Genomic DNA, 72,089 nt, shown 5'->3' with positions numbered 1-72,089 from the left:
TGATTGATTAATATAGGATTACAGAATCTTAATCTTGAATATAGAAATACAGAATCTTAACCATTCCAGTAGAAATAAAAACATTTGGGACGCACAAAGTAGATAATATCATACCAGATTTGACGATATATCTATTCCAGTAAGAGTACCGCAGTTATTCATATTCGAAATCTATCAGCCAACATTTCACAACTTCAGTTCGTATAGGCAATCTATTTATTACACCTGTTGTAGGATAAACGCCTTTTTCTGAACTTGGCTAGCTGTCGGCAAGGATATACACTTTTCACGATAAACAATTTTCCGAACTTCTTGTTCTCTTTCATGAAAAATTCTCATTTTCCCTTTTTCTATAGTTCTACAATGAGTCGATCAATGTCAGTTCTTGAAAAAATGTTTATACAACTGCAATAGTAAAAAAACTCTTTATTACTCGTTAGCTCCGTAATTTCGACACCGGTAACATACATGATAGCTGGGAGTTATATAAGTATTCTACGCACAAATAATTCTTCTTCTCTTCCATAGTTCTTTTCGGCTTTACAACTCCACTTCTCTACTATGATTATCTAAATGTTATCCTCAATTGTAACTATCTTCCTTATATTAGATCCATCCTAATAATTTCAGCAACAGCATATGCCACGCCACTCCTCGATCAACAACAGTGACAAAAAGTTAATTAAACGTGATTTTAAGTAAAACAGAATGGTAGTAAATGGAAATTGTGCAGATGCAATCATCAAATATTTGATTAAACATAAAGTCAATGTACAATTAGAAATAAATCTACCACTTTAATCTAAGTAAAACTAATATAAAGAAGAAATAAGTGCATTAATTTAGAGGAAGAAAATCAACACAAAATTTATCCCGTTTAAACTGCATAAAAATTCATCGTTGAAACATAATTTAAGTAATTTTGTTGCATTTTTAATCGTCATTACATGACAAAATAAGTAGAGAACACAAAAGCAATTAAGTTTTATGAAATTACGGGAAATCATTAACCTAAGATACGAAGGCACCTCTAGTATTTATTAAAACAAAATTTTGCCAAAATCCGTTTAAATGTGCTTCATTTAGGAGCCCACAATAGCAATTCAATGTTCCAAAATCTAGTGAAATCGATTCATGGCCTTTAAACGGAGATCGATATAAAGGATTTTCCAATAAGAGCAGTTATTTTGGTGTTCAAAGAAAAATGCCATAATTGAAGATAAATGTTCGGTTGTTTATTTCAAAACAAAGAGGAAGGTATGCCGTTAATATTGAACAAGTAAAAAAGCGTTAAGTTCCGGGCCGGGCCGAACTTTAAAAACCCACCACATCGGGTATATATGTAAACCACCTTTTGTCAAAATTCGGTGAAAAATGCATACCTTACGCCCCATAGCAGCTATATCGAATTATGTTCCGATTTGGACCAAATACTTATAAGTACAAGTCATTGTTCTATTGTGTATTACAAAATATTGGTCTTTTAAGTAGCTATATCTAAAAATAAACCGATCTGACCATATACGACACGGAGGTCGAAAACATAAGTTTTTGGGCTCATAAAAGCCGCATTTATTGTCCTATTTCGCCGAAATTTCGGACAATGAGTTGTGTTAAGCCCTTCGACATTCTTCTTCAGATTTAAATCGGATTATAAATGCACCTTTTATAGGGCCAAGACATTAAATCGAAATATCGGTCTATATTGCCATATTGACGGCGAAATAGGACAATAAATGCGGTTTTTATGGGCCCAAAACCTTAAATTGAGAGATCGGTCTATATGGCAGCTATATCCAAATCTGGACTTATCGGGGCCAAATTAAAGAAGGATGTCGAACGGTCCCAAAATTCAGCAAAATCGGATAATTAAGGCCAAATTGCAAAAGAATGTTTAAGGGCCAAACACAACTCACTGTCCCAAATTTTGGCGAATTTGGGCGATAATGCGCCTTTTATAGGTCCAAAACCTTAAATCGAGAGATCGGTCTATATCGATCTGAGCCAGATTGAAGAAGTTGTCGACTGGCCTAAAACAACTCACTGTCACAAATTTCGGCGACATCGGACAACAAATGCGCCTTTTAAGGGCCCAAAGCCGTACATCGAGAGATCGGTCTATATGACAGCTATATCCAAATCTTCACCGATCTGAGCCAAATTGAAGAAGTTGTCGACTGGCCTAACACAACTCACTGTTCCAAATTTTGGCAAAATTGGACAATAAATGCGCCTTTTAAGGGCCCAAAGCCTTACATCGAGAGATCGGTCTATATGACAGCTATATCCAAATCTTCACCGATTTGGATATAGCTGTTGTCGACTGGCCTAACACAATTCACTGTTCCTAATTTTGGCAAAATTGGACAATAAATGCGCCTTTTATTGGCCCAAAGCCTAAAATCGAGATATAGGTCTATATGACAGCTATATCCAAATCTCCACAGATCTGAGCCAAATTGAAGAAGAATGTCGACTGGCCTAACACAACTCACTGCCCCAAATTTCAGCAAAATTGAATAATAAATGTGGCTTTTGTGGGCCTTAGACCCTAAATCAGCGGATCGGTCTATGGGGGCTATATCAAGATATAGTCCGATATAGCAAATGGAAAAAAAAGAATCTGCGCAAAATTTCAGCAGAACATATCTATTTTTAAAGAATGTGGCGTGATTTCAACAGGCAGACGGACGGACATGGCTAGATCGTCTTAGATTTTTACCCTGATCAAGAATATATATACTTTATACGGTCGGAAATGGATATTTCGATGTGTTGCAAACGGAATGACAAAATAAATATACCCCCTTCCTTCGGTGGTGGGTATAAAAAGAAAATCAGCCAAATGGTCATCACGACCACGCTTACAGGAAGGACGACATCCTTTTCATGAAATTAACCATAACCAAATCGCAAAGTGGCTTCCCTATGTCCTTGAAAGCCACATCAATTCTTTCTTTGAGGTCTTGAATCGACAGTGGGCTGTTGGCCTATACGTCATCTTTCACTGGCCCAAAGAAAGAAATCGCAAGGTTTTAAATTACAAAATCTCGATGGACAATTATGATCACCTCTTCCAAAAATAACACGGCCCGGAAACTTTTCCTGTAAAAGAGCAATGGTTTTGTTGCTTGTGTGGCACGTAGCTGTTCACCGGAACTGTTGATCCAACCTCATTTTGGAAAAAATAAGATTCAATGACCCCGCCACATCATAAACCGCACCAAACAGTCAACGTAACTTTTGGGTTTTTCGAGCCCCAGATGCGATAATTTTGCTGTATTGCCGTCCGAAAAGGTGTTTCACGACGACCAAAAAATGCGAACAGTGACTGCAAGTTTTTCACTATTTTTGTAGTAAATTTTAACAATTTCAAAATATTGCTGGAGCATGTACCGTTTTATTTTTAATAATGGCGTAGTTTCGATCTAAACCATATTCACCACGGAGGACAAAAAGCAAAACTCAGCTCACCGTGTTAAATTTCAGCGAACTTAAATTTTTATGGCCCTAAAGGCTTAAAACTGAGGGTCGGTCTGAACCGATTACCTTAAAATTTTCATAGATTGTGTAGGTTGGTATGGAAGAAAGCATAGGCAAAATATTTTTTTGATATCGGGTGGGGGGCGGACCCTCCCCTTACCCCAAAAGTACTGCCCAAAAATAAAAGTGGACCGATCGGGAAAATATAGGATTTAAATGAGAGGTATTCAAGAGTAGAGTACGAATCTCATAATAAAAGTTGGATCCAAGTACCTAGGGGGCCGCCCCAGCCCCAAAAGCCCATAAAATGGGATTATTTGACGATCATGACAATATGGGACTCAAATTGAAGGTATTCGGGAGTAGATTACGAATATGGCCAGGAAGTAGGAATAGGCTTTATAATTTGGTGATATCGGAATGGGGCGTACCCTAAAGTGGACCGATAAGGACAAAATGGGTATCAAATGAAAATTATGCGGGAGTAGATAACGAATCTGGTATACAAATGCATGTCGAAGTACAGAAGAACATCCCACCCCCACTAAATCCCCCAAAATGGGCACATTAGCCAATCACAGATATGTGGAACTCGCTTTGTTTGTTCCGTTTAGACTGAAAAACGGCAGAACCCATGTTCACGAAATTTTCACTTATTGCGTAGGTTGGTCTGAAAGGAAACATAGGCTATATAATTTTTCGGTATCGGAAGGGATATAAAAAACACAACCTCAAATTCAAAAGTGGACCGATCGGGACAATAATGGTATCAAATGATAGGTATTGGAGTGTAGAATACGAGTATGGTATTAAAATTTGAGTCAAGTACCCATCGGGCCGTCCCAACCCCAAAACTCCCCCAAACAGACATATTGGACGTTCATTTCAATATGGGGCTCAAATGAAAGGTATTCGGGAGTAGATTTCGAATCTGGCATACAAAATCAGATCAAAGTATAGGGAGTCACGCCAACCCTCAAATTCGCCGTTAGACCCATTATGACTATTTAATACTTGGCTGAACCGAGTTTCTTAAAATTTCATTGATTATGTACGTTTGTCTGGAGGGAAATGAAGGCTATGTAATTTTTAGATATCGGGTGGAGGCGGACTCTCCCCCAAACTCCAGAAACGCCACCCGTATCCGAAATTGGTCCGATGGGCACAATAAGGGTATGAAATGAAAGGTATTGCAGACCAGAAAACGAATATGGTATTAAAATTTGGGTCCAAGTACCCCAAAACTTCTCTAAACAGGTATATTCGAAGTTTATATCAATATGAGACTCAAATAAAAAGTATAAGGCAGTAGATTAAAAATATGGCATAAAACATTAGATCCAAGTAATGGGAGGTCGCCCACCTCCAAATACCCTCAAATGGGCATATTAGCCAACCATGGCTATATAGGACTCAAATGAAAGGTATTAGGGAGTAGATTACGAATACGACATTAAAATTTGCGGTCAATTGTAGGTGGCGGTTTTCCTCCTTAAGATACGAAATTAAAGGTATTTGAGAGTAGAAAACGAGTTTGAAAAAAATATCTAATTTAGGAGCCAAGTGTTTTGGGGTACGCCCTAATGCTAAGGGACCTTTTTTATAGCCGAGTCCGAACAGCGTCCCGCAATGCGACACCTCTTTTGGAAAATTTTTTAAATGACCATGCATCGCATTGTACCTCGCAAATGTCGTCAACATTAAGAGGGGATAAACACCGCTTTGTCCGATGTTCTCGACATGGGTTACAATGGCACGAATTCGATATCCGCTTTCAGGGCGAAGTGTTCCCACCCTAAAAAGATATTAGAGAGTTAAAGAAGGCGCAGCGGAGCGGGACCGGTTCGGCTAGTATTAAAATATAATCCGATCTAAACCGACGCACATATTGGAAATCTTAACGCCATTCACTATGCCAAACTTAAGCGAAGTCGGGTAATAAATGCGGCTATGCCCGCGGGATAGGAATTTATATATGTACCCACGCGTAGTGTAAACAACTTCGTATTGCTTTGTTCGGCTGATTCTATTTCAAAGCTTTTTCATTTAGTTGATGTTTGACAGTTTGGTCTTTTCAAAAGATGTAGTGTGCCCAAAACTGGTGTATATGGAGGCTATATTTAGATATAGATCGATTTGGACCATATTCATCATGTCTTCATCATCTTAACACGAAACACTATGACATTGTTAACAATTGGGGAAATTGGGTAATAAATGTAACTTGTGTGTGCCTAAGGGTGCGAACACAGTGAGCGCCGAGCCGTATTGGCGCTTATTTTCATGCCAGAAAAAAATTTGTCTAAAACACAGTGAATGCGAGAATCAGCACTGAAATACTGTTTATTCCATGTGTTTTGTTTGTATGTCTTTAGACTTGATGTTCAATTGTGTTTATAAAATTGCTGCACACGACAATGGATTCATCTGACGAAGATAATTTTGCTTCTTCTAGTGTGATTTATGCAGTTATTGTTTATATTTTTTTATTTATATAATGCTGTAAAAAATTTGTATTTACTTGTATGTAACCAGCTTTATCACACTGACAATCATTATGGCAAACAAACGCAAAAAACGCATTGGAAGTCTTTTCTCACACTCAATCGGCTTTGCTTTTTTCCTGCTCGGCGTTTGCAACGTTTTACACAAGCTGCTTTGCATTGACTTGTATGTAACCAGTTTTATCGCACTGACAATCTTTATCGCAAACTTAACTTAACTCGTCCATGGTAAAAAAAAGAATCTTTGCAAAGTTTCAGTTCTATACCCATCGCCATAAAATGGGGGTATACCAATCTAGTCATTATGATTGTAAAACCTCGAAATTTTTTCTTGACCCGTCCATCGGTCGGTCGAAATCATTTGCACAGATATTTTATTACAGATGTGGATGATTGGGGATCGCAAAGGGGCCATATTCGTTCAGAAGTGGCTCACATAAAGTGCTCCTTTGTCTTGACTTCTTGAGCCTTCAATGGTGATCCAATTGAGATGAAATGTTCCACTTGCAAGTTATACACTTACTCGTGCAAAGTGTAGTTTAAAACTGGTCTATAGCCTGTCTCATTTTTCTCATTTTTTTGAGCCACTCAGAGCAATAGTTAAGGCAAAAGGTTGTCATATCGAGCAAAAGAGAATGAATTCTGAAATTTTGATTACTTCCACCCATTATTGTCACTTTTATCAATAAAATATGTGTTCACACAAAAAGTGTGTTCATTTGAATGGGTACCACTTCAAATCAGCTACCCTGTATAATTTTATTCAATTTATATTATCACCTTCAAATATAAATTTTATAATTTTTTCTCCATTATTTTTTTTGGAACAGTTCAACCATAAAGCCAGCTGTCATTTTCAATTTTTTCCCTTATGCTTTCCTAGAAAACTTGAAACCAAATACAAAACAAAAAAGCCAAAACAGGCAATATATTCCCACAGAAGAAAAACAAAAGCAAAACCAATATTACCTTAGTATCTCATAGACTTAAAATTAGCATTTCGTTTTCAAGCAGGAGAGGATAAAATCCAGTGATATCCTGCCACAAATAGAAGCTGCATGTATGTACACACAACTCCCATACAAATATCCTGAGAGAGATAAAGATTTGTTGATATTTATAGAGATGGAGATAAATTTACATATGCCAGAGCATATGTGATTTTCATGCTGTGCATGTAGTAGTGTATTGTATTGAATACACAAACACACACACACATACACAAGTTTTCTTCAAAAACAAAAGCATACATTGCAGGCGCATAAGCATACATGCAAACGAATGTGTGAATTTATATGTAAATATATGCGTGTTGAGGTATATTTTAAATATAATTTACCACATCTAGAGAACAGGTGCTTTTAAATCTTGGAAATAACTCGACATGTTTTGTTTATGGTGTTTATTGTTTTAAGGTGAATTAAAAGAAAAAGTATAGTAGGATGGGGCTAGATTTTTTTAAGGGCATAACATGTGAAGTAAAGAATACCTTGCAACAATTATTTCGAGTTGCATGTTAGAGCACTCAACAAGCTCCGATCTATGTCTGTAAGGGCTAGAAATAGATTGTATACTCCTTCTTGATAATAAACTAAATATCTGTTCGGTATAAGACGCCATCACTTTTTGTTTACTCTAAGTTTGTCATCATGGTGCATATTTCGCTTTAGACATATAGATCTCATAGCCCAATTGCTTCATGAAAGCACTCTTTGGCAAACCATTACCCACTCCATGGAATGCGCCGTAACATTCCTACTTGGGTACCAAAAGCTTCACCCAAGAAAACCATGGTACGACCAAGAGTGTCGAAATGTTAGTGAAGCCAAGAATGCGGCACAGAGAGCAACCCCACAGTCAGTAGCCACGCGCCAGGGAAAGGAAAGGTATCGGGAGAAAAGGACATAATTGAAACTTCTATTCTGCAAGACGAAGAAGGAAATGGCAAGACGTGAGGGTGAGCGAATCGAGATGTTCAGGAGCCAGAATGAAGTCCGGAAATTATACAACATCAAACAGGTGTCTTTGGTACAGGTACATAATCCTGCAGAATCAAGAAGAAAATCTTGTATCAGATATTGAAGGGTGCTAAGGATATGGAAAGAAGAGTTGTCCCACCTGCTGGTGTCCGGTAATGGCGGCGTTGAGGACACAATGGAGCTAATCCCAGATGATGGCATAGAATTTAAACTATCTGGTCAGAATGAAGTCCACGCAGCTGTAACCTGGATGAAAACCAACAAGGCAGCAAGAGCTGATGGGTTGCCGACTAAATTATTTAAGATTGAAGGCGGCACTATGAGAAGGATTACACAACAGCTCGTCTGCGCAATCTGAATAGAAGAACGTATACCCGATAATTGAAACCTTACCATATTATGTCCCGTACACAAGAAAGGAGAAAAGAACTCTTTAAAACCTGTTGGTGAAGGTTAATACGAGGTGCATGTGTGAACAAGTTAGGCAAACTACTCACAAGAGAACATATGCTATCGATTATTCTGAAGACAACGATATTATGGGTCAGTCACCGGAAGAAGAAATTGCAGCCTTTGAAAATATCGAAAGAGTATCAGTGAAAATGGGTCTGGCAGTAAATGGAGATAAGATGTGGATGGTATCAACTCCCGCAGAGTCCTGTAAACCTGAGCAGATGAAAAAAAGAGAAAGTTGGGAACTACCACTTTGAAATGGTCAGCACCGCCGTGAACGGAACAAATGACAACAGTTTTGAAATTAAACGAAGGAAGGCCAACTGATATTACTTTGGACTAAGCAAGCAGTTAGAAACTCTCACCCCGACGGACGAAAATTACAATATTCTTCAGCAGTTCCGAGGCGCGGGTACTTGTGAAAGCAGTCTAGGCAGTGCTAGAAGTCATTGAGTTAAAGATTTTTAGTAAAATATATGAACCAGTCTGCGTTTGATGGAGAATATAGAGTGATGTTAGGATGAATGAAAATGTTCTAACAAAGAATCCTTTTAAAGGAGACCATAAAATAATACACAATAGGGGAAGACCAAAACTCCCATGGAAGGACCATGTGATGAAAGACATCTCGAAAGTGGGTGACAGAGATTGGAGATGGAGTGAAAAGATCGAGGCGCTTGGAAATCAATTATTTGTAGGGCTAGTGAAACAAATGTTCCGTAAAGGTTTTCTTGAGTAAAGTAAAGCGATTATCGATATTTAGGACTGCCGCAAGCCCTAGCTATGACCGATCCATTATTTTTTTTATTCTCTACACCACTACTGAGCTACAGGGTATTATAACTTAGTGAATTTTTGTGTAACACCTAGAAAAGAGAGACATAGATTTTGCTATGTCCGTCTGTCTATGTTAATTTGTGTACAAAGTACAAGTCGCCCATAGTGGCATGTGGCGGATTATTAACCGCACCTTCTTTTCAATATAATCTAACCTAGACTAAGAGGTCCCAATTTCCGATCGTCTTCAAATTGTCACGTGTTTGAGACGAAGGCTTTTGAAATTGGAAAAATATTCGATCAGATTTGTATAAAGGTTCGATTAGCTTGAAGAAAGGTTGCGGACATTAATCCGCCCCATGTCACTATAAACATACACCTAAGCCAGCAATCGGCTTGATGTGCGCTATAAATACTCAAGAAGTAACTTTGAAAGAGAAAAACAAAGTTATGAATTCCATGCTATTTACAAGATTCTTAATTGTTTTCCATACCACGATCCTAAGTAATTTCATGTCTGGTATTGTATCTCCACCTAAGTACTGGTGTCTGTAAGCCAAGAAAGCCGGGCAATGACATAGGAAATGCTCCAACATCTCATCGTGTTCAATACATGCCATCATTGGCCGCACCGATTTTACATAAGTGAGCTCCTAGTCCTATGTGTCCCTTTATGAAACCGAAATATATGCTGACCTCCTTCTTTCTCTCAGTAACAGCTCCGTCCTTTCATGATCCGAATGTCCCCCTACGATTTTCGTAGTCCTACCGACCGTTATGCTGTTCCAAAGTGTTAAATGCGGGATCGTCGCCCACGACCTTAACTTACTCCGCTATGACCCGGCATTCAAGCGATGACCTTACCGTCCTTGTTCTCGACGTCTTCACCTCACGAATTCCGCGATCGCCCGGATCTCCGCCTGCCGAACCATATTAAAGTCAGGCAGTAGAAAACAGTTCTCAGTCACTGGATTCTCAATGGCGAACCCCAGGCACACTCTGTCCTCTAGCTTTGATGATCAAAGTCTGTGCCGCTGGCATCAGTGTCCCGTAATCGACCTCAAGTGTAATCTCAGGTATCCAATCGGAAACCTCTTCCATTCCTTTCAGGTTTCCCAACGTCACCTCGAATATACCGCTATGGTATGGCCTACTCCTATCCTCTATCCATTCTCCCATTCCCTTAAGTCTCATAGCCACAGTGGTTGCCTCACACTTAATCTGTTTGTTTACTGGTCGGATATGAAGAATAGTCTCTAGTTCCCTAGTGGGCGGGGCCTTCTTTGTCTGTATGCAAAGACAACATGTTCTCTGTACCTGCTGTAGCATCCTTACATTGAAATTTATCTCCATCGCAGTCCACCAAACTACTGGGGCATATGAAAGTATTTGTCTAATCACGTTCGTTAAGAGAAAGTAAGCTATCCTCGGATTGAGGACCCATTTCGAACGTGCTGCGTCAAATTAGCCCATCTTTGTCTTAATCGTGAACAGGAAGATTTCAGTTATCTCAGACGCATGCCATCTGCAGGATCTTTCGGCCCATTCTTACCCCTTAGACGAGTTCAAATCCCTCTTCAGTCAGAATCCGTAATAGGATATTTATGGTGGTCACCCATAGGAGTAGAGATGAAATTCCCCCTTGTATAGTGCGCTGAGCCACTTTCCCTCTTAAATTTGTGTCAAAGGACTAACAATTTATACACTTGTCCCTTAGCATTTGGTTTATCCAATCTGTAAGGACCTGTGCCACCCGGTACTGGTTTAAGGATTGGATCAGCATATCGGTCCACACATTGGATCAGTGTGTCAGTTCCCTCGATGTATACGCCTTGGAATCGAAGAACACAACCTCGTTCTCAACTGACTATCTCTTGACATAGCCATGCTGTTTATATTTGAGCAGTTCGCTGGATGTCCTACGCTTTATCATGGTACCCACAATACGTTCAATGGTTTTGAGTGGAAAGGATCTAAGGCTTATAGGTCTTAAGACCTTTGGTGTCGCATAACTTGCCTAGCTGGGCTTGGGTATAAATGTCACACTTGCCCTTTGAAGGGCTTTCGGAGTGTATGTAAGTCCTAGGCACGCTGTAAACAAAGAAGTCAGATGGAGCGCCAGATAGACGGTCTCCTTTTGTAGTAACGCCGGAAATATTCCATCAGGTCCGGTCGACTTAAATGGTTTAATGCTTTTCCAGGCTTCCTATACCATAAATTCTGTAATGATCACCCTTCGATCAACTCATCATTGCAAGATTCTGGTGTCTCCTGGAAAATGCGAATTCATCAAAGGCTACAACATGTTCTCCTTTATCTCTGCTCTCACTCCAGTGTCGTCTACTAATGTTTCAGTTTAGACATGGGGTTTTGAGAGAAACCTTTTCATCTCGGCGGCGTCATTAACACTATCGACCTGTTCGTAGCAAAACTTCCAGGAGGCACGTTTTGCCGCTCTGACAATCTGATTGTATTCCTTGAGCCATGTGTAATACACATTCCAATAAACTTCCGCTTTTAAATGACTTGCTTTGTTCTAAAGTCTGCGGACCTCTTTCCCAATATTGCACATCCCCCGGTCAGTCAGGGTTTTTCTTGCATAAATTTCTTTTCTCGAAGAGGAAAACTATCTTCGAAAGACCCCACTATTGCAAATTTCGATATAACTCCCTGATATGTGCATGTTCGTCCGATTCCGACTAATACTGCAACAATATCATCATTTGTGAACCGATTCTCGCCATATTCGGTACGAGGTGGTCTTTTATGAGTTTCGACATAACTGGTGAATTTGATAAAAATCGGTTCAGATTCATTTAAAGCTCTCATATATAAGATACCTATCGACTGACTTTCACTTCTAGAGCCGATATTCACAAAATTTTGCACTACGCTTTCTTCTACGACTAACACAAAATGTGCGGTTTTTGGTCGTAATCGGTTCAGATTTGGATATAGCTTCCATATTTATATTTGTCCGATTTGGACTAACATTCCAAAAATGTGCTAATTTTTTAACCGATTCACATGAGATTTGGCACAAAAGATTTCCTTATGACTCGCGGCATTGCTGTTATTTGAAAGATATCGGTTTATATTCAGATATAACTCCCATATAAATGCATCAACAAATTTTGAGTTTTTGAGTCTGTCAAAGTACTTCTTAACAAACTTTATCTTAAATTTGCATAATGTCTTCTACTATGACTTTTACTATGTGGATTGATTTTAGATAAAATCTGTCAAGATTAAGATACAGCCCCGATATATATTTTCGTCAGATTTTAATTAATACAGCAATGACTTGATCAATTGTTAACCGATCCTCACAACATTTGTCAGGTGTATTTTATGACTCTTCCGATCACTGGTAAATTGTATAGAAATCTGTTCAGATTTAGATTCTTGATTCAATATCCGATATTCCAGGCAATGTGGATTACACCCTACCTGAGCCGCATTTTGATAATATTACTGTACCACTACTCCTGATAGAACCGATTGGAACTACGATATCCCTGGTAACAGAAGTTACATAGACTTCTATACGGATGGTTCCAAAGTAAACGACCAGGTGGGCTTTGGGGTGTACTTTAAAGATATAGTACTGGTCTTATCGAAAAGGTTACCCGACCAATTCAGTGTGTATCAAGCAGAGATCCTTTCAATTAAGGAAGTGGTGGAATGACTAAAATATAATGTCACTACGACGATTGGCATAAATATCTTCTCAGACAGCCAGGCAGCCATTAAATCCCTGAAGAACGCATTTCTGAACACAAAAACCGCCCTCGACTGTCGCAGATATCTCAACGAGATGGCTGAACAGTTCAAAATTCACCTGTTCTGAGTGCCGGGCAACAGAGATATCCCAGGGAATTGTAAAGGGGATGAGCCTGCGAGACACGGAACTACCCTACACATACCAGGGATACTGGAATCTGTGGGTATGCGTCTAGCGACATGTAAGCTAAGTTTTCAGGACCAGGTTCGAAGGGCAACGAATGATAGATGGTCACAAAGAGGGGGCTGTGAGCATACCAATGTGGCCTCATCAAGACTGGAAGAGGTTTACTGCTTTGCTCTCATTGGTTAGAACAGACATCTCCGTCATTGTGTCCGTCATGAAAGGTCACTGTCTAAACAGAAAAACGAAAAACAACTGAAGGTTGCCAGCAACGACTTTTGTAGAAGCTGTAGGGATATCGAAGTAGAAGAGACACCTTCGGTGTTTTTGTCCGGCACTAGCAGTTAGAAAGAGTTCCACTTTAGGTTCCCATTTCTTTGATAACCTGTCTGAACTAGCAGATGTGAACATTCCGCTTTTTAAAGCGATCTGGATGGTTCAACGGTAGGAACTAGAGGCATCTTCCTTCTTCTGTTCCTGTGGTATCACAATGGACGAAAACGTCTAAGTGAGTCTGATGGCAGGTTGCCACTTAAACCTAACCTAACCTAGATACGATATAGCTTCCATTTTTATACCCTCCACCATAGGATGGGGGGTATACTAATTTCGTCATTCTGATTGTAACTACTCGAAATATTCGTCTGAGACCCCATAAAGTATATATATTCTTGATCGTCGTGAAATTTTATGTCGATCTAGCCATGTCCGTCCGTCTGTCTGTCGAAAGCACGCTAACTTCCGAAGGAGTAAAGCGAGCCGCTTGAAATTTTGCACAAATACTTCTTATTAGTGTAGGTCGGTTGGTATTGTAAGTGGGCCATATCGGTCCATGTTTTCATATAGCTGCCATATAAACCGATCTTGGGTCTTGACTTCTTGAGCCTCTAGATTGCGCAATTCTTATCCGATTGGGATGAAATTTTGCACGACGTGGTTTCTTATGATATCCAACAACTGTGCCAAGTATGGTTAATCGGTCCAAAACCTGATATAGCTACCATATAAACAGATCTTGGGTCTTGACTTCATGAGCCTCTAGAGGGCGCAATTTTTATCCAATTTGAATGAATTTTGGCACGTAGTATTTTGTTATGATATCCAACAACTGTGCCAAGTATGGTTCAAATCGGTTCATAACCTGATATAGCTGCCATATAAACCTATCTGGGATCTTGACTTCTTGAGCCTCTAGAGGTCGCAATTATTATCCGATTTGCCTGAAATTTTGTACGACGGATTCTCTCATGACCATCAACATACGTGTTTATTATGGTCTGAATCGGTCTATTGCCCGATACAGCTCCCATATAAATCGATCTCTCTATTTTACTCCTTGAGGCCACAAAGGGCGCAATTCTTATTCGAATTGGCTGACATTTTACACAGGTCTCCAACATATAATTTAATTGTGGTCCAAACCGGACTATATCTTGATATCGCTCTAATGGCAGAGCAAATCTTTTCTCATATCATTTTTTTTTTTTGCCTAAAAAGAGATGCCGGGAAAAGAACTCGACAAATGCGATCCATGGTGGAGGGTATATAAGATTCACTTTTAAGGTATTTACTAAGGTATTTGTCAAGCTACCTTCTCAAAATATTGCAAAAACGTTTTTTCTTTGACCCCCACAATATGCCCGTATTTTGTTCGAAATTCAACATTTCAAATTTAAGCAAATTTGAGTTTCGGCGACTAAGCCTTTCAAAAGGTCGCCCGAGTTTAGCCTTTCCTTAGTTGTTTTTATTTGAAAGAAATTCAATTTCCATTTTACCTTCTCTTCTTTAGAGGACACCCTAATTTTTTTACAGATTCACAATTTTTTCTGATTCATGGCTTATCCTTGCAGCTAGGTAGGTGTCTAGGATATAAAAGTCTATTTGAGTTTTGGGTAAACTTATGAAACATTTTTTTAGCTTTACTTTAATACTTGCATTGCAAAAATGTCCTCATAGTGTAAAAAGAAGAAAGTTTGCTTGCTCAAGTGTTTCATGTTTTTGTTATATGTTTTCAGTTTTTTTTTTCTTCCATTCCTATCTACTTGATGGAGGAAGTTTTCCAAGAGCTTTATACTCAAAATTTTTCGGATAATTGTTTTGACCCAATGTTTAACATATTATTACTCTAACAACAGAAGGAAAAGGGATAACATGATTCGTATGTACATATGTAGAGTTGAGAGCAAGTTGTTCGTTATGTAGATGTAAAAGTGTAATTTTTCTACAATCTGCTCAAAATAATTGCATACATGTTTTATCTCCTTTGAAGTTATTTCCATGCTGCTACTGCTTGTTGTCCTCTCCGCTAGTCGTCTGGCATTGTCGTTTGGCTCAACCAAAATAGAAAGCTGCAGATCCTTGAAGTTAGTCATAAATTGTCTGTTGTTGCCGTTGTTGCTAATTTACTTTTACATGTGTTAAGTGGAGCATGTAATGGTCATAAATTTCATTTTTTGGAAAACACAAAAGAACAACAATAAAATATCTTTGGATGTATGTATGTATGTTTAGTCAACAACTAAATGTCGAAAAGGCAAATGTAAAATAAAATTAATAGACGCCTAGCGAGAGGGCATAAAATGAAGAGCACTATTCTATTTGCCTAGCTTGACTTGGCGGAAGGATATCAAATTACACTGCCGTAAAGCATAGCAATTAAATTTCAAAAGAAATTAATCAAAAAACAAGGCAGGGCTCAGAAAAAAAAACAAAAAAAAACATCAAACATTGAAAGAGAAAATAGAGATTTACGACTGGCTACTAAAGGCAGAAACGGAAACGATAAATAGGAGATTTAATGAGAAAGTAAATTGAGTTTGAAAACTATTATTCTTTATGGCCATGAAGAAAAAAACACAACAACAAACAAATAAAAAGTTAATAAAATATCATTGCTCTGAAAAAATGTTTGTCCTTATTGTAAAGATATAAAACTTAATTTAAAGATAAACAACTTTATAAGGAAACATTACCTTTGGTGAAAGAAATATTCCTCGATATTTAAGGATTTTTATACCCACCATCGTAGGATAGTGGGGTATATTCATTTAGTCATTCCGTTTGCAACACATAGAAATATCAATTTCCGACTCTACAAAATATATAAATTTCGGATCGTCGTAAAATCCTAAGACGATTGAACGATGTCCGTGTGTCTGTCCGTCCCGATGTTGTAATCACTTTAAGCCTTCAAAAATTGAGATTTTGAGTTGAAATTTGGCACAAAAACGTCTTTTTGATGCACGCAGGTTAAGTTTTTGAACGGGCCAAATCGGACCATATTTGGATAAAGCTGCTATATAAACCGATCTGGGGATAAAGGTTCTAATGCCCATATGCTTTATATTTTATCCGATTTTGCTGAAATTTACAATAGTGAGTAGTTTAAGGTTTCCCGACATCTAACCCAAACATGGTTCAGATCGGACTATATTTGGATATAAGTGCCATATAGACCGATGTCCCGATAAAGGGTTTGAAGCAAATAAATGCTTTATTTATTACCCGATTACCGATTTCGCTGAAATTTAAATCAGTGGGTCATTTTAAGCCTCCCGACATCTGACCTATATTTAGATATTGCTGCCATATAGACCGATCTCCCGATAAAGGGTCTAATGCCCATAAATGCTTTATTTTTTATCCCTTAAGTACATTAAGGGTTACCAACATTCGACCCAAATATGGTTCAGATCTGACTATATTAAGATATAGCTCTCATATAGACCGATCTGTCGCTAAAGGTTCTGAAGCCCATAAAAGGTTTATTTTTTATCCGACTTCGCTGAAATTTGAAAAAAGTGAGTTGGTTTAAGCCTTCCGTTATATAGGTGCCATATAGAAAAAACTCTTGAGCGCATTTATTATCAGATTTTGTTGAAATTTGACACAGTGACTTATGTCAGGCCTTTCGACATCCGTGTCTTTTATGGTTCAGATCGGTTTATAATTACATATAGCTGCCAGTGACTTATTGGGTTGCTCAAAAAGTAATTGCGGATTTTTCATATAGTCGGCGTTGACAAATTTTTTCAACGGCTTGTGACTCTGTAATTGCATTCTTTCTTCTGTCAGTTATCAGCTGTTACTTTTAGCTTGCTTTAGAAAAAAGTGCGCGAAATTTTGTTTACATTTGTTTGTTTGGCGTCAATTTTAATATGGAGCCCACAAAGGAGCATTTTCGTCATATTTTACTATATTATTTCCGTAAGAAAAAACGCGGAGCAGGTTGCTAAAAAGTTACGAGATGTGTATGGTGATAAAGCCTTAAAAGGAAGACAGTGTCAAAATTGGTTTCGCAAATTCCGTTCTGGAGATTTTTCACTTAAAGATGAGCCACGTTCAGGTCGGCAAAATGAAGTTGATGATGGCCAAATCAAAGCATTAATCGAATTGGATCGTCATGTAACTGAGCGTGAGATAGGAGAGAAGTTAAATATACCAAAATCAACCGTTCATTATCACATAAAAAGTCTTGAACTGGTGAAAAAAAGCTTGATATTTGGGTACCACATGTATTTAAAGAAATTCATTTAACAAGCCGAATCAACGCATGTGATATGCACCTCAAACGCAATGAATTCGATCCGTTTTTAAAACGAATCATAACTGGAGATGATAAATGGATTGTTTACAACAACGTTAGTCGAAAACGATCATGGTCGAAGCATGGTGAACCAGCTCAAACCACTTCAAAGGCTGATATCCACCAAAAGAAGGTTATGCTGTCTGTTTGGTGGGATTGGAAGGGTGTGGTATATTTTGAGCTGCTTCCAAAGAACCAAACGATTAATTCGGATGTCAACAATTGGACAAATTGAATACAGCCATCAAGGAGAAGCGACCAGAATTGGTCAATCGTAAAGGTGTCATATTCCACCAGGACAACGCTAGACCGCACACATCTTTGGTTACTCGCCAAAAACTGAGTGAGCTTGGCTGGGAACTTTTGATGCATCCACCATATAGCCCTGACCTTGCAACATCAGACTACCATTTATTTCGATCTTTGCAGAACTCCTTAAATGGTAAAACTTTCGGCAATGATGGGGCTATAAAATCGCACTTGGTTCAGTTTTTTTGCAGATAAAGGCCAGAAGTTCTATGAGCGTGGAATACTAAATTTGCCAGGAAGATGGGAAAAGGTTATCGAACAAAATGGCAATTATATATAAGTTCGTTCTAAGTTTTATTAAAAATGCATTTACTTTATTTTAAAAAATCCGCAATTACCTTTTGGGCAACCCATATTATATTTATTAGACCTCTATGTATGGTATGGTAGTCATATACAAACTTCTCTCAAAGTGGGGTCGCACTGCGGCACGCCTTTCGGACTCGAATATAGAAAGGAGGCCCCTTATCTTTGAGCTTAAACTCGAATCGGACAGCACTCATTGATATGTGAAAAGTTTGCCCTTGCTCCTTAATGGAATATTCATGGGCAAATTTGCATTTGCGTCAGTGCAAGAGGTTATTTCCTAGAAATATTTAATGTAATTTTAAAGCTTTGTCACAACCACTGTTAGAAATGAGCTAGAATTCTAATTTCAAAATCGCTTCCTCTTGAAATTCGTTATCAATCTCAGAGCTATGCAACGTATGAAAAGCTTTTACGTGTAGAATATTTCTCCTACATTACTTTCTCTATTATTTTTATAGCGAAATTGTATTTTTTTGCTTTCTACCCACTAACTTCTACTTGAAAATAAAAACTACAATAGTTTTCATATGCTTAATTAAAAAAGTTTTTGTGTTGCATTTAGTTTAAGGGGTTTCCATTGCTGCAGTTTCACAATCTACACTACTGTGAGAACGGTGACGGTATACAGCAAAAAAAAAACAAAGTACAAAAACACTCAAAACTAAATCCAAAGAACTTTTATTTGATGGTGTGTTTCCGGGAAATTCACCCACACACTACCACGGTGATAAAACAACTGTTTATGAGATGAAGAAAAAAACAATAACCAGGAGCCCGAAACCCATATAATGTTAAACAAAAAGCGAAAAAAAAAGTGGCAAATTCTATGAACATTTTTATGTAATCATGGTTACTTCAAAATTTTTTTTCTTCTTGCTCTGAAAATTTTTAAAACCCACAAACAAAAATTGAATAAGTACTGCTGCTGCTTGCTATTTTTTTTTTGTTATAATTGTTTACTTTTGCAAGGTAAATATTTAAAACGTTTCGTGTTTCTTATTTACACAAAAAATAAACTTTCCTTTCAATAATTGTGATTCAATAGCAGAGAGGGGTGCTACTGCAATTTGTTGCTCGATTTGAAGAGAAATGCCTCAGGAGTTTTTGGCATTTCCGAGAAGCAAATAACAATAGGCTGCAAACTTTTCAATGTAAATGTATTTTAGTGTTGTATGTTTGTAGACGAGTTAGCTTTAAATCGCCCAAATGGTGCATAATTTTACTTGAAAAAGACATGGTAAAGTCAGTGAGAACGAATCTTGTAAATCCTCTACATGTATCTTATTTATATATGGACCTTATCTCTGGTTAACTTTTGAATAGCCTTATTTCCAAAATTATTTCGATATTAGTTCACCTATAATTAATGTATGTTTTTCATTTCTATTACAGAAAACCTAGAAATCAGATGTATTGGAAAGCAGTAACAAACAATTTATACTAACACATCTATGAGGTCATCAAGGACAAAACCAGTTCCAAATTTCTCACCTTGCCATCCAAAAGTATAGATGCCCAAGTTATCTGTAAAGAAAAGACAATAAGAAAATAACATTAAAATTTTTGAATTGAAATAAAAGATTTGAAAATTTAACATTTTTTTGTTATGTTTGGAAAAACGCAAAAAAAAAAACAGTAGGGAAAGGCAAAAGTCGGGCGGAGCCGACTATATAATACCATACACCAACCCTACAATTATAAATTTTGGCAATAGATATATGTATATAAGAGCTATATCTAAACCTGAACCGACTTTTGTGCGAACAGATCATTTGAAAATTGTTGTAACTACGGCCACATAAGTGCAAGTGCAGCGATAAATATATACGGGAGCTATATCCAAATCTGGATCGATTTTGATGAAATCTTGCAGATGTGTTAAGAAATCAGCAATAAAACAATCTGTTCCAAATTTTGTGCAGATTTGTAGTTACTACGGCCAAAATTTGTAGTTACTACGGTCATTTTAGTGCAAATGGGGGCTATATCCAAATCTGAACCGATTTTGATGAAATTTTGCAGATCTGTTAAGACCAGTAAGAAAACAATCCGGCCCAAATTTTGTGCAGATCGGTTTAAAATTGTAGTTACTACGCCCATTTAAGTGCAAATCGTGCGATACATATATATGGGAGCTATATCTAAATCCAACCCGATTTTGATGAAATCTTGCAGATAGTTTAAGAACAGCAACGAATCAATCCATGCCAAAATTTGTTCAAATCAGTTGAAAATTGTAGTTACTCCGGCCATTAAAGTGAAAATCGGGCGATACATATATATGGGAGCTATATCTAAATCTGAACCGATTTTGATGAAATCTTGCAAATATGTTGAGATCAGTAACAAAACAAATTATGTCAAATTTTGTGAAGATCGGTTGAAAACTGTAGTTACTACGCCCATTTAAGGGGAAATCGGGCGATACATATATATGGAAGCTATATCTAAATCTGAACCGATTTTGATGAAATCTCACAGATAGGTAAGGATCAGTAACAAAACAATTCGTGTCAAATTTCAAAAGCATCAGTTTAAAGTTGAAGTTACTACGGCCATTAAAGTGCAAATCGGGCGATGCATATAAATGGGAGCAATATATAAATTTGAACCGATTTTTACCGAAATCAATAGCGTTCGTCCTTGCGCAAAAAAACGGCATGTGCAAAGTTTCGTGACGATTGAACAACAAATACGACCTGTACCTTGAATACATAAATACATGGAATCACAGATGGACAGACATGCATGGCTAAATCGAATCAGAAAGTGATTCTGAGTCAATCGGTACACTCATCAAATGAGTCTAGTTCTTCTCCTTCTTAACGTTGCAAACAAATGCACAAACTACACAGTGGTGGTGTAGGGTATAACAAGCAAACAAGGCTGAACTTTAGATACCCGCTACCTGGGATATATATCTTCACCACCTTTCGTCATAATGTGGTGAAACATGCATAATTAATGAACTCATCGCAGCTATATCCGATTTGGACCAAACTCGGCACGGACGTCGAGTGGTCAACTTTTTTAAACAGAATATAGGTCTTTGTGGCAGCTATATCCATAACTAAGCCATATATGGCACGGATGTCGAAAAGTCTATAAAAATAAAAAATGTGCTTTCTATGGGCCCAAGCCCATAGGAGATCGGACCATATGGCAGCTATATAGAACGATCAGGGTAATATAAAAAGTGGATGTCGAAGAGCCTAACACAGCTCACTATGCCGAATTTCAGTGGAATCCTGTAATAATCGCTGTTTTTTATTGGCCTAAGAACCTAAAATCAGCAGGTCGGTATATATGTCAGCTATATCCAAACATAAAACGATCGAAACCATAAAAGAGCATGTTTGTAGGCGAAATCGGATAATAAATGCGTCTTTTATGGGCAAAGGACCATAAATCGGGAGATCGGTTTTTATGGCAGCTACATGCAAGTATAGAACGATTTGGTCCATATACAACATGTTTATCGAAGAGCCTCACACAGCTCACTATGCCAAAGTTTAGTGAAAACGGCTAATAAATGCACCTTTTATGGACCCAAGACCTTAACTTGGAAGATCGGTATATATGGGGGCTGTATGAAGATATAGTCCGATGCTATATCGGACATCTACGAACTTAACCTGCCTATGAAGCTCAAGTATTTAATAGCGTGATTCGGCCGGGCCGAATCTTGGGTACCCACCGCCATGGATTATGCTAAAAATTTATACAAAATAAAGTTAGTTGTAGGGCATAATTTTGTTCTACAAACCAAACTTTTGTGAAACCAGCAAAAATTAAAGCTTCTAGGAACCGAACAAGGAAGATCAAGAGCCCAATTTATATGGGAGCAATATCAGGTTATAGATCAATTTTGGCCGTATTTTGCACAGTAATTGGAAGAACATAATAGAACATCGCATGCAAATTTCAGCCAAATCGGACAAAAATTTCGGCTTGTAAGGACTCAAGAAATCAAATCGGGAGATCGGTTTATATGGGAGCTATATCAGGTTAAAGAGCGAGTTGGGCCGTACTTTGTATAGTTCGAAGTCATAACAGAAAACCATCTGCAAAATTTGAGCCAAATCGGAAAAAAAATTTTGCTTCCCGGGGCTGAAGAAGTCAAATCGGACGATCGCTTTATATGGGAGGTCTATCTAAATCGATATTCAGTATCTGTGCAAAATTTCAAGCGGCTAGCTTTACGCGTTCGACCTCTATCGTAATTTCGACAGACTAACGGACGGACGGACATGGCTTGATCGACTCAAAACGTCGAGTCGATCAAGAATATATATACTTTATGGGACCTAGACGAATATTTCGAGATGTTACAAACGGAATGATCCTATGATGGAGGGTATAAAAAAAGGATAAGTGCAGCTAACTATCTCCATTTTCAGCTAACTATCTACATTTTTAAAGACTTTAGAAGGACCATATACCTTCTAAAATAAAGTTCTAAAAGAACTTATTTGCAATTTCTAAAGTTTGAAAAGGGATTCATTCCTCTACCATCTTTATGTGTGTCTTCTGAAGGACACCATAAAATGAAATCTATTTGGCTATATACATGGCGCTTGAACAGTCAGCGTTAAACTATGATACATGCGATGGGATAAGATCCGGAGCTGATGGTATACTACTCTATTGACTGCGACGCATCCCAACCAAGTTGCAGAGTTCCCATATCGTCCAGCAAATGAAGAATAAAGATACTACAACTGTTAGGATAGATATTGTCGGAAGTGTAAATCAACCTCAATTCCTCGATTTGTGTTCATTTCGATATCACAGTAGTGATAGACCATTCGACATTTGGTAGGAATCGAACCCACGATCCCACACTGGGAATCCGAACTCGCTATCAACTCAACTGCGCAGGGCGCTGGCCATTCTTCTGTTCTGCTGAGGGATTGAGATTAGAAATGGCAAACTATCGATGTTCGCAACATTCGATACTTTCGATATTTTTAATAATAAATATCGATACTATCGTTAATTTCCCATCACCTATATTTAAAACGACAATTAGAAGCTAAAATCAGGAGATTGTTTTATTGAGAAGCAATTTCAACGCATAGACCGATTAAAACAGAGATTAATGAAATCAGTTAGAAATTATTGTTCAAAATTTTAGCCTAATCGGGTGAAAATTGCTGTCTATAGGTTCATTATGTAAAATCGGAAGATTTAATAACGAAGCTTTATCAGGTTATGGCTGATTCGAACGATATTTGAAATACTTGACAAGAAGAATGATTGAAAAATGTATGACTGGTATACATTCATGACCGGATCGATCATTTTTGGTTAATTTTGCAAATAATGGAACTTTGCCGATAGGAAAAATACAAATCAATATTCTGGCAAAAACTAAAATATCGATAGTGTCATCGATATTTTGCCAGCTCTAATTGAAATTTGGCGTGGCTATGAGACTTATGTTGATTGGGTAATGGATTGAGGATGGGAGCATCTCAAACCTGGAAGGAAGGGAAGAGGTTTCCGATCGAATGTCTGCTGCCATCGGCACAGTCTTGGATTGACGGAACCCTAGAATTGCCATCTGGAAGATCGTGTTACACGGATGGATCAAAGCTAGAGGACAGAGTGGGCCTGGGGGTTTACATTGAGAACCCAGGGACTGAGATCTGTTTTAGACTGCCTGACCATAACACGGTCCTTCAGGCGGAGATCCGGGCGATCGCCGAATGCGTGAAGTGGTGTGGTGCTAAAGCGAGGACGTCGATTGTGAACATCTTTACTGACAGTAAAATTGCCATAAGGGCAATAACAACCAGGACGGTAAGTTCCCGAACAGTCTTCCAGTGTAAGAAGAAGATTAACGCCTTCTCTGAGGATGGAAAAATCCGCATCGTTTGGGTGCCGGGCCATAACGGAGTAAGGGGAAATAAAAGGGCAGACGATTTGGCGGTGAAGGCCAGAAGACTGCCGTCAATAAACTTGGTTAACTCGAAGCATTTCGGGTCGGCGCAGTCCGAGTTAAGGAAGTGGGCGACGAATGCACATGCAACATTGTGGAACAGCGGAACGGTCGATAGGGCGGCGAAAATCCTATGGGGGATCCAGATCGTGAGAAGACGAGACTATTACTGAAAGAAAGCAAAAAGGAGGTTAGTATAGCTATTGGTATCATAACGGGACACATACGACTACGAGCTCACTTATGTAAAATCGGTGAGGCAAGTGATAGCATGTGTAGGGCATGCGGGGAAGATGATGAGACGTTGGAGCATTTCCTTTGTCATTGTCCGGCTTTCGCGTACAACAGATACCGGTGATTAGGTGGAGATACAATATCAGGCATGAACCAACTTAGGGGAGTGGTATTGAAAACAATTAAGGATTTTGTAAGTAGCACGGAATTCCTAACAGAAATTTTCTTTTTAGAGGTTACTTTATAGTTTTTAGAGCGCACAACAAGCCGATTACTGGCTTAGGTGTATTTCCATAGTGGTATGGGGCGGATTAATATCTGCGCCCTCTTTTCAACCTAACCTAACCTCTGCGCTACGGTGACTTCCTTCTAGAGCGTCTAGAGGACCCAATTCTTATCCGATTTGGATAAAATTTTGCATGAGGTGTTTTTGTTTTGGCTTCCAAGAATTGTGTCATGTATGGTTCAAATCGATTAATAACCTGACATAGCTACCATATTAACCGATTTTGAGATTTGACTCAGGAGAACATTTTTAATAATCTATTTGGATGGAATTGTACATGTACAACTTTGGTAATGATTTCCATCCTCCAAGCCTAGTGTTGTTCGAACAGTTTTACAGATCCACTTAATGCCATACTTTTAAGCTCTTTGGTCTGTATATTAATCAATTTTATAAAATTTGATTTTCTCCAATAACATCTTTCAATGGTTTTACTGTTAAAACCAACTAAGTATAGTGATTAAATTAAGAGTTTCTCATAAATTTTTATATAATTACATATTATTTATAAAAGTGTGTCTTATAATTAAGTTCATTAAAAAATGTCTGTTTATTATCGGCCTTCAGCTTCTCCTCCCACTCCATGCTTTCAGTTGTGAATAATCGCACAAAAAGCTTCTTTTGAAGCCCATCTGGCTTTTATGCCGCTCGGCTATGTTTTTTCCATGGCAATATTTTTACTTGATTAAAGTTGATTTATATTTCTTATGCAATTTACATTCCAATACACAAGCAACACACACACATGCACTCTCTATATAGACAAAGAGGCTGAGGATTTATATTTATGGCAGTTGTGTATAGTGTAGACTGCATAACTGAGTCCACAGAAATGGCAATGCACTCATATCAGCCACACACACACACACACACACAGAAAATTATATAAATTAAAAAAAAAAAATAAATAAAATGCAACAAAGTATCTTTCACTGACCTTATTCGAGGCACTTAAAAGAGTGCTCATGTGAAAAGGATAAAATAATTTTTTAATGAAAAAATCACCCAATAGTCATAAATAGGGTATTACCAGCCAGATATGGAGAGAGTAACTCAATAAAATCTAGATGTAAATTAAAATTTTGTTTAGTCAAATGAGGGAAGTTGTAATATGAAACAAGTAAATCGTGATAAGTTCGGCCGGGCAGAATCTTATATACCCTCCACCATGGATCGCATTTGTCAAGATCTTTGTCCGGTATCTCTTAATAGGCATATAAAGGATAAAGGATAACCATTGCTATGCATTTCGGGCCGTACTTCGATTTGCTGTTGGAGATCATAGAAGAAGTTTGAGACCATAGATGAAGAATTGGGCCCAAAGAGTGCAAGAAGGAAAATCGGGAGATCGGTTTATATGGGAGCAATGTTAGATTATCCATCGATTCAGACCATAGTAAGTTCGTATGTTGAATGTCATAGCAGAATTCATTGTGCAAAATTTCGGATAAGAACTGGACCCATATAGGCTCGTATGGGACTATATAAGAAGGAAAAGTAATTTTGCACAATAACAGCCAAATCGGATAAAAATTGACCCCTCCAGATGCTCCAGAAATATAACCAGGAAATCGATTTATATGGGAGCTACTAGCTGACCCAGGCCAGCTCCACTGCGCCTTCTTTTACTTTACATGGAACAAAAGTTTCCTTGGAATATTTATTTTCGATAATTAAAGAGCTTGTAGTGAAATACCATGCTACGAAAATAGTATACCGCTTGACTAACAGTTTAACAATATAAGTGCCTTTATCGGAATCCCATATGATCTTTATTGGTCTACGAATTTAAGTTTGGATGTAAGGTGTACTCCATCCTTAAATACTGTATTTCAGCCTGATATTCTCATGATGTCTGATTTAGGGGCGTTTTCGGGGGTGAGGTGGTCCCCCAAACAGTTGGCCCTGAAAAAATATCAGCATCGTGCATCGCCCAGAAAAATGGTCCCGAAAGTGGGTATCAATTCTTCCTCTACCCCCCAATACCTTTCATTTAAGCTCCACATTGACATGATGGGTAAATATGCTCGGTTTAGGGGTGTTTTGGGGATTGGAAAATCCCCAAGCCTGGAAAATATATCAGCTACGTGCCCTATTCTAATATATTGGGTTGCCCAAAAAGTAATTGCGGATTGTTCATATAGTCGGCGTTGACAAATTTTTTCACAGCTTGTGACTCTGTAATTGCACTCTTTCTTCTGTCAGTTATCAGCTGTTACTTTTAGCTTGCTTTAGAAAAAAAGTGTTTAAAAAAGTATATTTGATTAAAGTTCATTCTAAGTTTTATTTAAAATGCATTTACTTTCTTTTAAAAAATCCGCAATTACTTTTTGGGCAACCCAATATCTATATATCATTTATTTGAACCCCATTTTGCCATTGGCCTCAAAATTGCATATCAAATTCGTTTTCTAAACTCATTTAAAATCCTTATTGCACAAGTCAGTAAATATGTCCGGTTTGGGGTATTGGCCCTAAAAACTATAAATATTTAGTTCCACTCTCTTTAAGACCCAAATTGTCTTGGTAAGCAAATACGTCCTATTTGGGGGTTGTTATGGTGGTGGGACGTCCTCTAGACAGTTGGTCCCTAATGTTGATATCAGATACTTGGTCTACTCCCAAAGACATCGGCAAACATGACCGGCTTGGGGGATGGGCGGCCACTCAGTGAGTTGGCCTTGAAAATATATATCGGATTCGTTTTCTACTCTAAAAACCCTCTTATTTGAGCTGCATATTGCAATAGTCAGCAAATACTTCCTTGGGTGGTGTTGTGGGTGTGGTGGCACCATAGACACTTATCTCGAATATTGACATCAGATTCGTGCTTTACTCAAAAAGACCTTTCATTTGAGCCCCATATTGCTATGGTCGTAAATTTGTGGCCTTTGGGGAATGTTTTTGGGGAGAAGCGGCCACCAAACACTTGGTCCCATATTTGGATATCAGATTCGTATTCTACACACAAATACCTTTTATTTAAGCCCCATATTCCCATGGTCAGTAAATAAGTCCTGTGTGGGGGGTGTTTTGGGGAAGGGGTGGACCCCCAGAAACGTAATCTCACATTCATGTATTAGATTCGTTTTCTACTTATAAATACCTTTCATTTGAGTCCCATATTGCCATGGTCGGTAAATATGTCCGATTTATGGGTGTTTTTGGGGTTGGGGCGGTCCCCCTAACACTTGGTCCGATCGTTGAATATCAGATACGTTTCCTTATCCTAAATAACTTTCATTTGAGCCACATATTGTCGTGATTGGTCTAAATATATGTTTTTTAGGTTTTAGGATGGGGCGGCTCCCCTAGGTACCCCATCCGAAATTTGGATGTACACCCCCCCCCCCCCCCCCCCAAAATTTCGCTTAAATCGCACCACCCATCTCCGAGATGTGGCGTTTCTGAAAATTAAGGTAAGGGGGAGGGTCCGCCCTCCCCTCCAGATAAAAAAAAATTTAGTACCCTATTTTCACCACGGGGTCATTGTGCACCATCTGTGAAAATTTCAAGAAAATCGGTATAGCCGTTTCTGAGTCTATAAGGAACACACAAACAAACAAAAATTGATTTCTATATATGAGATAATATATAGGGTTTTAGACCAATTTGAAACATACTTGGTACCTCTGTTGAACGTCATAAAAAAGTAATAGCGCAAAATTAATAAGAGAGATCGGTTTGCAAGGAAGCCATTTACAATCTTCAACCGATATACTTTAAGAAGAAGTATTTGTGAAAAATTTCAAGTGACTAGCTTCACTCCTTCAAAAGTTTGCAATGGACATGGCTGGATCGACTTAAAATTTTATGACGATCAAGAATATATTGGGTTGCCCAAAAAGTAATTGCGGATTTTTTAAAAGAAAGTAAATGCATTTTTAATAAAACTTAGAATGAACTTAAATCAAATATACTTTTTTACACTTTTTTCTAAAGCAAGCTAAAAGTAACAGCTGATAACTGACAGTAACTGAGTCACAAGCTGTAAAAAAATTTGTCAACGCCGACTATATGAAAAATCCGCAATTACTTTTTGGGCAACCCAATATATACTCTATGGGGCCTAAGAAGAACATGTCGAGGTGTTACAAAATAAATAAAAAAATAGTATACCCCCTCTCATGGTGGAGGGTATACAAAATCAGATTGAGTTTTAAAGACATCAGTTAGCTTCGATGGAGACCCTGTTAAGTGTTTTGTAGCTCGGGGCTAGTGTTCTGCGATGCGTACCTAACTTATTGTCTATCATTCTTTTGGAAGTAGTTAGCTCGCTACGGTTCAAAAAACACACCGAGTCCCTAAAGAATGGCGCCAGCTGGCTTTGAGATCGGTATTAATGTCGTTGTTGTTTGTAACCATGATCGCTATATTTATAAAGATTGATACATGCTATAAAATCTGGAGCAATAGAATTTTTTTTCCTACAGCATGCGGTTCTTAATTGGTCATCCTAGTCAGGTTCATGATGAGGTCGCACAGATGACAGCATCCTGCAAACCTGTATTGTAATAGCGGTTATTCTCCTTTTATCTCTGGACTCGCTGAATAAAAAGTTGATTGAAATTTGATTCCTCTGATGGAAGCTAAGGAAAAATATTTTTTTGGATAGATTTCCTCGGTACATGTTAAAAGTTTGTCATATGCTGGCAGCCTGTGACGATCCTTAACGTCGTCCCAACTCCCAAGGTTTCTCATTCCTTCGGCCGATATTAGAGCTACGTTATGCGTCACCGGCCCGCCATTTGACATTCAATAGAATTTTTTGTTCATACCCCAAGTGCTGCCGGCAAAAGATTTGTAGAGCTTGTTTTGTGCATTATTTCAGACCGCAAGCATATGTCGACAGAATTTTATTTGTCAAGCTATCATTATCTCGAGTATTTTTAGAACCTCACTCTTTTACACGGTGAGTAAAGTCGTTGATGACTTTGTGGGGAGATTTCTTACAAATTCCGCCAGATCCCAGTCGTGAGTGTTTATGCGCTCGCAAAGCCTATCGCTAGGATTCAGGAGTCATTTGCATATAATATTATTCCCACGCTAGTAGGCTGTGGAAGAAACTTTGATGAGGCAGATCTTAAAAATGTCTTCTTCGATTTCGGAAGATCGGACCCAATGATGTCATTGAAAGGTGTGATGAGAATGACTGCATCAAATGCCATTGATAGGTCAAGGGCAACGAGGATAGATCACTCATGGGCTTTTTCTTTCATACTGGCCCCTGGTAAGTGTTGATAATCTCATAGGAGTAGGAATGAATTTAAACCAAGCAGAAGCAGCGTTTTAAAACACTATTGACCATATGAGAGAAATCAGCCTATACGAACCCTTCTGGACCGCCGATTCACCTGCCTTAAAAAAGGAACCACACGACCAATTTTCCATAACTCGTTTATTACAAGGTTGAAAAAGGGACAGATTGGGGGTGTTCTTCAGGAAGTTTATGCCCATCTTAGAGACTATGAAGTCATTCGGTCGATGAAGCGAGAGTGATAATAGTTCGCCATGTCATAAAGCTAACCAGAGCGAGTTTAGCAACAGTAATGTCTGGTGAACTTAAGCAAGATTTCGTAATCCTGTTTGCGGCGCAATCTTTTATGGCTCACTATGGGTAGTAGTTTTTTGTTCTGCCAGTGCCGTGCCCTTTGGTCTTCCACATGGTTTGACTGCCAGAGTCCGTGATAAGCGTTAAGCTTTTCCTTGTCCATGCGGTTGTCCCATACGAGCAATGCTGCTGTAATGGCAGCGATATCCTGTGATTCAGTATTGAAAATGCAATTTTGCCCAAGAACATTTCATTAAGGAACTGAGGCAAACTTCTCACATATTAATGAGTGCTGTATGATTCAAGTTTTACCTCAATGATGAGGGGCTTCCTTGTTATAGCCGAATCCGAACGGCGTACCGCGGTGCGACACCTCTTTGGGAAGAAGTTTTTACATGGAAAAATACCTCACAAATGTCGCCAACGCAGATATCTTTAGGATTCAAAATCAGGTATCGAGCGCCATTACTGGACATGCTAACCTCTGTGCAAAAAGTGATGGTGGATACCCGCATCCTTCAATATCAACATGTTACTGCAATAGTGGGGTCTTTCGAAGATAGTTGTCTTCTTGGAGAAAGAAAATCAGCCCCAGAAAATCCCAGATGACCGGGAAGATTCGAAAAATTGGGAAAGAGTTACTCAGTTTTTATGGGCACATCGTAACAAAGTTGCAGTTTATTGGTATGTGTACTCTTATTACACATGGCTCAAGGAATACATCAAGATATGACGATATAAAAAAGTTTCTCTCAAAAACCGGGTGTTTATGGAATGCGTAAGATGGTGTGGTTTTAAGGCAAGGACATCGAATGTGAATATTATTACGGACAGTAAACTGGCCATCAGTGCAAAAACATCCAAGCCCGTTAGGTCACAAACAATCGCCTTCTCGGAGTATGGCACGATCAGCATTGTTTAGATGCCAGGCCACAGCGGAATAAGGAGGTATGAAATCTCAGATGATTTGGCAGTGAAGGCCAGAGGTGTGCCTTATATAAACTCGGTTAATCCGAAGCCTCTCGGATCGACACCGGCCGGGTAAAGGGCGTGGGCGACGAACGTAACGGTATGGAACAGCAAAACGGTTGGAAGGACGACAAAAATCGTATGGGGAGACGAGGCTATGACTGAAAGGAAGTAAGAAGAAGGTCAGTATAGTTTTCGTTATCATAACGGGACACGAAGGACTACGAATTTGCATATGCAAAATAGGTGTGATAAGTTTTAGCATGTGTGGGGCAAACGGGAAAGAAAATGAAAAGTTGGAGAATTTTGGATGTCTATGCCAGGCTTTCGTGGTTAACAGCGACAATACCAGACATGAGCCGACTTTCATGTCAATAAGGGATTTTGTTAGTAGCACAGAATTCCTAACTATGACTTTTTTTTCGAGGTTGTTTTTAAGTATTCAGAGTGCACAACAAGACGATTACTGGTATAGGTGTATGTCCATAGTGGCATGGGGGGGGGGGAATAATATCAGCACTCTCTTTTCAACCTAACCTAAGTAGAGAGCTGAGGATTGAATAGGGAGTCTTGGAAGGCTCTCAGTTCATGCCAGAGGCTCGTAGAAATGGGGTTTGCAAACTAGATTGATGCACTAACTGCACTCGGGAGTTGTGCGACCAGTTCTGACCTATGGTTGCCAAGTCTGTTGGCCGGTGACTGATTAGGGTGGCTTTGGCTTTAATAGGGCTATGGGTACTACTGCGAGCCGTTTGACCTATACGTCTGCCAACCCGAATAACTTAACTTATAAAAAAAACTCAATACCTACTTTAAGGATAATCTTTTGAAACAATGCAATCTTAAATGTAACTCCATCTGACAAAACAAGTTCAAGTTTGTTAGATTTCTGTGAATTTTCTTTTCTTCATAGCATTTTTTGCTTTGTTGGAGTTAATCTGCAGTTTTGACGCATGTCTGTATGAATTAGTTTTTGCTTTAGAATATCATTTCAAGAAAAATACCATCTCCATGTCCTCAACCGCTAGAGTCTCTGCCGAGAAACCACTATGGTTGCAGCGTCAGTTAGTCAGTCTTAAATATAAAGTTGTGCTGCTTGATATTGCGGTGAGAGTTTTTTGTTTAGTGCGTATGTTCTTTGTATGCAAAACATATTTGATTCACTTGAAAGCGACTTTCCACTAATCGCATTTTCGCTTTACTCGTAACCGAAGCTCTTTACCCCTTTTGTTTTTTCGTGTCAATCTGCTATGAAAGTTTTGTTTTTCTTTTGTTGCTTTTTTTGTCCTGCTCACTTAACACAACATCCGCTTGTGGTAATCTTGGTGATGGTAGGAGATTTTGTGCACATTTCACAAGATTGATGGATAAAAGAGGGTGTGTGTGCGTGTGTGGGGACTGTAGCGTGTGTTTATTGTGTCACGTGTTGTTATCATTGCCTCACGTAGTTTTCTCGTGTCGCCTTTTCCACTTTGGTTTTTCACCACAATTCGTGGGTGCATGTTTTGCTAAACATCATCAGCACCGACTCTTTCATTTATTTTCAATATACATAAATGTTATTCATGTAAAGTGGGTGTTTACATTAGAATGACAGAACTAAACACCAAAATAAGGTGAAATACATATACATAATAAACTGGTATTGTTGTAATGATGCCCCAATGTCATTAAAAGTTTAATAAGACATGGATAAAACTTGATATCAGAGATTTATGTTACTCAAACTTATATTAATGAAAAAAAAAAAAACATAATAAAGGGTGCTTATTTAAGAGCTATAGGAAAATTGTTCAAAAAACAAACACACAAAATTCAGAAAAATGCATGAAATTTTTATTTGAATCGATAGGTTAGGTTAGGTTGAATGGGTCGAGTACCAAAGGTGAGTTCACTCGGAGGCCAGTTTGGCCCATTGTGGTATCCTAGAGAAAGTGAAGAAAAAACATGTGAGACATCGTACTAGAGGTTATACACGAATAACGGAACAAGTAAAAGCGTGTTAAGTTCGGCCGGGCTGAATCTTATATACCCTCCACCATGGATCGCATTTGTCGAGTTCTTTGCGCGATATCTCTTTTTAGGCAAACAAAAAATATTGAATAAAAATTGTTATGCTATTAGAGCTATATATATATGGAGGCCACCGTAGCGCAGAGGTTAGCATGTCCGCCTATGACGCTGAGCGCCTGGGTTCGAATCCTGGCGAGACCATCAGAAAAAATTTTCAGCGGTGGTTTTCCCCTGCTAATGCTGGCAACATTTGTGAGGTACTATGCCATGTAAAACTTTTCTCCAAAGAGGTGTCGCACTGCGGCACGCCGTTCGGACTCGGCTATAAAAAGGAGGTCCCTTATCATTGAGCATAAACTTGAATCGGACTGCACTCATTGATATGTGAGAAGTTTGCCCCTGTTCCTTAATGGAATGTTCATGGGCAAAAATTTCCAAAATTGGAGCTATATCAAGTTATAGTCCGATTCGGACCATAATTGAATTGAATGCTGAACATTGTAGAAGTCATTGTGTAATGTTTCAGTCCATTCGGATAAGAATTGCGACTTGTAGGGGCTCAAGAAGCAAAATCGGGAGATCGGTTTATATGGGAGCTGTATCAAGCTATTGATCGATTCCGACCATATTAGACACGTCTGCTGAAGGTCATGAGAGAAGCCGTTGTACATGATTTCTGACAAATCTAATGAGAATTGCGCCCTCTATATACTCAAGAAGTCAAGATCCTAGATCGGTTTATATGGCAGCTACATCAGGTTATGTACCGATTTGCGCCATACTAAGCAATGTTATTGGAAGTGATAACAGAACACTTCATGCAAAACTTCAGCCAAATCGGATAAGAATTGCGCCCTCTAGAGGCTCAAGAAGTCAAGGTCACAGATCGGTTTATATGGCAGCTATATCAGGTTATGTGCCGATTTGCGCCACACAGTTGTTGCAGGTGATACCAAAACACAACGTGCAAAATTTCAGTCAAGTCGGACGAAAATTGCGCCCTCTAGAGGCTCAAGAAGTCAAGACTCAAGATCGTTTTATATGGCAGCTATATCAATACATGGACCGATTTGGCCCATCACTAAGTGTGTAGGTCGACTGAGAAGTCTGCCCTCTATTGGCTCAATAAGTGAACATCCAAGATCGGTTTATATGACAGCTATATCAAAACATGGACCGATTTGAACCATACTTAACACGGTTGATGGAAGTGATACCAAAACAAAACGTGCAAAATTTCAGTCAAGTGGGACGAGAAATGCGCACTTTAGAGGCTCAAGAAGTCTAGACCCAAGATCTGTTTAAATGGCAGCTATATCAAAACATGGACCGATTTGAAGCATACTTAGCGCAGTTGTTGGAAGTGATAACAACACAGCACGTGAAAAATTTCAGTCAAGTGGGACGAGAATTGCGCACTTTAGAGGCTCAAGAAGTCTAGATCCAAGATCTGTTTAAATGGCAGCTATATCAAAACATGGACCGATTTGAAGCATACTTAGCGCAGTTGTTGGAAGTGATAACAACACAGCACGTGAAAAATTTCAGTCAAATCGGACGAGAATTGCGCCCTCTAGAGGCTCAAGAAGTCAACACTCAAGATCGGTTTATATGACAGCTATATCAAAACATGGACCGATTTGGCTTATTTATATTCCCAACCGACCTACACTAATAAAAAGTATTTGTGGAAGATTTTAAGCGCCTAGCTTTACTCCTTCGAAAGTTAGCGTGCTTTCGACAGACAGACGGACGGACATGGCTAGATCGACATGCCATGACGATCAAGAAGGGTAAGGGTATCAGACGGATATTTCGAGGTGTTACAAACAGAATGACGAAATTATTATAACCCCACCCTATGGTAATGCAAATTTGCGAAAAATGCAATGCAAATTTTGCCCATGAACATTCCAATAAGGAACAGTGACAAACTTCTCACATATCAATGAGTGCAGACCGATTCATGTTTAAGCTCAATAATAAGGATCCTCCTTTTTATAGCCGAGTCCGAACGGAGTGCCGCAGTGCGACACCACTTTGGAGAGAAGTTTTATATGGCATAGTAAATCACAAATGTTGCCAACATTAGGAGGGGAAAACCACCGCTAAACATTGTTTCTGATGGTCTCGCCAGGATTCGAACCCAGGCGTTCAGCGTAATAGGCGGACATGCTAACCTCTGCGCTATGGTGGCTTCACACCCTATGGTAGAGGGTATAAAAAGACAGGAGGAGTGGAGAAACCCGAGCGGGGGTTGAAGAACCGCCCGTCCCTACACAAGCTCAGATTCACCTACGCCGGAGTTTGTGACTGATGCCATCAGCCTATGAACCGCAGCAAACTGTGACGTCTGCAGGATGCATTGGTAGCTCTTGCAATGCTTCTGGCTGATCGGCACTCCAAAATCGACAATTCTGTTTATTTACGTACCCATTGACCCAAAAACGAGCTTCGTCATAAAATGGAAGAAGCGCGCGATGAACTTTCTTAACAGAGCACGCATTTTGTTAATAAAATTCAATAATTGGCAAGCCTTGTTCGTTTGTAAGACGATTCATGGTTAAATTATACACCAAACTGAACTGAACTTTGACAGTGAAACAAAACACGTAACTTGCGTGAGCTGTTAAAACCATTGTTGCCAAAAAGAAAGTAGCTAAAAATCACCCTTTAGTTATCAAGGTAACACAGCGTTCTTCATATGCTTCAGTTTCGACTTAGTTTTGTTTAAACTGAATATATTGGAAAATTCTGTCACCCTAAAAACGCACCCGATAGGATACTCGCATGTAGCTCCTGCTACGCAACTGGCGTTGCATATTCATCTTCTTTATACTCGTATTCCTGATAATTTGATGAAGTTTTTGCTTAATCACAAACAAAGTCGTTTCTGCGATATTGCCAGTCCTTGGATATAACAAGTTTTTATTGTTTCAATTTTGTTGAGCCAGAACAATAATTTGTTCTTAGTTTTTGTGACTTTATGCATAACTTTTGCATTTCGATAAAGATTTCATTCATCGCTTTTTGAAACGATTTCATAAGCATTTATTACTTAAAACATATGCATAACAGTAAATTGAATTTTCTCATTTTGACCCTTGACCATTCGTTTGATCTGTTGTGAAATTCATATGTCTTATACATCCCATTTGTTTGTTTACTTCCTTATCCATTTTTTTGTTTATTCAATTTTTTCCCCTTTTTCTCTGTTACTTTTAATTTCCCGAAATATGTACTTGGCATGATGTCCACACATGCCAGCCATCATCCAAAAATATTTTTATTACAAGGACATTAATACTGAACGCATAAATGGGATCGAAAGCCAATTGTTGGACATTTCAACGAATTGCCTGTTTGTTGGTTTTTTATGGTAAAGATAAACAAAGTGCAAAGCCATTTCATATCGTATAGTCCGGAGCAAGAGAGTTGGAGGAAAAGGGGAAATTAAAACGATGAAAACTTAATTCAAACAAATGAACTTTTAAAGATTTTCTCAAAGTATTTAAGTGGGGAAAATACAAAATCTTGACGATATTGGAAAGCCCATTTTCTAGACCTGCATTGCTGTAAGGTGTTGTCGCCTGGTTGATATCACTTAAAAAATTGGTCTACTGTTCAAAGCTCACCCTGAACCTAAGGATAGCATGTATTTACATCCTATTCACACTCAGGACGATAGAATTTAATGCACATAATCTTCACCAAATGCCTTTGAATTTGTTTGTTATCTTCTTCTTATATATAAAAATCAAGTTGTGTTTGTTTGTTTATTTGTGTTTTCCTTATAGACTCAGAAACGGCTGAACCGATTTTCTTAACATTTTACTGATGGTGCACAATGATCCCGTGGTGAAAATAGGATACTACATATTTATATTTGAAATCTAAAGGGGGAGCGGACCCTCCCCTTTACCCTAATTTTCAGAAATGCCAGATCTCGGAGATGGGTGGTGCGGTTTAAGCGAAAACTTGTGTGCTCCCTTATGGTAACCTACAAACAAAAATTTGGTATTCAAATTTCGGAAGGGGTACCTAGGGGGGGGCGCCCCACCCCAAAACCTACCAAATATATATATACACCAATCACGACAATATGGGACTTAAATGAAAGGTATTTAGAATAAGAAAACGTATCTGATATCTAATTGTTGGACCAAGTGTTTGGGGGACCACCCCAACCCCCAAAACACCGCTAAATCGGACATATTTACCGACTATGGCAATATGGGACTCAAATGAAAGGTATTTGCGAGTAAAATACGAATCTGATATTCAAATTGGGACAAAGTTTCTGGGGGTCCACCCCTTCCCAAAAACACCCCCCAAACAAGACTTACTGACCATGGCAACATGGGGCTCCAATAAAAGGTATGTGAGTGAGGAATACGAATCTGATATCCAGATGTGGGACCAAGTGTTTGTGGGGCCGCCCATCCCCGAGAACATCCCCCAAAGAAGGCAAATTTACGACCATAGCAATAGGGGCTCAAATGAAAGGTCTTTAGAAGTAAGGCACGAATCAATGTTCGGGAAAAGTGTCTGTGGGGACACCCCACCCCCATAACACCACCCAAATAGTAAGTATTTGCTGACCATTGCAATATCTGACTCAAATAAGAGGTATTTTAGATTAGAACACGAATCTGATATATATTTTGAAAGCCAAGTCACTGAGTGGCCGCCTCATACCCCAAAACACCCCCCGAACCAGACATGTTTGCCGACTAAGGAAAAATTGAGCTCCAATGAAGGGTATTTGGGAGTAGACCAGGAATCTGACAGCAACATTCGGAACTAACTGTCGAGGGGACGTCCCACCACCATAACAAGCCCAAAGTAGGACGTATTTGCTCATCAAGACAATTTGGGTCTTCAAAACAGTGGAGCTCGTTATTCATAGTTTTTAGGGCCCATACCCCAAACCGGACATATTTGCTGGCTTTTTTTGCAATTTTAAGGCCAATCGCAACATGGGGTTCAAATATATGAGAGTAGAGCACGTTGCTGATATATGGGGGACCACCCCACGCCCATAAACACCCCTAAATCGGGTATATATAACGACCATGTCAATGTAGGGCTTAAACGAAAGGAAATGGGGGGTCGAACAAGAATCGATATCCACTTTTGTGACCAATTTTCTGGGATTCTACCCCTTTCCCAAAATACCCCACAAACAGCAGTATTTTACTGACCATCGCAATATGGAGCTCAAATAAAGGTATTTGGGAGTAGAATACGAATTTTATATCCAAATGTAGGACCATGTATTTTAGGCATCACCCCTTCCCCAAATCACCCCCCAAAGGGAAAAAATTTTTCGACCATGCCAATATGTGGCCCAAATGAAAGGTATTTGACAATAGAAAACGAATTTGATAACCAATCTTGGGGCCATGTATTTGGAGGACGCCTCATCCTGTAAACTCCCCTCAAAACCAATTACAATATGGGGTTTAAAAAAATGGTATTTGAGAGAAGAGCACGATGCTGATATTTTTTCACCCCCGAAAACACCCCTTAATCAGACATCATGAGAATATCGGTCTGAAATAATCAGACATCATGAGAATATCGGTCTGAAATAAGGATTATAAGAATGGAGTACACCTTACATGGCATAGTACCTCACAAATGTCGCCAGCATCAGGAGGGGATAACCACCGCTGAAAACTTTTTATGATGGTCTCGCCAGGATTCAAATCCAGGCGTTCAGCGTCATAGGCGGACATGATAACCTCTGGGCTATGGTGGACAGTACGGTGTTATTGATGGCCTGCGTAAATATACCGCCGATAGAAATATTTTTTTCTGAATAGACTAGGTCATGCTGATAAGAACTAACGGGAGTCGACAACACTTAAGGTTCTCAAAATATACAACAAAATAGAAATAAATAAAATCAAGTAAAAGTGCGCTAAGTTCGACCGGACCGAGTCTGATATACCCTCCACCATGAATCGCATTTGTCGAGTTCTTTTCCCGGTATCTCTTTTTAGGCCAACAAAGGATAAAAGAAAAAAATGCTGTGGTATTGGAGCTATATCAAGTTATGGTCCGATTCGGACCATAATAGAACTGAATGTTGGAAAAATTTCAGCCAATTCGAGTAAGAATTGAATTGTCGGTCTGTCTGTTGAAATCACGCTACAGTCTTTAAAAATAGAGATATTGAGCTGAAACTTTGCTCATTTTTTTTTTGTCCATAAGCAGGTTAAGTTCGAAGATGGCCAATATCGGACTATATCTTGATATAGCCCCCATATAGACCGATCCGCCGATTTAGAGTCTAAGGCCCATAAAAGCCACATTTATTATCCGATATTGCTGAAATTTATGACAGTGAGTTGTGTTAGACCACTCAACATCCTTCTTCAATTTGGCCTAGATCGGCCCAGATTTGTATATAGCTGCCATATAGACCGATCTCTCGATTTAAGCTTTTGGGCCTATAAAAGGCGCATTTATTGGCCGATGTCGACGAAATTTAAGACAGTGAATTAGGTTAGGCCCCTAGACATCTTTTGGCAATATGGCAGAGATCGGTTCAGATTTTGATATAACTGACATATAGACCGACCTTTAGATTTAATGTCATAGACCCATAAAAGGCGTATTATTGACCGATTTCCCCAAAATTTGGGACAGTGAATTGTGTTAGGCACTTCAACATTCTTCTTCAATTTTGCTCAGAGCGGTCCAGATTTGAATATAGCTGCCATTTGAACCGATCACTAGATAGAAGGTTTTGGCCCCATAAAAGGCGCATTTATTGTCCGATTTCGCCAAAATTTGGGACAGTGAGTTGCGTTAGGCTCTTCGACAATTTTTTTCCATTAGGTCCAGATTTGGATATAGCTTTCATATAGACCGATCTCTCGATTTAAGGTTTTGGGCCCCTAAAAGGCGCATTTATTGTCCGATTTTGCCGAAATGTGGGACAGTGCGTTGTGTTAGGCCCTTCAACAGCCCTCTTCAATTTGGCCCAGATCGTTTCAAATTTGAATATAGCTTCTGTTTTGGGTCCATAAAAGGCGCATTTATAATCCGATTTCGCTGAAATTTGATAAAGTGACTTATGTTAGCTTTCTCGACATCCGAGTCGTATATGTTCAGATCGGTCTATATTTGGATATGTCTACCAAAAAGACCAATAGTTTGTTTTACAAAATTGAACAATGACTTGTACTTATTAGACCACTCAATATCCGTGTCGAATGTGGTCCAAATCCATATTTCGATAAAGTTGCTATGGGGGCATAAATTAGGCAGTTTTCACCGGATTATGACGAAAGGTGGTTTACATATATACCCGAGGTGGTGGGTATCCAAAGTTCGGCCCGGCCGAACTTAACGCCTTTTAATTGTACTTTTTTTTAAATTTTGACGCATATGTTGTGTTGGTTATGCATTTGATATTTATTAAAAAAAATCAATTTATAAGCTACCATATCATTTCTTTTGACACACTGTCCATATATTTCATTTATTTTGGGAAGAAGGTAAAACTTTCCAATTTATATTACCCTCACTTCTCAGGAATTGTTTGCTCTCATAAATATCAAAGACCACATCAGCCATGCATCGTCAAATATTTTGCCAGCCTATAAAAATAAGAAAGCCTTGGAAATATGAAAACTATTTTGGAAGGAGAGAAAAAAAATCACTCGCATGAGAGTGGTAATGGAAACCAGCATTGCCTTTATAACAACCTACTGCCAAATGCCAAATTCCAAATGGTATCTAGTTACAAATTCACATCACCTTCCACCATTCGACGAGGATGGCTCTTCAATGTTCAGTACTTTGCAACCAGTTTCCCTTTACTTTCGCCCCCTCCACTTACATAAGTTACCCGATATGAACTAAAATTAAAAACGAGAAGGCAACAAGCAAAGGCACAACAAAACCTTATCGAATTGATTGGATTTTGGTAAAATAAACGCCAAAGAAATGAGCCTTAGAACTGAGAGCAACATCACCATTGTCGTTAAACGGTAGACGGTAGGTTTAGCGAAACTAAAAAAAAAAACGAAATAATACTAAACATTAGAACTTAATAACCTTAAACGAATGAAGGCAACAAAATAATAAAAATGGCTAAACGTAAAGGTCAATACGATACGAAACGATATGACCATCAACGATTTTCCCCTCCTACCAAGATAATTGGGTGGCAAACACTACAACAACAAGAATAAGATCAAATAGCAACACGTTTGAAAACTCTGCAGAAAATGTAGGACACTCTCTTGGTACTCTGTGATTTTCCATTGTAAAGTTTTTGTTTTGTTTTTGCAAAATTTGAGTTGAATTGTAAGTTGAAAATTTGTAAAGCCCCATTGCTGGGGCATAACCCTGCAAACATTTTTGTAAAAGACTTTAACCGAATTTTACATAGAAGGTATGTAACTCAAACTTCCTAGGCGGTGTATACTAGAAAATTACAATAAATACTTTTTTTACATATAACCTTCTCCTGCAGCATGTTAAACATACCACCCGATAAGCCGCCAATAACTCGCTTTGTCATACCGAGTATCTGGTCACTGAGTATGTAAGTAGGAGCCGGTACTGCTTGGCTTCGCTCTGAGATATTCCCCTCGAAACCGCTGATTGTCCACCACTCCCTCGATTGGTGTGGAACAGTTTGGTGGGGTTATCTTTCCTATTACTCTTGCAGGGATTCCAAAAATCAGACATGTTCTAAAACAACCAACGGCGGATTTCTAGTCGACCAGAAGATGGTAAATGTTGATCTCTTTATCTTGGGTTTTTCTTTAGGATATGCCGAAATGTGTATATCTGTCTGGATTTACCAGGTCCAAAAGCTGCATTGTTAAGGTCCAATTACATCCTTGTCTTAAGATTTTATTCTATTACTCTCGATGCGGGTTGAGCGAGTGTCGACACACATGGGACATTAGAACTTTGGAAAGGAGGACTTCTTCTAAAGACTTGCCGAGGGAGCAAAAACTTGTAGAGGGTGGGGTTTTTCTTCAGGATGTGCCGAAATGTGAATATCTGTCTGGATTAACCAGGTCTAAAGCTGCATTATCAAGGACCAATTATATCGTTGTCTTATGCCCCATGTATACAGGGTGGCTGATGAATATTGCTACAATGATGAATATTGCTACATTTTTTTTTCGGTGTATGGAATACATTTTTCTTTTATTCATGTTAAATTAAATTATTAAATTAATTATTAAATTATTATTAATTAAATTAATTAATTAATTAATTAAATTAATTATTAAATTATTATTATTAAATAGAAAAAAAGTTATTACATTTTTTTTTGGTAGCGGCTTTCATCAGCCACCCTGTATCGTTGTCTTATGCCCCATTAGTACTGAGAACTTGTTCCAAAGACTTGCAGAGGGTGTAAAAGTTGGCCCGCATGGTATTGCGGGAGTATTAATGTCCACAACATAGCCAGTTTTGAAAGAGATGCTAGATCTACAATCTATTGTGGTTTACATTCAGAACTGCGCTCTCAAGGTAGCCAAAAGACTAAGGGAACTCGGTATGCTGAAGGAGAACGGGTACGGCCACAGTTTCATTCTGGATGTTATAGATAGATTTGGTGGGTGGACTGAAGAAGGTCTTAGACTATCTGGCACCGAGACTGATTAGGGATAGAAGACTGATGCTGTGTTTGAGAAGGGGGAAAATTCGGTCTTGTCAGATGGCTCTAAGATGTAGTCAGGTACGGATTTTAAAGTCTACTCCGAGACGCTCAACCATGGCTTGTCAGTGAGACTGCTGGACTTGAGTACGGTCTTTTAAATAAGCGTCGGTGTAGTACAATAGCCACAAATGAAATCTTGGAGGGTGGTGGTTTGCTGCCTTCGAAAATCATTATTTACGTGGACAGTATGGCGTAGCAAAAGGCCTTGCATTCGAGGACAGGGAAGACGAAATGCGACGTGTTTATAATCTCTGATTAAACTTCGGGCTGATTTGGGTTCCCGAACACCATGGTATTCCGGGAAATGAAAAGGCAACAAATACAGCAGGAGAGGCTTCTCCGCTGGGAGCGAACTGTTCGCTTGTCTTGCATACCTTCTATTTGTCAAAATACTTAACATAGCAGAGAGGGTGTCCAGTGAATAATCGGTAGGAGGTGGGAATCTGAACATCAAACTGACACAATACTCTGGCCTACCGTCGACAAAAAGAGGACGAACGAAAAGCTGTCTTGCTGACGTTGAGACGATCAAGCATTTGCTATGCCTATGTCCGGGTATCCAGGGGCACAGGCTTTCTATCTTGGCGGGGCGGTTGTTTCCTCAAATACGAGGGTTGCCTTTTATATTTTGGGATTAGAGAACAAAATCAAATATTATTTATCGAAAATCACTTTGTTGTTTTCCAATATATTCCCCATTAAAATCTATACACTTTTTCATTCATCTGAACAAATTATCGAAGCACTATTCACGATGCACTCTGATTGAGGTATATCAAAAACATGTATTCTGAAGGCATCAACCGCTTCTTTAGGTGTCGAAAAACGTTGACCACTCATTTTATTTTTTACGTACGCGAATAAAAAGGAGTCATTCGGTGACAAGTCAGGACTATACCGCGGATGACTCATCAAATCGATGTTGTATATGCTCAAAAATGCAGTTGTTTGAGCAGTTGTTTTATGTGTGAGAGCTCGTGGTGAAGAATGATCCGTCTTCGGCAGTTGGTTTTCCTGATTCCTTGGAATACAAATAGCAAACAAATGATTGTGTACCACTCAGAATTGATTGTTCTGCATTGTTTTAGTGGTACGATTGCGACATGTCCAGTTTTTCCGAAAAAGCAGTGCTCATCTTAAAACTCCCATACAATCGACTGCTGTTTACTTTCGGGCTCATACGCGTAAATCCACGATTCATCAGCTGTCACGATGTTATAGACGTGTTTCGGAGCACTGCAATCGAAGCACAATTGAATCAACTAAATTTTTTTAATTGAAAACAATTTTATTTTCAAACAGATTTTTAATTGTAAAATTTTTTGAGATTTTTTTTTTATCACAAAATTGGTAAAATAAGTACACATTTAAATAGAGAATTTATTACAAAAATAAGTAAGGGCGGAATAAAAGCGCCCGAGTTCTCTCTCTCTTCGGGGTGTTACAAACAAATTCACTATGTTATACCACCCTTTTCCACAGTAGTGGATTAGGGTTTAGCATTACAAATTGTACGATGCACCGCTACTGTGTAAAGTTCGACCCAGAAATTCCTCTTGATTCGGCTTAACCGTGTCAACATGTTTGAGTATCCGTTCCGTACCGTTTATCCGTCCGACGCTTTCTGGTAAGCAAGGTGGAGATGGGTAAGGCATGGTAAGGTTAGGTTGAAAAGGGGGTGCGGATATTATTCAGCCCCTTGCTACTATAGACATACACCTAACCTTGTAATCGGCTTGTTGAGTGCTCCAACTACTAAAACTTATCCTTCGTGCTATCTATACAATAATAACTAATTGTTTCCCTTTCTACGCCCCTAAGTCGGCTTATGTCTGTTTTGTGTCCTCGCCAAAGTGCCGCTGTCTGTTAGCAGCGAAAGCCGGTCAATGCCAAAAGAAATGCTCGTGTGTCTTTTACTCGAACTGCGTCGACTCGACATGCTTCGGGTTAACCAAAATTATTGGCGGCAGGCTTCTAGCCTTTACTGCCAAATCTTCCGCTTTTTCATTCCCTCTTACTCCGCTATGGCCCTCCTTCCTTCTCCTTCTTACACTCCAATGTCCTTACCGTCCTGGTTGTTATTGACCTGATGGATAGTTTACTGTCCGTAAAGATGTTCACGGAAACCGATCGGAAACCTGTTCCATTCCTTCCAAGTTTCTTATCATCGCCTCGGCTATACTGCGATTGTGCGACCTTCTCCTATCCTCTAGGCATTCTCTCATCACATTAAGTCGCACAGCCGCAGTGGCTGCTATGCGACTTATGTGTATGTCAATGGGTAGGACATCTGGAATTGTCTCCAGTTCCCTAGTTGTCGCAGTGCTCATCATCCCGTCTATGACTTGTTCTCTGAACCTGTTGCATAATCCTTACGTTGCACTTGTTCTCCATCGCAGTCTACCAAACTACTGCTGTGAAAATAAATATTGGTCAAATCACGCTCCTGTAGAGCCAGTGGACTATCCTGGGATTCTGGGATCCATTTCGAGCCAACGGAACGTATACATAGTGCTCAAGATTTGCGAGTGTTGTCGGAGCTATATCGGGTCCTACACCGATTTGCACCATACTTGGCGGAGTTTTTAATAGTCATAGCAGAAGACATTGTGCAACATTTCAGTAGGCTAAATTTTAAATTTTATCTATTTTTTGGCCTGTCAACTTATTTTTCTTGCTAGGTTACTATAGCAGTTTGGCATCTTTCCCTTTTGTTTTCCTACATACGATCAGAAATTTTATGTCACGCTTTAATGGCAATCTCAATTGAAGTTTTTCATTTCACCGTGTGTTGTTGTTGTGTTTGTTTTACTTCCTGCCTACTGTTTCGGCTACTTTCATAGTCCTTGTATTACACTTGATAGTATTAAAGCTTATCATTACTTTTCCCTAGTGAATCAGACGGTCGATTGGTGGCCCTCCCACCTCAGCGTGGATTGTAAAAAAGTATAGCGTTGTGTTTCCCTCTTTCAATGGAGCAAATATTGTTGGCTGTTGGTGTTCTACATATAAAAGGCATGGAGGCAAAAAGAAAGAAAAAAAAACAAGGATAAACGTTTTTGTTTCAGCTCTTGTTCTTGTTCTTTATAAAACCAATTTGTGTCGTGGGCTTTAAGTGTAATTTACTTAAAGAAAATTGTGTGTAAATTTATATTGAGACGCATTCGTTCATTGACTCAATTGTGGCAGAAACTGTCGCAGCAGCGCCCATCGAATATTGTAGCCGTGTTGCTAGTCTGTGTCCTTTTCTACACCTGGCATTAGTGACAGTAATTGCCTCACAGTTTTTTTTTTCTTGTAGCTGCTGCTCGCCCCCTCCACTATTGGTGATGCCTTTGGCAATGGCATTGGCGAGATGATGGTGATGACAATGATTGTTATGGGTTTTAAACTAAAACTGGCCAATAAATAAGGAATTGCGTTAAGGATCAAAAAAGGACTTATGCAGAAAGCCCATTGTGATGATAGTCTAAGGCATAATGTAGTTCATATCTTTGGGGATGAAAATATAAAGCAGCCGATTTGTGTGCAAAATCATTAGGGGACGTCTTAATGGTGCAGATATTTGTCACTCAACGTATAGTTTAAGGATTACGAATAAATTGGCAAAGGATCATACAAGTTTATTGGAATACATGGATGGCTTCTTCTTCGGAAAGGTGTATTTATAAATAAATTGTCTTCGAAATTAAAGATTAAGTAGTACAAATATTATAGGCAACGAAAAGAAAGCTACACAAATTTTGATGTTAATTTCAAAATCAATGTTTTACCAAAACTGGATCAAGATTAAGATGGGAAAAATCTTAAATAAATTCAACACAATGGATTTTTGGCGAATCTTATGTCGATGCCATATGCTATTAAGAAATTTAGATATAAAATAGCAGAAAAATTCAAATGTATGCAGTAAACATATTGGGGACGCTTACTCACCGCTCCGAACTTCATCGTTTAAAAAGTCAATTACAGAAATCGGTCTAAATTAAGGATCTACTGAAAAGGCTAATATGACATTTCTAAATTGAGAAATAGAACGCCCCCGAGGAACAAAAAACAGCAAGTCACATTGACTACAATCAACAATTTAATAAATCTAGATTGCCTTCAATAAATAACCGACATCCCACAGCGTCACACTAAGTCAATTCACACAATATAATTGATTCCCACAACGACTATTATGATGTCCTTGGAATTTAAGTTCAAACATGGTAAGCAACTGCATGTGAAGCATACACTGATTCATCCCTGGCACTCCATACCATATGTATTGTCAAGGTCTAGACAGTTTTATCATACTTAACATGACAATTTGACTTCATAGTATGTCTAGTAATACATAAATCCCTTGACGCTGAAACTACCAAAAACTTACATACAATAATGAATTCATTATGACCCTTATTGGGTATACTTGTGGCATGTTAATTAGAAATTATTAATATTTATGCCCCACATGGAGTAGGTGGTAACCAAATGGGTGTAACTCTGGCATTATTTATGATGCCAGTTTTTACAATGCTTTCTCTTGTCTGTCTCTCATTGTCTCACTCTCCTGCACTCAGACTGTCTGTCTATCTGTTAGTCCTGCTGGTACGTATTGGACATCCTGTCTTTTTACCGAAAAATATCAACAAATATTGTCAACGACACGCTTGTAATGTTGTGGCTACTTCATGTTATTTTGTTTTTGTTTTATTTTCGTTTCATACAAGCCCTACGGGATATTAACATGCAAAATAGTAATGTAGTAGTACTTGCCCATTTCCGTTTCCCGGAATTATGTCTAATAGCGAATGTGTCTTCCTTAATCAAATAACAACTCACCACCATTTGCCAACGTTGTTCACTTTGTTGGTATGTAGTCGAACACATATTTATGTCGACCGACAGCCACATTAGAGCTGTTTAACTATAATTATCTGCGACCCCACCAAAATAGTGGTTGAATGATAGTTGTGGGGGAAAAAAATAAAGAAAGATTTTCATACACTTGTTGAAATAAATGGTATGTAATTTTGTTGATTAAAATATGGCGAATTGGTTGAGAAGAATATCATAATTCTATGCAGAGAATTCAAATAATAATGATTTAGGAAAAGCCGCTATTTGGGGTAGATATTGGTTTAATTTTACAATGGCTTTTCGTCTTGTACTTTACATACTTTACTTTAATTGGCTATGAAAGAATATTTGTTCCACTCGTCGAACGTAGAATAGCGTTCCAAGAGTCTCGATCTTCTGCACTCCTCGTATAATATCTGACACCAAGTTTCAAGGTGTCTCGGACCACTTGATCTTTCCATCGGGATTTTGGTCTTCCCGGTTTGCATGTAACACCGTATTTGTCTTCAAAAGACTTCTTTTATGGAGCTTCTACATCCATTCTGACAACATGACCTAGCCAACGTTGTACTTTGAAGCGTGTAACTATGATGTCGTCGTACAGCTCATACTGTTCGTGGTTCATACGATGCTTACATTCTCCATTGGTATGTAGCTCCATATATTTTACGAAGAATCTTTCTCTCAAATACTCCAAGCACTGCCTCATCTGCTTTCACAAGTATCCATGCCTCAGAACCATATAACAGCACGGGTAGTAACAGTGTCTTGTATAGTGTAATCTTTGTCTGTCGAGAGGTGGCGTTGTTTCTAAACTGCTTACTTGGTCCAAAGTAGCATCTGTGCCAGTATTATTCTTCACTTAATCTCAAAACTGGTGTCATTCGTTTCGGTTACGGCGGTGCCGAGATAGATAAAGTGACTGTCTCAAAGTTGAGGTTCCCAACTTTCTCCATTTTCTTTACCTGCTCAGTTGTGCAAGGCTTTTTGGGAGTTGAAACCATCTATTTCGTCTTATCTCCATTTACTGTCAGACCCATTTTCATTGACTCTTTCGATTCATTCAAAGACAGCAGTTAATACTTCCGGTGACCGACCTATTTTCATTGACTCTTTCGATTCTTTCAATGGCAGCAGTTAGTACTTCCGGTGACCGACCTATGATATCGCTGTCGTTGGCTTAGGCGAGTAGCATGTGTTCTCTTGTGAATAGTGTGCCATATCTATTCACATCTGTATCTTGTTTAATCTTCTCCAAGAGGATATTAAAGATATCACACGATAGGCTGTCTCCTTGTTTGAAACCTCGTTTGGTATTAAACGGTTTTGAGAGATTCTTTCCTATTTTTACTGAGGAACGCGTATCAGCAAGTGTCATCTTGCAGAGTCTTATTCATTTTGCAGGTATATCAAACTCCGACATGACTTGAAATAAATTTCTACGTAAAAGAGTATCGAAGGCGGCTTTGTAGTCAACAAAAAGATAGTAGGTGTTGATTTGTCCTTTTCGGTTATTTTCCAGGATTTGGCGTAGTGTGAATATCTGGTCTAGGGTGGATTTACCAGGTCTAAAAGCCGCATTGGTAGAGACTTTAGGTTTTAATCTTTCACACAGTACGCTCGAGAGAATCTTGTATGCGATGGGGAGGAGACTTATTCCTCTGTAGTTGACACATTCCGTCTTGTATCCTTTTTTGTGTACGGGACATTGTATGCTGAGGTTCCAATCATCGGGTATGCGTTCTTCTAGCCAGACTGCGCAGATAAGCAGGTGCATGCGCCTTATCAGCATGTCGCCTTCGGTCTTAAATAGTTCGGCGGGTAACCCGTCGGCTCCTGCCGCCTTGTTCTTTAGTCGGGTCACTGCTATTTGGACCTCATTTTGACTAGGAGCTAAACGTTCAATATCATCATCTTTGATGGGTTCTGCGGTATCCTCTTTGCCGCCAACATCTGACACTAGCAGTTGGCTAAAATGTTCTTTCCATATCATCAGCAGCTTGTCAGTTACCACATTTCCTTCTTTGTCTCTGCAGGAGTATGTGTCTGCACCAAAGTCATCGGTTTGATGTTTAATTCTTTGGTATAATTTCCGGACTTCATTCTGCCACCTGTACATCTCAATTCGCTCACACTCACGTCTTTCCATTTCCTTTTTCTTTCTGCGGAATAGACGTTTCTCCTCTCTCCTTTTCTCCCGATACCTCTCCTTCATCTGGCGCTTTGCTACTGATTGCAGGGTTGTTCTATATGCCGCATTCTTGGCTTCAGTAGCATCTCGACACTCTTGGTTGTACCATGGGTTTTTTGGAGGAGGCTTCCGGTACCGAAGCACGGATTTCGCGGCATTTTTCATGTGGGCAATAGTTTGCCACTGCACCAATATATTGTCGGAACAAGGGGTGATTTCATCAAGCAGTTGGGTCAGTCGAGTGGAGTATGCCGCTGCCATTTGTTGTGTTTGCAGCTTTTCACTATCGAGCTATCAGATCGTACTTTCCCCGCCATATTCAAACGGGTGCAAACCTTTGTTGGAACAAGGTAATGATCCGAATCTATATTCGCTCCACGGATCGATCGTACATCTTACACGCTGGATGAATGCCTCCCATCTACACACAACGTGATCAAGGTGTTTCAGTTTCCGACTAACCACAAATCCACAGCCAAATTTATGCCTCGTGTCATGGCAACTATAGTATTGTTCATCAACGTTTGGTGTTGTTTTGACACCATTTCTCCATAATTTCTGTCTTGCACTTCTCCAATACATCCACTAGTGCGTATATTGCAGAATCTCTTTCAAGATTTCGGATATTCCAGGAATCAAAGGTATCAAAGGAATCACTTTCACAACAATTCTTTATTTACAACAAAAATATTAGCCAGCATACATTTAATGCCATAAATTATTATCTTAACATTTAAATAAGTGTGTGTACGTGACAAATGTAATGCAATAAAATACACATGTCTCTGTGTTCTGGAAGATGAACAACAAAAACAACAAATTATTAAGTTTGGAAAAATTTCGTCTACAATTTTATATAAGCAAATTATGTTTTATGTTGCAATCGTGCCTTCCAAAATGTTGGCTAGATATTTACATGATAAAAGATTTTGCACAGATGTCCATGATAGCTTATTAAATTGTCAACCTATTTTGCATATTAAGGAGTTATTTACAATTTAAATTTAATAGTCTTGAACTTTAAGAAAGCAAAGAAAAGCAGAGTGAAAATATACAGAAAAAATATCGATGAAAAATTTTCAATGGAAAATTTAGTTGAAAATAAAATAGTTTTTAATTTAAAAAATTAATTGAGTCAATCATTTTTTAATTAAAAATGATTTTTTTTAATTGTTTTCGTGTTGAAAATTTTAGCAATTTTCAATTAAAAAATTAATTGAATCAATTCTGAAAGTATTTTCAAATAGAATTGTGGTTGCATTTTTTATACCCACCACCGTGGGATAGGGGGTATATTCATTTAGTCATTCCGTTAGCAATACATCGAAATATCAATTTTCGACCCTACAAAGTATATATATTTCGGATAGTCGTAAAATTCTAAGACGATTTAACGATGTCCGTGTGTCTGTCCGTTTGTCCGTCCGTCTGTTGTAATCACTCTACAGCCTTCAAAAATTGAGATATTGGGCTGAACTTTGGCACAGATACGTCTTTTTGATGCACGCTGGTTAAGTTCTTGAATGGGCCAAATCGGACCATATTTGGATATAGCTGCTATACACACTGATTTTCCGCCCATAAAAACTTTAATTTTCATCCGATTTTGCTGAAATTTGAAAGAGTGAGCAGTGACAACTGACCCAAATATGGTTCAGATCGGACTATATTTAGATATACCATATAGACCGATCTCCCGATAAAGGGTCTGAAGACCATAAAAGCTTTACTTATTACCCGATTTCGCTGAATTTTGCAACAGTGGGTTATTTTAAGCCTCCCGACGTCTGACCGAAATATGGATTAGATTGGTCCACATTTAGGTATATCTGCCATATAGACCGATCTCTGGATAAAGGGTCTGAATTCGATTTCGCTGAAATGCAAAACACTAGGTTATTTTAAGCCTACCGATATCTGACGTAAATATGGTTCAGATCGGACAATATTTAGATATAGCTGTCATATAGACCGATCTCCCGATTGAGGGTCTGAAGGCCATAAAAGCTTTATTTATCACCCGATTTTGCTGAAATTTAAAACAGTAAGCTATTTTAAGCCTCTCGAAACTTAACCTAAATATGGTTCAGATCGGACTACATTTAGGTATAGCTGTTATATAGACCGATCTGACGGTAAAGGATCTGAAGCCCATAAAAGCTTTATTTTTTAACCGATTTCGCTAAAATTTTAAACAGTGAGTTATTTTTAGCCTCCTGACACCCGATCTAAATATGGTTCAGATTGGTCCCTGGTTACAATCGGGACATACGTCTTGCACGTCGGCATCAATCCTTGCTCTACAGTAATTGAGGCGGCTGCATCTGTCGGAACGTAATTGAGCCAGAATTGCTCTGGTTTGCCGGGGGAATTCAATGTCTTCACGTGCAATGAGAGGCGGTCGTTCTCCAAGGACTACGTTCAAATTGCAAATTTTGCCACTAAGAAACAGGGGCAAACTTCTAACATATCAATGAGTGCAGTCCGATTCAAGTCTTAAGCTCAATGATAAGGGGCCTCCTTTTTATAGCCGAATCCGAACGGCGTGCCGCAGTGCGACACCTCTTTGGAGAGAAGTTTTACATGGCATAGTACTTTACAAATGTTGGCAGCATTAGGAGGGGAAACCACCGCTGAAAATTTTTTCTGATGGTCTCGCCAGGATTCGAACCCAGATCAGCTACGGTGGCCTCGTTCGTGGACTACGTTCACACGGCAGCTATTTACCGCATCTGTTTCCGTGTATGCATGAATGTTGTCTAGACCCACGTGATATGCCGCTTGATCTAGAGGTTCTTTCTTGTGGCGCTGTACCTCACGCTCTAGATCAAGTAGATCTATCTTAAGACTTCTGGGCGGTGGATATCTATTCACCAGATGATGATTTGTATGGTCTCTGCGATAACAGCTCAAAGGGTATTGCTTAGACTGGTAGGATCTTTGTCTCTTGGTGGAGGTGGTCCACATGAGAATCGAAGAGACAGCCCGTCGCAGTTCGAAGGGCGGCATACTGACAGATTTTAATATTATTGTACTGCGTGTCACAGAGCTGACGAGACCCCACTGGCACTGCATAACCTACTGCAGACCGGTCAATTGCTTTGGACGTGGTCAACAAGGTTTCTATGTTTGCACCTCAAGTGCTGCCGGCAAGTGACTAGAGGACCTTGTTTCTACTTTTGACTTTATCGCAAATTACTATGGCATACGGGGAGAATGTGTAAGAGCCTTCAAATGTGACGCCAAGTATTTTGGGATACTTGATGGCCGGAATCATTTCTCCATCAACCATCACAGTCAGCTCGGCATCCACCTCAAGCGTATTTGTAGAGGACAATGTGGCTGAAAATTTGGTGACAGATATTTTCAGATTTCTTGCAGCAAAATATGAGGCAAGTTCGTTGAGGTAGAAGTTCAACCTATCGCAAATGACAATAATGGGTGGGGGGGCCTGATGCCATAATCGTATAATCGTCCGCATATGATACAATCTCTATGCAGTCTGGAGGGGATGCAATGAGGATAGGTAGAGGTTAAACAGTGCCAGAGATATTATCCCGCTTGGGGAACTCACTGTTGCACTCTGTGGTGTTTCGACTTCTTATCCCTAAATTGCCGACCACACAGATAATTCGCGAACCCAGCGTTTCATACCTGGCTAGTGCCTTCGATAGGTCCAGTGGCACGAGGACCGTCTTATCACAAAGCCTGGGCTGATTAAAGCCACGGCAAATGTGTGCGGTAATGGCATGCAACTCCCCCTAACTTTTGTCCTTTCCAGGCTTCAGTAGCGGGATCACTCAGCCCATTTTCCAGACATCGGGAACTATAAGTGTTCAAAGACAGGTTGAGGATAGTAGTAAGGTACTTAACTCCAGCCTAATGCAGATTCTTCAACATCAGTGTAGAGATTCCGTCGGGGCCTAACGCCTTGGATGACAGGATGACATTCGTAACGTCACCCACGGTAAATTGTGATGGCTGTCCATCGGCTCGGAGATCACGGATACGGCAAATGGCGCTCCTCCTTGCCCTGTCACTCTCGGGATGCACAATAAATTGGCGCATCTCTTCGGATCAGTCACAGTTACGTCGTCAATAGTGACTGAGGTCCTATCATCCCATCTACCGGGGTTCGGGAGCGACTTAACAGTAGACAACAGCCTACCTAAACCGGTGCCTAAATTACATTGCTCCAAATGTTCCAGCCACAAAATCTGCTTATGTTCGTTGACTACCCCGTTTATTTCCAAATTGAGCACGCTGATTCTAGGGTTAGTTGGGTCCGTACAATGATTCCGAGGGGTTATCAGTTCACTGAAGCGGCGATTGGTGTACTCTCTGAATCCAGCCCAATCGGGGTTCTTCTGATTGATAAACGTCCGGCGCTCAGAGGTTATAAAGTGGGGTGGTCGGTCGATGGTGAGAATTTTGGGGAGGTGGTCTGATCCCAAAGAAAGGACGGTACGTCACTCAGAAGATCAGGAGATGCAAAGGAAATGTCTGGCGATTTGCTACACCTCCTCGTAATCCTAGCGAATGCATCCTCACTCATCCTTAACTAGTACATCCGAGGGAGGGGAATCCAGGCCTTCTTCTGATTGATAAAAGTCCAGCGCTCAGAGGTTATGAAGTCGGATGGTCGGTCGATGGTGTGGATTATGGGGAGGTGCTATGGTAAGCACCGTGTAAAATGTGGAGCCTTCAATCTTCTGTGATATTTCAAAAAATTTAAATAATTTCCTAATTGGATCATTTAAAAAATTAATTGACATTTTCGAAAATTTTCAATCATTTTTTTAATTGGATATTTGGAAAATTATTTGAAAGTTTAAAAATTTTCAATCATTTTTTTAATTGAATACGCAATTTCTTAATTAAATATTTTATAAATTACTTCTTCAAAAACTTTGATTGATATCACAATTTTTGTGATTGAAGCAGTTTTAATTAAAAAATTAATTTGAGTAATTAATTTCGTGATTGAAACTGGGTTTTATTTTTTCTGTGTATGGAAGGACTTTTCATTTATGGGATTATTTGTAAAAAAAACATTTTTCAAGTTTCTTTATACTCTATTTCACTAATGTGGTAGGGGTATTATATGTTTATGCACTTATTAACTTCTATAAAGAGATGAAATGGAGTCAAATTTGATAAAAAAAATCATCACCAAATTAAGCGCATCACCATGTATGGTCTAAACCTGCTTATAACCCCTATTAATACATCTTCCGACTAGAATTCTTAAGCGTCAGCAAAGCACAAATTAAGAAAATTGCGTTGGAACTTTTGTTAGGCATCTAATAAAACATTCCTTTAGTTTAAAAGGTCGTTCAAAGAAGTTGACAAATGCGATTCTTTTTGAAGGTTACGAAGCACTCAACCCAGCCGAAGTTAGCCTTCCTTGACTTGTTCATCATTGCAATAAAAAATTTACAATATTTGCTATTACCTTAACAATTCCTCATGGGTGCCGTTTTCCTTGCTTATTGAAATTGAAATATTGTTGCTCTCAGTTAAGCTTATTCCCAAAATATTTTCCTGAGGGAGAAATATGTACCTCTTTTATGTTGGCCTCCAACAAAAAATTGCCAACCGCATTCTATGCACCACACACCTGGCTTGCCTTATTCCCTTAAGCTAAATAAATTAAAATTTCTTTACACATAGCAGAAAAACCCCAAAAACCGCATTTACTTCATGGGGGGGGATTAATATTATGAATAAACAAAGCCTTATGGTTTTTTTTTAGTGAAAAATAAACTCACATCCTATGTGGTGGCAGTATACAGCTTAGTGGATACCTTTTGTGAATAGTTGGAATGGAAATGATTAATGTTGTTTATTATCTGAGAAGGTGGAGAAAATGAAAAAAAAAAAAAAAACGCAACCACACCTCCAAACATAGTAAGCTAAAACACCCGAAAAGTATGCTAAACAATTGAAGAGGTAAAACACAACCTTAGATATATGCAACAATAACTATGGTTTACGCTTTCGCAAATAATGCAAACTTTTAAAAAACAATTATATTATGTGAATACCCATTGTTTGAGTAAACACTCACACACACACACACACACAATTGTACAGCCCCAAAGTATGCTAAACAATTTAGAAGACAAAATTACTTAAGCCTTAGAAATATGCAACAAAAACTATAGCTAACACTTTTGCATATAAATGCTACCTTTTAATATACAATTACATTTTCTGTATTCCCATTCACTTCACTTCTTCAAGTTGGTGGTAAATAATTCTTAGCGGCTTTGTTGAGTAACAAACCAACAGCGCAGCAGATGTCGCGCTATGGCAAACCATGGTAACTGAATAACGCAGAGTTAAGAAAGCGGCTGGCTGAAAAGACAGTATAAGCAGCATCATTTCTATGGATGTAAAAGTGGTTAATGCAAAATTTCTAGTTGTATTGTCGACACAATAATAAACAAATTTTACAAGTGCAAATTGTAATTAAAATTGCATATCGCTCCACAAAGGAAGATTTAATTTTCTGCATTTTAATTCTAGAGCATATGCCCCCTTTTTAGTATGCACTCTTTTATGGCGCATTTCTGTAAGAAATTTCTGGTGAATTTCAAGTAAGCAAAATTTTCTTAGAAACTGAAAAGTGAATAAATATTCATTTAAAAGCACAATACAAAAATAAACAAGTAAAATCGTGCTAAGTTCGGCCGGGCCGAATCTTATATACCCTCCACCATGGATCGCATATGTCGAGTTCTTTTCCCGGCATCTCTTCTTAGGCAAAAAAAGGATATAAGAAAAGATTTGCTCTGCTATTAGAGCGATATCAAGATATGGTCCGGTTTGGACCACAATTAAATTATATGTTGGAGACCTGTGTAAAATGTCAGCCAATTCGAATAAGAATTGCGCCCTTTGTGGGCTCAAGAAGTAAAATAAAGAGATCGATTTATATGGGAGCTATATCAGGCTATAAACCGATTCAGACCATAATAAACACGTATGTTAATGGTCATGAGAGAATCCGTCGTACAAAATTTCAGGCAAATCGGATAATAATTGCGACCTCTAGAGGCTCAAGAAGTCAAGATCCCAGATCGGTCTATATGGCAGCTATATCAGGTTATGAACCGATTTGAACCATATTTGGCACAGTTGTTGGATGTCATAACAAAATACTACATGCAAAAATTCATTCAAATTGGATAAGAATTGCGCCCTCTAGAGGCTCAAGAAGTCAAGAACCAAGATCGGTTTATATGACAGCTATATAAGGTTATGGACCGATTTGAACCATACTTGGCACAGTTGTTGCATATCGTAACAAAACACGTCGTGCAAAATTTCATTCTGATCGGATAAGAATTGCGCACTCTAGAGGCTCAAGAAGTCAAGACCCAAGATCGGTTTATATGGCAGCTATATCAGGTTATGGACCGATTTGAACCATACTTGGCACAGTTGTTGGATGTCATAACAAAACACGTCGTGCAAAATTTCATCCCAATCGGATAAGAATTGCGTACTCTAGAGGCTCAAGAAGTCAAGACCCCACATCGGTGTACATGGCAGCTATATCAGGTTATGGACCGATTTAAACCATACTTGTCACAGTTGTTGGATATAATAACAAAACACGTCGTGCAAAATTTCATTCCAATCCGATAAGAATTGCGCACTCTAGAGGCTCAAGAAATCAAGACCCAAGATCGGTTTATATGGCAGCTATATCAGAACATTGACCGATTTTAACCATACCTATCACAGTTGTTGGATGTCAAAACAAAACACGTCGTGCAAAATTTCATCCCAATCGGATAAGAATTGCGCACTCTAGAGGCTCAAGAAGTCAAGACCCAAGATCGGTTTATATGGCAGCTATATCAAAACATGGACCTATATGGCCCATTTACAATACCAACCGACCTACACTAATAAGAAGTATTTGTGCAAAATTTCAAACGTCTAGCTTTACTCCTTCGGAAGTTAGCGTGCTTTCGACAGACAGACGGACGGACGGACGGACGGACGGACGGACAGACGGACGGACATGGCTAGATCGACATAAAATTTCACGACGATCAAGAATATATATACTTTATGGGGTCTCAGACGAATATTTCGAGTAGTTACAAACAGAATGACGAAATTAGTATACCCCCCATCTTATGGTGGAGGGTATAAAAATAGCGCAAAAACACAGTTTAGCATGAGTAATACGCCAAAATAAAAATAAAAGATAATAGCGAAAACAAAAAAAACATAGTTAAGCATGAATAATGTGCCACAAAATCTTTGCAAATTAAGTTAACCACCTAAAAGTATGCTCTACAAAACTCTAGGAATGTGAATAAAATGAATCTTGCAACACAATTCCAATATTTAGGCTGACAATTGGTTTAGTGAGAACGTAGGGTTTTTATCATCTACAGTAACAGAGATTAGAAGAGCTTTGCCATTAGATCGAGGATTATTTGAACAAAACAAGAAGTACTAGGTTCCACCGGGCCGAATACTGGGTGCCCATCACCACCCATTTTTATTAAAATGTACGCAAATTAACGCAATTTATGTATGCATAAATAAGTCAATTGGGGTGATCGCTTTATGTGGAAAAATAAGTTCGGTTAATTAAAACTGCTTCAAATGAAAATGATGATAATATAAATCACCGTTTTTGAAAAAGTAATCGAAAAGAATTTCAATTAAAAAAATTGCATAATCAATTAAAAAATGATTGAATGTATTGCAATTCTCAATAATTTTTTTAATTGATCTGATTAAAATTTGATTTCAATTGATTTCTATATTTGGTACACATATATTTACAAGCTTCAATATGAACTTGAGTTGCGTTGTTTGGGCAAAGGTCCGTGGGCACACATATGAAAAAAATCTCCCCCGCGGAGGTTCTGCAAAAATTTTCGCGTGTCGGGCAGGGGTGTCCTACAGATTTGATGTTGTTGTCGTAGCAGTGTGTTATAGGCTGAGGCGGCAGCCCTTGGCCGATGAAGGACTCCAGAAAATATTCTCCATTTACCGAATATCCGATTTTATAAACCTTCCTAGACATCGGACACTTATCAAAAAAAAAAAAGAAGGCCGATTGGAATGGCATCAATGGTCAACTCAAACTTGCAAGATGCCAAACTTGGACTGGCATCGATAAGCTTTCATCTATTGTAGGGTGCGCCCGAGCAACTTACTTATTTGAAAAAACTTACAAGCAGAGAGTGGTTGGGGAGGGGGTCAAGAGTGGGCGCCTCTGGAGGGGTAAGTCCCCAAGTTATTTTCTCTCCAGTGAGTTGCCATTATTATCTGGTCTAGGAAGCAGCGCGCCTTCGCCGACGTTCACTTGTTGCTACGCAACGTGCCTTCCGCGCTTGCTTTGAAATTCCTACTCACAGACTCTGTCCTGGCCGTTATTCGAGTCTGTCGTGGGCTAATTCATTTCGGAAGTGTGAAAGTGTCGCAAAACCCAGAAATTGACTTCAACGAACCATCAGAACTCCGAAAAATGTGAAAAAAGTGTGGCAGTCAGTAGTACGTTCTCACCGGCGTTCGGCTCGCTAATACGAGGCTGCCGTGGGAATTTCTGGGTTATTTGAAATCGTTGATCGTTGATCCCCGAAAGCAATTAGTTGTTATCGGCCCCGATACCAGCCTGCACCGTCACAAATTGGAGAAGGCCGAGGAAATTCCGCAAGGACGTCGGGGTATACAGAGGACACCTCATTGACTATGGAAGCCACCGTAGCGCAGAGGTTAGCATGTCCGCCTACGACCCTGAACGCCTGGGTTCGAATCCTGGCAAGCACATCAGAAAAAAACAAAGTTAGTTTAGGTTAGACTGAGAGACCGGTTTATATGGGAGCTATATCAGGTTATAGACTGATTTCGACCGAACATGGCACAGTCGTTGGAAGTCGTAACAGAACAAAGCATGCAAAAATTTCAGCCAAGTCGGACGAATATTGTGGCTTGTAAGGATTCAAGAAGTCAAATCAGAAGATCGGTTTACATGGGAGCTATACCAGGGTATAGACCGATTTGGAATTTACAGAGTACAGACTTTGAAAGTTATAACAAAAAATCGGACAAAAATTGCGGCTTGTAAGGGCTCAAGAAGTCAAATCGGAAAATTGGTTTAAATGGGTGCCATATCAGATTATAGACCGATTTGTCACAGCTGTTGGAAGTCATGACAGAACACCACATGCAAAATTTCAACCAAATCCGACAAAAATTGCGGCTTGTAAGGGCTTAAGAATTGAAACCTGGAGATCGGTTTATATTGGAGCTATATCAGGTTATAGACCGATATAGCTCCAACAGCACAGCTGTTGGAATTTAGGGTCCCATAAAAGCCACATTTATTATCCGATTTAGTTTAAATTTGGAGCAGTGAGTTGTGTTAGGCTACACGACGTCCCACTTCAATTGGGCCCAGATCGGTCCAGATTTGGATATAGCTGTCATATAGACCGATCCGCCGATTTAGGGTCTTAGGCCAATAAAAGCCACATTTATTATACGATTTTGATGAAATTTGGGACAGTAAGTTCTTTTAGGCCCTTCGACATCCTCTGTCAATTTGGCTGAGATCGGTTCAGATTAGGATATAGCTGCCATATAGACCGATCCTCTAAATTTAGGTTCTTAGGCCCATAAAAGCCACATTTATTATCCGATTTTGCCAAAATTTGGACAGTGAGTTGTGGTAGGCCCCTTGACATCTCTTTGCAATTTGGCCCAGATCGGTATAGTTTTGTATATAGCTGGCATCTAGACCAATCTCTCGATTTAAGGTCTTGGGCTCATAAAAGATGCATTTATTGCCCGATTTTGCCAAAATTTGGGACAGTGAGTTGTGGTAGGCCCCTTGACATCTCTTTGCAATTTGGCCCAGATCGGTATAGTTTTGTATATAGCTGCCATATAGACCGATCTCTCGATTTAAAGTCTTGGGCCCATAAGGGGCGCATTTATTGTGAGTTATGTTAGGCCCTTTAACATTCCTCTTTAATTTGGCTCAGATCAGTACAGATTTTGATTTAAAGTCTTGGCCCCATAAAAGGCACATTTATAATCCGATTTCGCTCAAATGTGAATTCGACATCTGAGTCGTATATGTTTCAGATCGGTCTATGTTTGGATATGGCTACCAAATAGCCCAATATTTTGTTCTACAAAATTGAGCAGTGACTTATACTTATTAAAACTTTTAATACCCGTGTCGAATTTAGTCCAAATCGGACCATATTTCGATAAAGCTGCTATGGAAGCATAAATTATGCATTTTTCACCAGATTATGACAAAAGTTGGTTTACATATATACACGAGGTGGTGGGTATCCAAAGTTTGGCCCACCCGAACTTAACGCCTTTTTACTTGTTATGATATCACAATGAACGAAAATCTTCAAGTGAGTACAATTGCAGACTGCAGACTCAACTTCGTTCAAAAGGACTTTAATTTTCGGTATAAGTCGTTCAGTAATCTCCAAATTTTTTTGAAGTTTTCAAACAAAAATTGTCCTTTAAATATTTTTACAAATTAATAAATTCTACATCCCTGTTTTGACATCCTCTTTTTGTCAATTACATCCTTGTTTTGTCAGTCCTTTGGTAGCTTTTAAACGTTTCTATTTCATATCTCTACGGTGTTTCCAACTACAAAACAGAAAAACCTGCAAATTAGTCAACAAAAAAATTGATTTCAACCATGATATCAATAGAAAATATCAAATTAAAATTAAATTTCCCTCCGATAGTAAACCAGTTTGGATGTATAACTAACTAAACCCTGACACACAACCTTTTATGTTGAGTTTATACATTGAAAACAACACTAGGGCAAATAAAATAAAATAAAACCCTAAAACAAGGGGGACTACAAAAAAAAAAACCAATGGCAAAAAACAAAAACATTTTGTCAAAGAACTCAAAATGATACACAAAAATCATATTAAATTTCCACCGCCAAAGCAAATTCAATTATAACCAAATACATTTTCGAACAAACACACACACCAAGTTATTATAAATGCCATTCAATCATGCCGAACTTCATACCTTTAGATTCACCATCCACCATCCCAGATAGCTTAGAGGGGGGATAGCAAAAATGTTCGCATAGACCATGGTTAGAAGAGTAACGAGTATTTAACTCAAAAACACGGTGGTGTATATGTATGGAATTGGAACCGGAAAATGGCAACCACGTGCCATCAAAACGAGAACAAGTCATGTTAGCAATACTTCCTTTTGAACTAACAAGGTATTGCAATTTATTGATATTTAACAACATGAACAGGGACAATGACGATGACGATGACAAGAAAGCAAAGAACCAAAGAAAAAAAAAACGACAACGTAAAACAAACATTTTTCTTCTCAATGGAATTAAATAAACACAATTGTGTTATTTGATCTATTCGAAATTGAAAAAGAAATGAAATAGGATTGGGTATGTGGGCCAGTGTTGCCATGGTTAATTAAATTTTACATCAAATCTTGAAAAAGGAAATGTTAACCAAACATCGGATATGTTGGCATGGGGAGCATGCCAAGTTGCTTTACATCAAATTCCTTGTCACTGTGTATGTGCACAAGTGTGATGTTTGATTCACTCTAAAGTACCAAAATTTTAATTTTTCTTTTTAATTGCATCAAGTGCAGAAATCAATCATACTCAAAAAACTCTGGCCAATCTCTAAGGGTGACTTGACGGTGGACACAAACTGCCATTAACATCCAGACGTGAAATCGATAGATTGGTTTATTTGGGAGCTATATCAGATTATAGACCGATGGTAACAGTACTTGGAACAGTTGTTGGAAGTCGTAACAGAACACTGCATGCAAAATTTTAGCCAAATCGGACAAAAATACGAACTGCAGGGGCTCAAGATGTCAAATTAGGAGATCGGCTAATACGGGAGCTATGTCAGGTTATAGACCGATTTCAACTTAACAGAATACTTTATGCAAAATTTCAGCCCAATCAGATAACAATTGCGGCTTGTAGGGGCTAAATATGTCAAATCGGGAGATCGGTTTATATGGGAGCTATATCAGACTGCTTTAAACCGTTCTTGGCACAGTTGTTGGAAGTCGTAACAGAATACTACATACAAAATTTTAGCCAAATCAAACAAAAGTTACGCACTGCAGGGGCTCAAGATGTCAAATAGAGACATCGGGTTAAATGGGAGCTATGTCAGGTTGTAGACCGATTTCAAAATTACCCTGCGCAGTTGTTGGAAATCGTAACAGAACACTACATGCAAAATTTCAGCCAAATCGGTCGAAAAATGCGGCTTCCAGGGGCTCAAGATGTCAAATCGGCAGATCGGGTTATGTGGGAGTTATATCCAAATCTGAACCGAAATGGGCCATTTGCAATCCTCAATGACCTACATCACTAAGATGTATCAGCGCAAAATTTGAAGTGGGTAGCTTTATGGGTTCCACCGCTATCGTGATTTCGACAGGCGGACTAGATGGATTCAAAATGTCCAGACGATCAAGAATATAGTATATACTTTATGGGGTCGGAGATCAATATTTCGAGATGTTAAAAACAGAATAAATAGGTAAGTATACCCCCCATCCTATGGTGATGGGTATAAAAATTAAGAAGACTGAAAATGGATGCGCCCTTGTTGACAACCCCATCAAACGTTTTAAGGACCATGACTTGCGTATCTGCACCTAGGATGTCCAAACTCTTTATAGAGAGGGTGCAGTATACGCACTGCGGGATGTATTGGAGAAGTACAAACAGACTTAACCACCAGACAGGAAAGGCGTCACAAAAACTCAGAGGCATGCATTTTACTGTGCATTTTTGTTTGTTCGGAGCCTGAAACACATTGTCTCCAGGTTTATGTCCGCCCATGATATTAAAATGGTTCTGGTAGATTTAAATGCGAAAATAGGGAAGGGAAATATCTTTGGCACAACAGTCGGAAATTATAGACTCCAGTCTATTAGCCTGGATTTAGGCTAATAGACTTCGCCGCGACAAAGAACATAGTAGCAGCACCAGATACCAACATGAAAGAATTCATACGACCACATGGTTGTCACCCAATCAAAACACGACAAACCAAGTAGTGACAGATGGAAGGCTTTCAACCAGCGTGTTAAATGCCCGATCGATTAGAGGGTCGAATATCGATTCCGTTCATTAACTTGTTGCAGCAAAGGTTCACACCCGTCTTAGTGTGGCAAGAAATGTACGATCTGACACTGCACTGCAGCTGGACATCGGAAAGCTGCAAACACAAAATGTGGCTACGGCATACACCAATCGGCTGACCAAATAGCTGGAAGAAAGCACTCCGTGTCCCTATAGTATAGCAGCGCAATGGCAAGCCATTGCCCACTCCAGGAAAAGAGGCGCAACATCCGTACTTGGGTACCAAAAGCCTTCCGCAAGGAACCCATTGTACGACAAGGAGAGTCAAAAAGTTATTCAAAACGAAATTGCGGCATATAGGGCAACTTTACAGTAAGTACGAGGGTTGATACATTAGTTTATAGACTAGGCAGCACTTGTCCGTTGTTCAAAACAACGCTAATGCCGTGCGGGAACTCATAATGCAAGATCGTCATGTGACATAACGTGAGATAGAGGCATTCTTGGGCATTTCTTCCACCAGCATACACTCGATAATGCATGAACACCTTGCCGTAAAAAAGTTTTGTTCTCGTTAGAGTCCGCACAATTTGATAATCGCTCAAAAAAAAGATTGTTGTGCGCTCTAAGTTTGCCCCTGTTCCTTAGTGGGATGTTCATGGGCAAAATTTTCAATTTTTGTGCGTTCTAAATACTAACAAAACTAGTCTCGAAAAAAAAAATCAAAGTAAGGAATTCCATGCTTCCTACAAAATCCCTTATTGTTTTCCATACCACGTCCCTAAGTTGGTCCATGTTTAGTATTGTCTAACAACCAAAGTGCCGGTATCTGTTATCAGCGAAAGCCGTGCAATGGCATAGGAAATGCTTCAATGTATCACCAACTTCCTCACATGCCCCAAACATGTTATCACTAGTCGCGCAAATTTTGAATAAGTGAGCTCGCAGTGTGACCTGTGTGTCCTATGTGTTCTGTTATAATACCAAAAGCTATACTGATCTCCTTCTTACTTCCTTTCAGTAATATCCTCGTCTTCTCACGATCCGGATCTCACCATAAAATTTTCGTCGTACTACCGACCGTTACATGAGCACGCCCTCAACTCTGACTGTGTCGACCCAAAGGCTTCCATTTAACCAAGTTTTTTTGACGGCAGTCCTCTGGCCTTCACTGACAACTTGTCTGCTCTTTCATTCCTCCTTACTCGGTCATGGCCCAGTATCAAAACTATGCGGATGGTGCCGTCCTCAGAGAAAGCTTTAATCCCCTTCTCACAATCCAAGACTGTTGGTGACCTCACCGTCCTGGTTGTTATTGCCCTGATACTCAGTTTAGTGTTCGTAAAGGTGTCCACAATCGACATCCTCTAGTTAACACCACACCATCTCACGCATTCTGTAATTGCTCGAATATCTGCCTTCAGGACCGTTTAATGGTCAGGTAGTCGGAAGCAGATCTCAGTCCCTGGGTTCTCAATGTAGACATTCAGACTCACTTTGTCCTCTAACTTTGATTCATCCGTGTAGCATGATTTGCCAGATGGCAATACCAGAGTTCTGCAAATCCAAGACTGTTCCGCGGTCAGCAGTGCCTCGGACTCGACCACAAGTATCGTCTCAGGTATCCGATCGGAAACCTCTTTCATTCCATCCAGGTTTCCTATCGCCGCCTCGATTATACTGCTATGGTATGGCCTGCTTCTATCCTCTATCCATTGCCCCATCACCTTAAGTCTCATAGCCGCAGTGGCTGCCTCACACTAATTGGCATGTCTATGGGCGGGATATCTAGAATAGTGTCCAATGCCGTAGTGGGCGTGATCCTCATCTCTCCGCCTATGCCAAGACAACATGTTCTTTGAACCTGTTTTATTATCCTTTCGTTGCACTTTTTTCTTTCGCAGTCCAACAAACTGCTGGTGCGTAAGTAAGTAAGTAAGTAAGCCTCGGTTTCAGGCTTTATATCGAGCCTACGGCCCACTGAAAAGTGCGCAACATCTGTGAGCCTTCTTGGCACGCGTCTGAATGTGACACTTCCAGTACAGTCTCCTGTACAAGATAACCAATAAGTATTTGACCATTTTCGTTATTGAACGTTTGGCACACCTTCCTTTTCCTGGTGAACAGGCAGATTGTAGTCTTTTCTGGATTACACCGTCTGCACCCTGCATTTGCACAAAATGCACCCCTGAGGCGTGCCTTGTGCTACTTTCTCCGCTATATTTGTATCAATTTATCCATCTGTTCCTCAGCATATAGTTTATCGAGTCTCCAAGGACCCGATTCACCCAGCATTGGTCTAAGGATTGGATCAGTGTGTCGGTCCGCACACTGGTTAACGCCGACTTAATGTCAATGCCTACCGCTAATGTGTTCGTCTTGGCGTCGAAGAATTCTTCTATTTTATGCACAACCTCGAGTTGGTGAGTGTGAAGAAATGCTGAAAAATATTTTTGTATGTTATGGCCATGATTTGAACCCCGGGCGTCATAGGCGGACATGCTAACCTCTGCGCCATGGTGGCCTTCTCATGCAACAATCACATCGAAGCCTGTTTCTTTGGCAAAACTATTCATGAGGCGACTGTTCCGCATGAGCAACGTAGGAGGGTCAATTCTGTTTTGAGCCGATGTGCGAGCTCTCACACATCGGCTCAAACCAGCGCTTTTTTGACCGGTAAACGTCGTATTGATGATCATCTGCCGTACAGTCCTGACATGACACCCAATGATTTCTCTTATTCCGTCACAATAAGATAAAAATGTGTGGTCCATCATTTTCGTGGACAGAAAATGCTGTTGAGGCGATGATTTTCGACGTCATGTCTGAGTGGAAAAAGCACTTCGACAATTGGTTTGAGCGCATGATAAAGTGCATAAATCATGCTGTATGACAAAAATTTTCATTATTAGGCCAAATATTTATATAGCAGCCGCAACAACAGGTATCAGGAGAAAAAGAGAGAGGAGAATGGTGGCTGTGATTATACCACAGAACCAATCTCTGATGATGTTATAGAATGTGTAGCTCTTAGTCAGAACCAGGACCACATAGCACTAACCTGTCTGAAAAACAATAAGGCAGCAGGAATCGTTGGGTTGCAGGCTGAACTATTTAAGACCATAGGGGACCCGCTGATATTCGCTGATCAGCTCGTCTGCACAATTTCGAATTTTAGAAGAACACATAGCCTCAGCATTCCATATCCCGTACATAAGAACGGGGATAAGACTCTATGTGCCAACTACAGAGGAATAAGCCTCCATCCCATCTTATACATGCAAGATACTACACGAGCATACTGTGTGAAAGATTAAAGTCAAAAGTCAGCGAAATAATTGGTATTTATCAACGAACCTATAATGCGGGTTTAGACCTGGTAAATCCACCATAGAACAGATATTCAAATCCTGGAAGACTCGAGAAGGACAAATCAACACCCACCATCTTTTTAATGACTACAAAGCCACCTTCAACATCCCTTTTCGTTCAAAGGTTTTTCAAACAATGTCTGAGATTGGTATCCCTCCAAAGTGATACGACTTTGCAGGATGACGCTTTCTAATACACGTTCCTCAGTTAAAACTGGAAAGAACCTCTTCGAAACGCTCAATACCAATCGAGGTTTAAAACAGGGAGACAGCCTATCGTGTAGAAGATTATAGGAGAAACAGGTGTGAATAGACATGGCACACTTCTCACCTATGGACACACAAAAATCACACTATACAAGACACTGCTACTAAGCGATCTGTTGTATGGCTCCGAAACATGGGTACTTGTGAAAACAAATAAGGCAGTACTTTGAGTGTCTGGGAGAAGGATCCCTTGTAAAATATATGGATAGGTCTGCGTCAATGGAGAATATATGTGTCGCTTTAACTACTAGCATAATTGAACGCATCAAAATACAACAGTTGCTTTGGTTAGGTCATGTTGTTAGATTGAATGAGGAAGCTCCAGCGTAGAAGCCTTTTGAAGGCGACCATAATAGAATACGCAAAACTGGAAGACCAAAACTCTGATGGAGTTACCAAGTTAAGAAAGACATCTTGAAATTGGGTATCAGATATTGGAGAGGAATCACAAAAGATCGAGACGTTTGGAAATCTAATCTAAAAAAAAACATTCTTCGATCATTGAGCTCTTCTTTCTTTCTCTGACGAGAAATGAAAATTACAATTATAATATAAAACGATCCTCGCCTTAACAGACAAAAAACTAAAGAAACTAGTTATAATCTGATTCGGACAATAAATGAATTGAATGCTGAACATTAATATTTCAGTCCATTCGGATAAAACTTGTAGGGGCTCAAGCAGCAAAATCGGCAGATCGGTTTATATGGGTGCTGTATCAAATTATGGATCGATTCAGACCATATTAGACACGTATGTCGAAGATCATGAGAGAAGTCGTTGTACAAAATTTGTGCCAAATCGGATGACAATTGCGTCCTCAAGAGGCTCAAGAATTCAAGTCCCAAGTCGGTTTATATGGCAGCTATATGAGGTTATTTACCGATTTGCGCCATACCAACTGCAGTTGTTGGAAATCCTAACAACAAACCACAAACCATGCAAATTTTCAGCCAATTAGGATGCGAATTATGCCCTCCAGCGTCTCAAGAAGTCAATGTCCAAGATCGGTTTATATGGCAGCTATATCAGGTTATGAATCGATTTAGACCATGCTTAGCACAGATGTTGGAAGTGAAAAATTTCAGTCAAATCGGATGAGAATTGCGCCCTCTAGAGGCATAAGCAGTCAAGACCCAAGATCGGTTTATATGGCAGCTATATTAAAATGTGGACCGATTTGGGTCGTTTACAATCGCAACCGACCTACACTAATGAAAAGTATTTGTGCGAAATTTCAAGCGCTTAGCTTTACTCCTTCGATAGTTTGCGCGCTTTCGACAGACAGACGGACGGACATGGCTAGATCGACTAAGAATGCCATGACGGTCAAGAACATAAAGGGTGATTTTTTTGAGGTTAGGATTTTCATGCATTAGTATTTGACAGATCACGTGGGATTTCAGACATGGTGTCAAAGAGAAAGATGCTCAGTATGCTTTGACATTTCATCATGAATAGACTTACTAACGAGCAACGCTTGCAAATCATTGAATTTTATTACCAAAATCAGTGTTCGGTTCGAAATGTGTTCATTCACCGTAACGTTGCGTCCAACAGCATCTTTGAAAAAATACGGTCCAATGATTCCACCAGCGTACAAACCACACCAAACAGTGCATTTTTCGGGATGCATGGGCAGTTCTTGAACGGCTTCTGGTTGCTCTTCACTCCAAATGCGGCAATTTTGCTTATTTACATAGCCACTCAACCAGAAATGAGCCTCATCGCTGAACAAAATTTGTCAAAATTTGAACACATTTCGAACCGAACACTGATTTTGGTAATAAAATTCAATGATTTGCAAGCGTTGCTCGTTAGTAAGTCTATTCATGATGAAATGTCAAAGCATACTGAGCATCTTTCTCTTTGACACCATGTCTGAAATCCCACGTGATCTGTCAAATACTAATGCATGAAAATCCTAACCTCAAAAAAATCACCCTTTATATACTTTTTGGGGTCTTAGACGCATATTTCGAGGTGTTACAAACAGAATGACGAAATTAGTATACCCCCATCCTATGGTGTAGGGTATAAAAATAACATTTGCCAAGTAGTATGATAATACCTTTCCAACATTTTAAATACCTGTCTACCTCCCTATACTAATGACAACAAAAGGTTATGCATGGCGCCCGAGCAGGGACCTGTTCCTAATCACACTACGGGACACGATTTTCATTTCTTTACCCAGGCAGAGTAAAGACCAAAGCACGATAACGAAAGATCTAAGCATTTATTCATAATCTAAATATGGTGAGTATGCCGTGGAAGTAATGAAGTTGAGTAGAAGAAGAAGTCTGCCACTACATACACAAACACTTGTATTGGAAAAAGAATAGATGTCAGACAGGGTGTCGAGCTTTGTTAGTGTGGTATTTATATCATAGGGGCGTTTTCGCAATGAATTGGGTATAAGTACAATCTACCAACGTTCGGCCCTTGAAGCCTTCACAACTAAGTGTCTGAGGATGATCCTCTTTAACCAAGAGGTCGAAACGCTTCATACTATGGTTACTGTTATTGTATCTTCTGGCTTTACTTTAAAAAAATAAGTAAGGTCAATTCCTTAAAAAAAAACTCAATACATTTTTATAGAGAAAATCTTAAGAACGGCAACACTAATTCTCGCATTCCCATTCGATGAGCTGGGTTTGATTATAACAGTTCATAAATTCAAAATTGCTGAAGGCTGTTTCAGTGAAAGCTGTTAAGTATATCACTCTTCATAGGTGAGAAGCAGAAATGAAAAGAATTTTCAAGAGGTTGCTCTTTTTCTCCAATAAATAACCCACTTTAGCAAATGTTAAAAACTGCTATGTAGGTGTGTGTGTGTTTGTGTTGAAGGAAGAAAGAAAGAAGATTATCAAGGCACACAAATATTTTTTGATTGAGTCACGTTTTCCACATGACAAAGTGAACATTTTTAATTTTGCCATATTTATATTTAACTTTTTGCCATAAATCTAATCTTAATATTAACAGCCAAATATTTGCACCTTTGTCATTTTGCTTGCTTTCTTGTCGTGTTGTTGTATCCTTCGTGGGTTATTTTGCAAATCTCCTCGCTGCATATGTGTAACTGTTTTGTATTGGATTTTACCCTGAAGCAGCATACCTTATTTGAATACGTGTATGTCTAAGCTGTGATATAAATATGTGAGTATGTATTGGTGAATGTGTCATCGTGCGTAGGAGTATTTTCAACTCTACTTGTACATTTGATTTTGCAGTTTACGCGTGGAAGTAGTATGTAAGGATTTAGGACTCATTCCGCCAAACGTTTTTCCCAGAAACAAATTATTTTGTTTTTGGGTAAACTCATTCAATCAAAACACCGTGGCGACAATTTGGGAAACTTAACGAAGAAGGATCCACAAAAAGGAATATGAAATAAATAGTAATCTAACTATATGCCATTAGTTTGTGAGCTACCCTTCAAGTTAACGACCTGCCGGACGAATTTGTTGTTTTACACATACGTATCAAAGAGAGCAATAACTTCATAAAGAATTGTGAAGCGATGACAGGTCTACAATATAGAATGTAGACTCTATATATAATTGAAAAACAAGTCCAAATTTGAGCCAAATTATAATAAGTTCACACAATGGTTTTTTGGAGCATGAGTAAATGAAAGCTTTATTGAAAACTTAACAAAAGTTATAAGGCATCATAAGCCATATAAACCTTATGTGCAAAATTTCGTGAAATTTGGTTCACAAATCTTCACATATAATTCTAAAAGTAGTAAAAGTTGGGTCAACATCTCTTCTTTAAGTCAAAAGGCTTCTTTCAAATTTTGTGGGCTTAGTTTATAGGCTTTAACAAGTAAGATCGTAACAAGTTCGGCCGGGCCGAATCTTATATACCCTCCACCATGGATCGCATTTGTTGAGTTCTATGTGCGGTATCTCTTTTTAGGCAAATAAAGAATATTGAATAAGAACTGTTAGGCTATTGGAGCTATATAAAATTGTAGTCCGATTCGGACCATAAATGAATGGTGAACATTGTAGAAGTCATTGTGTAATATTTCAGTTCATTCTGATAAGAACTGCACCTTGTAGGGGTTCAAGAAGCAAAATCGGGAGATTGGTTTATATGGAAGCTGTATCAAGCTATTGATCGATTCAGACCATATTACACACGTATGTTGAAGGTCATGAGAGAAGCCGTTGTACAAAATTTCTGCCAAATCGGATGACAATTGCGCCCAATAAGTCAAGATCTCAGATCAATTTATATGACAGCTATATCAGGTTATGT

This window comes from Stomoxys calcitrans, chromosome 3 (assembly GCF_963082655.1).
Source record: "Stomoxys calcitrans chromosome 3, idStoCalc2.1, whole genome shotgun sequence".
NCBI lineage: Eukaryota > Metazoa > Arthropoda > Insecta > Diptera > Muscidae > Stomoxys > Stomoxys calcitrans.
Note: the sequence above shows the minus strand (reverse complement) of the source record.